Here is a 72,089-nt window from a genome sequence, read left to right on the forward strand (position 1 = left end):
ATTGTATCATATTCTTGTATATAAATAAAGGCATTTGTTTTGGTTATTATACTTACTTGTATTGGTGCCAAATAATTAAGTATAATAGCGTCCTTGAGTAGAGCGTTCTTACCTATATCAATCGGTTAGTTGAACCGATAGTGAGATGATATAGGGAACACTACTTTTAATCATTCCTAGTCGAGTATTAACATTCAGGGACAATGTTAATGCGACGAGACTAGCATGTAGGTCAACTCGATGACTTGATCTCACAAGTCATGGATATAAAGATATCAAGTTGACACATGAGTATACATTGGAGAATGTATACTGAATGACCCACCATGAGAAAGTATCATGGATCGTTATATGAGTGTCATATACTTTCTCATGTGGCTATTAGTATGACTACTAGTCCTTGGACCTGAAGTCACCATGGTTCCCCACATAAGGAGTTACGTACTTTGGCTTCGTCAAACGTCACCCGTAACTGGGTGGACTATAAAGGCAATTACTGGGTATGTAACAAATTATGCGGAGGGATGTGAGTGATGTAGATGAGATCTATCCCTCCTATATGACGTGAGAGACATCGATATTCTTGATAGAGTGAGACCACTAAGTGAATGGTCATGCCCAAATGAGTCAATATAAGATATTGAGCTCATTTGATTGAGTGAGTCTACTTGGAGTTCAAGATTTAGATTGATTAAAGGATGACACGGTCTATGCCTCATATTGATCAATCTAGATGTTTAGGATAGAAGGACACTTGTCATATATTGTGAGGAGTCACAATTAGTAGTCACAAGGTGATATTGGATCTCAACATTCTTGTAACTTGGGTAGTAATGATGTGTTGCTAGATACCGCTCATTACTTATGCTTCTAAATGAGTTTAGGAGCATTGCCAACGTTACAAGAACCTATAGGGTCACACACAAAGGACAATTAGATGGAGATTAGGTTTATTTGATGAACCTAAAGGATTAGGTTCATGTGATGAACCAAATTGGATTAAGAGTAATCCAAGTTAGGCTAATTGAGTTGGACTCAATTTGGTTCATGTGCTAAGTGAGTCTAATTTGGACTTAGACTCATTTAATTAATTTAATTAAATGAATAGAGATTCATTAAATTAAAATTGACTTGAACCAATGGTTAAATTAGATCAACCAAGAGAGAGAAGTGGTCAAGTTTGACTTTACTTGAGAGGAAGATGAAGGGTCAAGTTTGACTTGACCATTTGCCACCTCATTGGTGAGTTGACATTAAGTGGGCCAATGGTGATGCTTCACATCATCAATGTTACTTCATGGTGTGCCACCTCATGAGGGAGATCAAGAGTTTTTGACTCTTGAAATTCCATGGAGTGTATAAAACTTTTCTTGAAAGTGGTCGACCACTTGTGATTAGTGTGGGAGTTTCATTTGTGTTGTGAAACCTCCATCTTCTTCCTCAAGCTCTTCTTTTCTCTCCCTCTCCTCCCTTGGCCGAACTCTAGAAAGGTGCTAGCACACCTTTTGTTTGGTCTCTCCATCTCTTGCTTGTGTGGATACACATAGAGAAGTATCTACCTGGATACTTTCGAGATCCGGCGAACCTAGGACGAGCGGGATTACGCGAAGGGCTTCGCTTTAAAGATATACCCTCTGATCTTGTAGATCTAGTGTAGATCTAGGCTTTAGTAAACTCGTACATGAAATTTTTGTTTATAAACTTCGCATGGATCCGGTGGCATGGAAGATTCAGGGTTTCCGCAATGCAAAAAGACGATTTTTGCGGCCCAAAAATCTCAACATGAATGAATAGCCTAGTATTTAACCTAGATTTTAAATTTTTCGTATGGAGAATGTCCTTATTTTGATAACACTTATTAAAGTTGTAATGCAATACTTCTCCCTTAAAGATAATTGCATATTTGACAATTAATTTTTCTTTGACATGGCTGAGATGGTAACACCATGGGATAAATTGTTGCATTGAGTAAATGTCAAATCCCTGTAAAAACTATGGATATGAGAGATCATCTATAATTTTCTTAATTACCTCTCTACAAATAGCCATGAGAATAATCATACATTTATCAAAATCTATTTGAGCATGTTGTGATTTGTTGATTTTTTTTTTTTTAACTCTTCCTCATTAAGAGGACGATTTTGGTTGTTGTACATATTTGAAAAAGACTTCGCTACATTTGTAGGAACTCCTCTGGCAATAAATAAGAGCAATTCGGCCCTTCAATTTGTCATTGCATTCAATGTCCATTTTATCAGATAGACAATGATAATTAGATCCTCTACCTGCCTCGTAAAATTTTAATATATGCATTATAATGTTTTGAATTGGTATTAGAACTTAGGATTAACTTATAGTTATCTTCAAGGCATGGATTATATTTTGACAATTTGATACGTATACAACGATTACTCTTTGGAGCTGTGAATGGATATATATCCATCAAATCTATGAATGAATATCATCGGATTTAATCTAGATTTTGAATTTTTCACATTATCTTGTGAACAATATCCTTTTTTTTATAACACTTGTTAGAGTTGTAATGCAATACTTTTCCTTCAAAGATAATTACATATTTGACAATTAAATTTTCTTCTACATGGCTGAGATGGTAACATCATGGAATAGATTTGCTGAATTCAGTAAGGATTGAATCTGTATAAAAGTCATATATATATAAGAGATTATCTATAATTTCCTAATTTATCTCTCTATAAATAATCGTGAGGATGACTGTGTAGAACGTCCAAGGTCAACTTATGATCTTTTTGTATGCTATGATATCATTTATTAGAATTTTATGAAAATAGTTTAATGGAGATGCATAACAATTAACCTTCAAAGAAACGAATAACAATCATATAAATTGATATGGTGACATGTCAATACTTTAACAACTAATAGCAATTTAATAAGCTAACCCATTTGTATCCTTTTTTGTTGAATAATTTAATAAAACTAAAATAATATGATAGATTTATTATGATTTGTTAACTGTGGTAAAAAAATGAATATGTTTCAATTTATCTCAGGACTAACGAAGATAAATCATAATAATCTTTAAAATAAATATTAACATTTAAGAAATACATTTACTTCAGCTATACTAATTCAAATCCTAAACATTATAATGATAATAATAATAATATTTCATGTGTTAGTCGCTGATCATAAGAAAATCATAACAAGGGGACTAGTTCACGAACGTTGGAATCGGATCCTAATTCCATACGACTGCTCCAAATAGGGGAAGATGGAAATTAACCCAAATGAATCATATCCTCTTCGCTCCGTCGCTACTCCCGTGTTGGCGCACCTCTCCCACTGTTGGCAGCGAGATGGCTGCTATATTCCCCTCTTTTGTCCCAAATCGAATTTCCACCTGCCCATCTCTCTCTTCGCCGGCTACCCCCCGCGTCGCCCTCCTGCGAAACTCTCTCCTCGCCACTCCCATCTCCCTCGCGCCGTCGCGGTTCTTCTCGAGGTCAAACTTCCGATCTTCTGCCGCCGCCGCCACCGTTGTATTTATGCTCCCCACAGCGTAACCCCCTGACCACTCCATTTCTCTTCTCCTTATTTTTGCCTTTGGATTCACTTGATTTTTTGGCCTTCGGATCAGGAAACCGGAGCTAGCGTCCACTGGGAAGAAGCCAAGGTAGGATATGGAGGGTCTTGGTTTGTGTATCTATTGGAAATAGTTTTTGGTTCGATAAGAGTTGAATTTGAGTTGTAATCGAGGTGGTAATGTGCGGCGCAGATGGTCGCTCAGGTCTATAAAGTCCTTCGCCATGGCAGAACTGGAGGCACGGAAGCTCAAATATCCCAGCACAGGAACGGAAGCCCTCCTCATGGGTATCTTGGTGGAGGGTTAGTTTGATATATGACATCCTTGATTCTTGATTTACTTGGATGCATTTTTAGTGTTCTTTCGAATCCGCAGTAGATAGACTAGATTGCATGGGGGCCTTATGGATTCTTTGCCTTAATTATAAGGCAGTTAGTAAACATATTATCAATAGGGGCAGACTTCGTCAATTCAGGGATGCCTTTGTTAATGTTCGTGGTTCAAAAGGTGATTTGCTTCCGTTGGCCTCAGTGATTGAACGGAAAGAATTGTTTGGATCAGCAAACACTTCAGCACTCGAACTGGGGGAGTTGATCCCCACTATCTGTTCCAACTACCTCTTGACTACAAGACCAATGTTTGGGTTGGGGGGGGGGTCCTACTAGGGTCACCTGAATGCTCAGGTCAGTCTTAGTTTGAGTAAGTAGCTAAGAAAGTTTAGGCACAGGTGTTAGAGGCATTGTTGACATTACCCTAAGCCATCAGTTTACATGGTTGTTTATAGGATATTGTAGCATGGTCTTGATGCTCCCTCTATGGGCGATCAACATGGTTAGTCCATGGAATAGTGTATGAGAAGAAACACCACTCTATCTTTATTTGACCAAGATAGTTAATGTAATGGGACAAATCACATTAAGCAAGGAGACAATCAACAATCACATTTGATGCATCAGAAGTTGTAGATCCCCTTAGTTGTGGATATTGTTGGCTGGAGGGTTTCCCACCTACAAAGGTTCTCTGTTGGCAGGAGGAAAGTGAGGGTGTTATAGGTTCAATTGAAAGTGAGAGCGTCTGATTTTTAGGTTTATCTACCCTTTGTTAGGGATTTTCCTCACTATCTGTACTGATTGGACCCTATCATTACTCTCCTCTAAAGTATCATTTAGAGTTGGATTTATTCGAAAAATCCAAAGTTGTCATTGGTTAGTTGCATGGCGATTTCTATTCGCTATAGGGATACTAGCTCCGTTTGTTATCAACTTTCTACAAATCTAGTTGCAATTATTGCACACATCCATATTAAAAATCTTCAATCATCTTTCTAAACTATGCCATGTAGTATCTCTTGAGAGATGTAGGGTTAGCAACGTGAGCTATTAGTTGCAGAAGGTGAATGGTTAGTTCAGTCCTATAAATAGTGGGAGATCACACTGCACCAATTTTGAATGTGCTCAGATTCGACTATTGAATGATAAAATTCTTGAACACCCTTTTTTAGACTTTGCTCCTTAGGTATGGAACATAGTGATTCTGAAGTAATAAAAGTGACTACTCTCCTAAGGTTGGTTGAAGTTCCTTTAGAGGTGGTGCGTCTTGCATGTATCAATCGATAGGCTAGCCTATATCTTGATCAACAGATGATCACTGTTTGGGTGGAAACTTTAAGAGAGTAGACAGCAAGAACTAACTAGAGTTCTTCATCCTTTGTCTTAAATTTTTCCATTGAGGAAACCTTTTATGTAGATGATTCAATTTGGATGAGAGGCATCGAGGAGGTAACCCTATTTAATCTATGGCCTGGTTATAGAGGTGTTAGTTTCATTTTTAGGAACTAATATTTTATAAATGATTTCTTTGCCCTTTCTGCCCCTCTTCCTCACGCTCATCTCAATTCTTCTTGTGATTTTGTTCTTTATATATAAATACATGATTAAAGTCGACTTTAAACTTCATGGCCACTTGTTCTTCAATAATGTCCTATATACATGCTCCAACATGCTTCATCTCAAGTTACTCCTAACAATTAGAGGGTCTTGGTCAATTTTGTGGTAATTTGCAATGATGTGAATGTGAATACATTGGTCAATGCTTTTCTCTATCTTTTCTTTGTTTGAAGGATTGCATGTGCACCAAGCTTTTACTTTTCTCAAGGTTTTAAGTTTTAGCGCTTGAGCTCTATGAAGGCTTTTGAAAAGGTTACTTGCTCTGTCTATCAACTTGGAGGAGAGTGGAGTTCTCGGTTAAATGTCATGTATTGCAACTCTTGGAGCTATTCCCTCCTTCAAATCTCCTTAAGAGGCGCTCTCAAGTTGAAGAAGGACCTATTGGGATTTAAGCACTCAATCTATGTCAACAAGGATAGTTGGCTAGAGCATATCTTAGCGCTGCCCTTCTAGGTTGCTAGGGCAGAGATTAGTTGAATGCCCTCTCTGGCTTTGTATTTCTTGCTTTTGATGACTTTGCCTGCTTCTTGTCAAGAAATGAACTTCACTAGGATGAGGGGTTCCTTGTCAAGTGGTCGATGATCATCTCCTTCTTTAGTATCTCATGCACCTTTCAATGAGTAAGCTTCCGAATCTTAAGAGGGTCCATTAGTTATGCTAACTTTGATTGTGGATGTGGAGGAAGTGGGTTGCCTTTTGATATACTGGCCATGACTCTAGGATTCTCTTGGAGTAGTAATATTGAAGCTCCACCAACGCTTCCTTTAGATGTGGATCACGTTCCTTCTAGTTTACATTATCACCACTAATGAGAAGTAACAATGAACTCTTGTCTACCATCAATCAAGGGAAAATCATCACGTCATTGGTTCTTACATCCATGTACATCATTCAAGTTATGAGGGAGGGCAATGTTCCAATTTGCCCAAGGTGGGACTTCCTATGGGTGGATCTAATTTGGTTGGACTTTATGTTGGTGTAGGGATGAACCTAGATTTTGTGTTGGCAAAGTTTCATAGTTAAATTTCATTATGATCTTATGAGGTTGACTAAGTGTGCAGGTAGCTCAACCAGAAATTCCTAGTAGGTCAAGTTGACTGGATACTAGGCAAGGCAAAGTCTTAGTGGATACTAGGTAAAGGGAAAACTCTAGTTGCGGCTAGGTAAGTGAAAGTCCTAGTTAAAGCTAGACAAGGAAATCTTGGTCGGACTCGGTAGGAAGACTTGGCAGATCGAGTACACCAGGCGGAAAGTCTAGATGGGTCTAGAGGACCAGACGTCTAATAGTTCGATGGGTCCGGAGGACCAGAGATCGAGAGGAAGTCTTGGGGATTAGAGGATCGGATACCGAGTGGAAAGTCTAAACAGGCCTGGAAGACTGGATGTTTGGCAAATCAGGTAAACTCTCATGAGAGAAGTAGGAGAGGATGCGCTCCCTTGAAGGGAACAATAGGCGTCAGTTTGACCTAGAGTTTCACAGGAAACCCAAAAGTTAGGACCAGTATGAGACTGCCAAATTATTTTATGTTTGCTTTCATATTATGCTTGTGTACTAACTCTGTGATGCAGCTAGACAAAGCAAGTGACCTGGAAAAGTTTCCGGATACCGGAAGGTTCAAGGTGCCTGGATATGTTCAAGGTGCCCGGAAGTCCAAGCGCTAGGACTTGGATAGACCCAAACCCATCATGCAGCTGAGTTAGCAGGGCTGGTTGGCTAGCACACGTCAACTTCTAGGCGCCCATGACGGATCCAGACGCCACGACTCTAGCATGTTGGCTCAATGGAAATATCGGGAGAGAAAAGAGGCCAAGGGAGATAAAGGAGGAGATGAATGAGACAGAACTGAGGGAGAGGATAAAGACCAAGGGAAAAAAAAAGGATAGGGGAGGAGAGGAGTATCTTGCGGTAGGTGAACATCAGTGATCGGCGAAGGTCACGGTGGGGTTGGTGTGGAGTTGAATGGAGAATAAGGAAGAAAAAAAAAGAAAGTAAGAAAGTACCATTATCAAATATTTATCAATTGAATCTAACTATTACCAAAATAAATCTAAATCAAACCCAATTAATTATAATCGCCATGTCAACTAGATAAACTCCACCAAATTTTAAACTGATTTTTTACTTGACCTCCAAAATTTAAAATAGTAGTTCAATTTTGTAGTAAGTCGTCTAAAAATTTTTAAAAAATAATTTAAAATGCAAAATATTTTTAAAAAAATTTAAATAGGATAATATTTAGTATCTAGCATTATCATTTTTTTTGTGTTCTAACTTTTATGATGTTGAAAGGTTGTGTGAGCGAGCGATTGAAAACTAGGGTTTTATGACACTTTGATTAAATTAAAAAATATTCATTTTATTTCACTATTTTAATTAATTTCATTGGAGATGCTTGGTAAGTATCGATTAAATTAATTTTTTTAAGAAAACTCTATCTAGTTCAAGAAATATATTTTTTTTCTTAATTTAAATTTGATTTCAACAAAAGAAAAATTTTGAATCTAAAAGTTTCAAATTTGTTTGAGTCAAATTCAAGTAGAATTTTATATTTCTAAAATTAAATGAATTTAATTATAATATTAAATGAATTTAATTATAAAATTAAATGAATTTAATTATAAAATTTAAAATACAATTTAAATCTAAAAAAATAATATTTTGAAATTTAAAAATCTTGTATCTCTTAAGTTTTCGTACATTTTAATAATTATAATTACATGAAACAAATAAAACCAAATTAAAATCAAACACTTAGGTTTTTAAATTATTTACTTCATCTAAGAGTTTTATTAAAAATTACATGAAACAAAATTGAATTTAATGACAATTTTTTTATTAAATGCTAATAAATAAATTTCAAACATATTTACATAAAACAATAAAAATATACATTCATTTAAATAAAATTACATATCTTAGTCTTTAAACTAAAACTACTCTAATGTTTTAGGATTTGAAAAGAAATTATGACCCAATTATAGAATACCAAGGTCTCTTTTTCTCATTGATCATTCCAACAACATTTTGCCTAAAATAAATAAATTATATGTAAATTATTATGAAACAAAAGCATATAATTTACAAATGACTAAAGTTAAAAATCAAAATATAATTGATTGTAAGCAAATTTAATTGGAAGAGTGAGGTGATTAAATTAATTAACAAATATAAGGACTTGAATATATTAGCAATCTATTTAATTATCAAGTAACCATTTAATTATAATAAAAAGTTAACTGGTATTTTTAGTAATACAATTAATAAGTAACAAAATTGTACTGACAAGACATGTACTGGCACAATACATTATTGAAATTGTATGGTTTTGGCGAGAGATTGAAACTCCAACATAACTCAAAATTTTAAAGTTTGTTTAATTGTTGCTGTATGCATGGTTCCTATGGTAGCTGTGGTGACTGACTACCATTCCTTGTCCTTAATTGAGATGACTAGGCCATCCTCTTAGGGAGCTAGGACAATTTTGTTATTTCATAGAGTCATTTATGCAACTCTCTTGGAACATAGTGAATGCATTGGTGATAGAAGTTGAAATGGACACCCTTGTGACATGGTAACTCAAGTTATAAAAAGCATATATAGCAAAGGGAAAAATAGGACATAGAAGGAGGGCTTAATAGTGCAGAATATGATTGAAGGAAATAGTTGAAAAATAACAGCTAGCAATAATATTGGTAGGTAGTAAGTTTTATGAACAAGTGGTACGTAATAGTGAAGTGGTGTCCTGAGAATGATAGTGGTGGTAATTGTATCCTCTTAGTGTATGTAGGGGATTAACTCAGATGCATGAGATATGCAAGCTATATATTTGGTAATTAGAATTCCAATAGTGTGTTGTTTTCATTTCTAATTTTCTATTTGCCTCCTTATTTATAAAGATAGATTTCTCTCTTCTCTAAATAAGCACAATGCGGTCTCTGTTATAGGTCGACAGAGAAAGTAGTCAAATTTCTCTTTTTAGAAGGGTGAAACTTGCTCTTTTATACTTATAAGAACCAAGTTCTAGATGTGGACCAGGTGTTGGATTATGGGGGAAACATGCTGGATCATGGGGGAAATAAGCCCAAAACATGGCTTGTATATTCTAGGAGGGACACAACACAAAGGGTTGGAATAGAATTAATATATAGTAGGCAATTTATATTTTAGAGTCAGTTATATCTTTATAGCAGTTATGTTAACATGTTTTAGAGTATATGTGTGGCTATAAGTTTGTGGGAAGTTAGAGGGGAGGGAATCTGAGAATTATTATCATAAGAAGAAGAAAGCATTGACTGGTAGAGAGAGTTTTTTTACTAGATTGTGTGTTAACCCTAATATAATTTTGTGTGTTTCTATTCTGAGTTTTGGAACCCTAACATTGGTTCGACCTGCCGGATATAAGAGAGGTTATATGCTTATAAAGAATGTCAAAGATGTCAAATAGGATTAATGTTTTGGAAGAAAGGATGGCCACACAAGAAGGAAATATAGAAGAAATGAGAGGTATTATGCAACGACTGATGTCTTAAATATAACATGGTTCTCTTTTACAAGGGATCAACAAACAATTAGGGACAATGGTTGAAGCAACACCATTGAAAGGGGCATCCACTTCTGCTGATCAGTCCTCTCAATTTGAGTCAAATTAACTTGTGGCTAACTCCAAGAAGTGTAGTTTTGGCACCACGACGGTGGAATATTTGGGTCATATTATTTTCGGACATGGTTGACTGACTTGACTCTTCTAAAATTCAATGTGTTTTGGATTGGCCGGTTCCAAAGAATGCCAAAGGATTAAGAGGTTTTTTATATCATTTTCGGACATGGTTGACTCTTCTAAAATTCAATGTGTTTTGGATTGGCCGGTTCCAAAGAATGTCAAAGGATTAAGGGGTTTTCTATATCATTTCCGGACATGGTTGATCCTTCTAAAATTTAGGTGGTGTTTGGTTCTCTCCTAGGAATCGGAATGGGAATGAGTATCATAGTATTGTGGAATGGGAATGAGTATGAGCTTGGGTATCATTCTTAAAAATAATGTTTGGTTAGTTGAATATTTTCAATCGAAATGAACCTAAATTTTCTTTTTTACCCTTAGAGGAAAATAAAAGGAAAAATTAGATGGAAGAGAAAGTTTAATGTGAGAGAAACATATGATGAGAGAGAATGATGAGAGAGAAAGTGTGATGGGAAAAAATGAAGAGAGAGAAAGTGTGATGGGAAAAAATGAAGAGAGAGAAAGTGTGATGAGAGAAAAATGAGGAGAGAGTGTGATGGAAGATAATGAAGAGAGAGAAAGTGTGATAAGAGAAAATAAGGAGAGAGAGAGATGGAGGAGAGAGAAAATATAATGAAAAATAAAGTGAGAATGAAGAGAGAAAATAATGAGATAGTGTATGATGAGAGAGAATACAGAGAGAAAATGGTAGAAAATCTGTGATGAGAGAGAATGAGGAGAGAGAGTGTGATGGAAGATAATGAAGAGAGAGAAAGTGTGATGAGAGGAAATATGGAGAGAGAGTATGGTAAGAGAGATTGAGGAGAGAGAAAGTATGCTGAGAAAGAAAATATGATGAAAAAATGAGGAGAGAATGAAGAGAGAGAAAATAATGAGAGTGTGTGTGATGAGAGAGAATATAGAAAGAAAATGGTAGAGAATATGTGATGAGAGAGAATGAAGAGAGAGAAAGTATGTTGAGAGAGAAAATGTGATGATAGAATGAAGAGAGAGAAAGTATGATGAGAGAGAACAAGGAGAGAGAGTGAAATGAAAGAAAAATTGAACAAATATACTAAGGGTATTTTAGTCCAAACTTTTAATTCTTATTCCCATTCCATCAAAACCCAAGGGAGGGGATGAGTTTCATCTATATCCAAATTTTTGGGTTTCATTCCAAAATCTTGATTTCATTCCCATCAATCAAACACAAGGTTTGAGAATGAATCTATTCCCTCATTCCCAAACCTCTAAACCAAACACCACCTCAATGTGTTTTGGATTGGCCGGTTCCAAAGAATGTCAAAGGAGTAAGAGATTTTCTAGGTTTGACAGGTTATTATAGGAAATTTGTAGAAAATTATGGTAAAGTAGCTAAGCCTTTAAGAGAGTTGACTAAGAAGGATAATTTTCATTGGGAATCTACTTCTTTGGAGTCTTTCTTGGAATTTAAAAGACTCTTGACCAGTCCTCTAGATCTTGCCCTTCTTTATTTTTCAATGCCTTTTGAGGTTGAGTGTGACATCTCTAGAAGGGGAATTGACCTTGTATTAATGTAGAATAGAAGGCCAATAGCTTATTTTAGTAAAGCTTTATCAGAAGGAAATTTGTCAAAATCTGCATATGAAAAGGAATTGATGACTTTGGTTTTGTCCGTGCAACATTGGCGTCCCTACTTTCTTGAGAGATCTTTTATAGTGTATATTAATCAAAAGAGCCTTAAGCATGCAGTGGATCACAACTATAGATCAACAATGTTGGATGGCTAAGTTATTGGGTTACTCATTTGAAGTCATTTGCAAAATAAAGTTGTTGATTGATTATCCAGAATACATGAAGAAGGTGAATATCATGCTTTGGTGTCTTACCCTACATGGGAGGAAGGTGAAAATCTTATTGAAGAAGCTAAACATGACCATCCATTGTAGAAAATTATGGCTGATTTGACCAACAATCCGAATTCTCATCCAAGTTTTGAGCTGCTACGAGGAGTTCTATACTACAACAACATACTTGCTATTTCTGCTTCATCTCCTTCAATACAATTATTCCTAAAGGAATTTCATTCTTCCCCTTTAGGAGGACATTCCAGTTTCTTGAAAACTTATAGAAGATTGGCAGGTAATCTTTATTGGATTGATATGAAGTGTTGTATACAAGAGTTTGTGCAGTCTGGTGATGTGTGCCAAAGACACAAATATGCTGCAACTGCTCTTGGGGGACTACTCTAACCTTTGCCGATACTAGATCTTATATGGGATGACATCTCTATGGATTTTATCATCGGACTTGATCAAAAGGGCATGGAATTGTTTTTGTTGTAGTATCGATTATCTAAATATGCATATTTTATTTTATTGAAACATCCTTATACAACCAAGACAATAGCTGAGTTGTTTGTTAGAGAAATTATATGGCTCCATGGAGTTCCTAAATCCATTATTAGTGATCGAGATCCATCTTCATCAGTCACTTTTGGAAAGAAATCTTTCGGCTGCAGGGCACTATACTTAAGATTAGCTTTCTACCATCTTGAAACAGATAGACAAACTAAAGTCTTGAATAGATGTTTGGAGGGATATTTACGTTGTTTTGCCTCTAAACCACCTAAAAATTGGGCTCATTGGATACCGTGGGCAGAATTTTGGTATAATATATCTTTTCATATATCTATTGGTAAAATTCCTTTTGAAGTAGTTTATGGTCAAAAACCTCCTACTTTAACTTGTTTCTTACCAAATGAAACTAAAGTTGAGGCAGTGGCAAGGGAGTTATTTGACAGGGATGAAGCTCTCCTTCAACTTAAATATAATGTTACTCGTGCGCAAAGAATATATGAAGGGATATGCTGATAAAAAGTGGAAACCCTTGCAATTACAGTAGGAGAATGGGTGTTTCTTTAGTTCAAGCTCCATAGGTAGCACATGGTTTCTAGGAATTGGTAGAAAGATATTATGGACCTTTCTAGGTTGTTACAACTATGGAGAGGTTGCATATAAAAGCTTAAACTTCCACCTCATTCTTGGGTCCATCCCATCTTTCATGTATCATTACTTAAGAAACCAATGGATTGGAGGTAGCACTTGAAGATTATGTGGAACCAGAATATGTGATTGCTAGTAGAGACATTGTTTATAATAGCGAAATGATTCGTCAATTGGAAGTGCATGATGATTGACGCAACGTGGGAGGATGATTTCACTCTTAGATCTCAATTTTCTTATTTTAGCCTTGAGGACAAGGCTAGAGTTGCAACAGGTGGTAATGATAAGAACCAAGTTCCAAATGTGGATCAGGTGCTCGATTATGAGGGAAACATACTGGATCAGGGGAATGAAGCCCAAAACATGGCTTGTATATTTCAGGAGGGAAAAAACACTAAGGGCCTGAATATAATTATTATATAGTTGACAGTTTCTGTTTTAGAGTTAGTCATATCTTTATGGTAGTTATGTTAACATGTTTTAGAGTATGTGTATGGTTATAAGTTTGTGGGAAGATTATTATCAGAAGAAGAAGTGAGCATTGGCTTTGGCCGGTGGAGAGTGTTTCCTTACCAAATTGTTTGTGTTAACCCTAATATAATTCTGTATGTTTCTCTATTCTGAGTTTTTGAACCCTAACATATACTGCCACCAACAGTTGGGTGCTCTAGCAGATGGGCTAATTTTTTCTTTAGTCTTGCTCTACCCATGCACCTTTCAATATAGTTAAAATCTTGATCACATTTTAACATGTCCATACTATCTCAACTTATATTATCTAATTTTATAGTATATTGCAACTACCCCTGATGTGGCCGAAAACTAGCCCCTCGCTGTATGCTAAAATGGATTCTTTGGTCGAGGATGGAGGTTAGCTTGTAGACCTAAAAACATGCGTCAGAAGGCATTGGAGTTATTCAACGAGGCTCCACCGATGCGTAAGTCACCATAGAGCCAAGAAAGTAATAAAATGGTAATAGAAAATAAAGTAGTAAAGAAACTAGGGTTAGATATTAGAGGTTCCATCTTTATATCATCATTGACTTTAATATTTATAGAATATTCTTTTCATAAAACTCTAACGCTAGGTTTGTTAGGCCCTAGGGATTGTGGGCTATGAGTCGCGTGGGGCCATGCCTAATTATGGCCTAGCTGGGTTGTATGAGGAACTCGGGAGCCCGATCTTAGAGCAGGTCCATATAGGCATATCCTATTAACTTGGAGTCGGGTTGATATCATTGGTATCATTAGTCCCCTCGTTAAATTGAGTTGAGGTATACAAGACTTGATTAGGGTGTTTAGGTCACTAAGATGTTGAAGTGGGTCTGAGTAGCAAGGCTGAGTTGACAATGGCCGAACTATAAAGGAGCTAGAGGAGAGCTTTTTCTGATGCTCGAGCCGAAAGGGCAAGAGGCCAAGTTGGACTAGTCAATTGCTAAAAAGCTTTCCTGTTGGCAGAGTTGGGCCCAAAAAGAGTAGAGCTGGAGTAGGCTGAGTTGGGAGCCAATGCTAAATTGTAAGTGTACTGCGGAAGCCTTAGTGCCCAACTAGGTTTTAGAATGTGAGTTCAAACAAATATGTGAGGAACTTGTTTGGACAAAGACAATGATTATGTTTAAAATTAATTTAATACAACGAAATTTGATGCGAAGAAGTCGACCCTAGAGCCAAATAAGGCTAAGGTGGAATAGCTTTATTTGAGGTCGGAGGTTTGGGAGAGATGACTAAGTTGACTCTTTAACGTTTAGGTGGCATTCATGCTAAGGGGAATATTTCAATCTGAGAGTGTTGGTTTGGGAGAGATATTCAAATTGATCCGTTTAGGTGAACCACTGGTGCTAAGAGGGGAAAAGAGCTCGATTCCGAGACCTACCTAAGTTTGGGAGAGAAGGCCGATTTGACCCCTTAGCGTTAAGGTATCCCACTTACGCTAAGGGGGAATAACTTGATCCGGGACTGAAGTTTGGGAGAGATAGCATTTAGGTGACCTACTGATGCTAAAGGGGAATATTTTAATTCGAGACTAGGGGTTTGAGAGAAATTATTGGTCGAACCCTTGGGGTTTAGCTGATCCACTGCCACTAAGGGGTGATATCTCGATCCGAAATGAGAGTCTGGGAGAGATAGCAGAGTTAACCCCTTTGGTGTTTAGGTGACCCACTGATGCTAAGGGGGGAATATCTCGATCTGCTAGGGGGGGGGGGGGATATCTCGATCTGAGACTAGGGATTTGCTTTACTACATGCATGTTAATGGAAGCTCAGTATTCGGAAGAGGAAAGCCTTCTCTTTGACAATCCGCCTTTGATGGTCAACCTATCCAACTCGGCTTTTGTTCCCTTCCGATTCTACTATTAAGGAAAGATTTTTGGTAATCGACTTCTCCAACTTGACCTCTTGTCCTCTTTGCGTCATTATCAGGGAAAGCTCTCCTCTAGCTCCTCTCCAGTTGGGTTATTTTCAGCTTAGTCCAATTTAAGGTTCAAAATCTTGAGTCGTGTCAAAGTTTTGATATTTTAATTTGAATGATATTATTTCGTTATCGTACTGATGTTTCAATGCATGGTACCGATAATGCATTGGAGTTGAAGAAGGAAGGAGATGAAGCATAAGAAGGAGACATTGTATGTATTGAGTATGGTTTTAAATCTTGTACCATACCAGGTGAAACAGTTGAAACATATCATTCAGGTAAATTATCGAAACTTGATATCACTTAGCACAGACAATGTCTCCTCCCTTTGTTTTATCTCCTTTCTCTTGGAGCGTTGGCATGAGTATCTCTTCGGTTAAAGACCAAAATTATGACACGACTCAAGATTTTAAATCTTGATGCTTAGTGGTATCGAGTTTTGGTGATTTATTGGAAAAATATGTTTCGACAGTTGACACAGTATGGTATTTATACCATCATCTAACTACTCAGGCCCACTTCAGCATCCACCTAAACACCCTAATTAAGTCTCATATAACTTGTCTTGACTTGAGTGGGGACTGATAATACTGTTGATTTCGATCGCACTCCAATTTAGCAGAATATGCCTACACGGGTTTGCTCTAGGTTAGATAAGCTTTCGAGTTCCTCACACAACTCGGCGGGCTATAATTGGACATGGCCCCACATGATCCATAGCCCACAATCCCTATGACCCAACATACCTAGGGTTAGGGTTTTGGAAGAAGAATTTTATGTAAATATTAAAGTCGTCGGCGATATGAAGATCAAACCTATAGTATCTAACCCTAATTTCTTTACATACTTTCTTTTCTATTACTGTTTTATTACTTAACATGGTGACTTAAGTATCAAAGGGCCTCGCCTGAGCCCTCTGATGTGTGTTTTCTTGTCTACTACACAACCTCCAACCCCAACCGAGATGTCCACTTTAGTATGCAGCCAGGTAGCAGTTTTTAGCAATATCATTTCCTAACTAACTGCTTTTTGATCTTTGTATTTTTATTTATCCTAAGAAACTCATACATCCATTTAAGAAAACTCAAAATATTAAGACTATTTACATAGATCAAAATAGCTATATCCCTTATGATGGTCCACAAAGGACACTAATCTGTTTGGTCAAATCCTGACCAATAATTGGCCTGCCTCACTGAGAGTCCAGGTATAGACATGAGAGGTGTTTTTCTGAATGTGTATTAGGAAATGCTTTACTTCAGGGAGCGCTGAGTGATGGACTGAATTGCTGAGGTGAATAGAGCTTGTATCAGTTTGTAGGACCAGTCAAGGTGCAAGGTGGATGAGGTGAGTATAGGTGTTTAGCTTCAAGGTGTTGAGGTAAGATAGAGGTGGCCATGCACATGTCTGGATCTGTCTGAAGGTTTTACATTGAGGGTCAAGTTTTAACTAATAATAGTTATCTACCTCTTGTTCAATTGAACTGGGTTTAGAATGGTGGCTGAGCTTCAATTTCTGGCCTAGGTGTACTTTACTGGACTAAAACGAGTGGGCCAAGGAAAAAGTTACATTTAATATAGTGCCTGATGCTCGAGATGTGGTGAGCTGTGGTGCTAGTTTGGGATAACCACGTGTTATACTCTGGTTGTACTATGAGGCTCTGACAGATTGAACACTTTCATTGTACCATGTGGTCGTGATAGTTCAAATAACGAGAACACCTTACCAAGTAGAACACCTTACCAAGTTCATACATTCCGTAGACATCTCCCAACTTCCCTGAGCTAGTATGTGGAATTTTGGTATTTATCCCATTGTAATATATAATAAAAAAAGTGCCAGCTGCCCAAATCCCAATCGCTTATGTCCACTCACTAGTTTATAAGTTACAGTTGATTGAATAAGTCAAATAAATCTAGTCTTGAACTGCTCTTGGAAATTAATCCATATAACTAAACTAAATTAACTTTAAGCCAAAACCCTCTCACTTTTCCTGTGCCATACCCCTTGACCTCTTCTTCTCTAGATCTCTTGCATGTCCTTTGCCGCCATTCTCCAGCTGAAGCACTTTCGTGATCTTGAAGTCCTTGTTTATTAACACCATCCTATAGGGTTAAACATATATATTCTCTTCTGTGTGAGTTACTGGAGATAATGTCTCCACTCTAGCATGTCACCACCGCCGCAAATTCTCATTGTCAGCTTGCGTGCTTCATAAGTTAACATCAGTGGATTTATTTCCTCTTTTTTTCCCCAAATCCCCATTTCATCACAAAATATAAATTGTTTAGTTTGTGATTGTGTAGATATGCATTTCAGCCGACCATAACATTCATACATATCCCCTTTTCCATTCATCATCTGTCTGTATAAGCAACCGTGTAGCCAATTTTTAGAGCATCAATCTATCAGCTTGGCCTTTGCCCTGTGGTAGTGAAAACCAATATAAAGGCCTTTTAAATACAGACTTTCTGAAAGTTACTTTTTCTTTTCCATTCAATAGGGGGTTGTAGTTAATAGGTGAGGGTCTGCATGATCCACACCATTTACTTTTTTTTTTCTTATATTTTCCATCTTTTATTGTTTGGTGCAAAGCCTATATATATGAGGTAGGTTTTCAGTTCTTATCAGATCCTTTGTCCCTTCTCTCCTATTCTCCTCTTTCCTATCTTTCTCTCATCTCTTACATTTCTTCCTTTGGCCTCCTTTTTGTCTATCTCATTGTGTACCGATTCAGAGCCTTATTATTTCCTTGAAGCGCCACTTTGTGCCAATTGTTTCTCGTTAATTCTGAAGTCTTTGGCAAAGAAGTGCAACTCTCTTTTGTGAACCCTTGGGCAAACAAGTGAAACTCACTTTTGCTCTTGTATGTCCACATCCTTCACAAAATGCCACTATCTTGTCACCCTTTATCAAATCCTTCTACTATCCCCATGATATGCTCGATCATTACACCTAATTGTTGCCTTCAACCACCCTTCCCCACTAATCATCATGCACTTCAAATTCGTCCCTGCTTTCACCATTCCTCATCCATGATCCTCTTGCACTCATCAAAATTCATTGCACTCACCACCCCACCTCCATAGAATAGCAACCCCTTTCTTTGATCTATGTTGCATGGATATGAGTACGGGTATGGTATCGGACACCACACGGATATGACGATACAAAAATATAAGACATGATACGGCTAGGACACGACGATTATTAAAAAATCTAAAAATATTTTATATATATATTAAAAATCCTAGAATAAAAATCCATATTATATCAACTATAATATCCGTTACAAACAAAAAGTACACATAACAAAATATAAAACACTAAATCCATTTTAAACAAGTAAAAAAAAAAATTAAACATCCATATCGGTCTCATCACCAACACCGCCTTCATTAGTAATTAATTAATTTATTAATAAATCCTCATAAATTTATTATTTTTCAATTTAACCCTTGTAACTTTTAAGTTTTTGCAATTGAACCCAAATGTATCCCGAAATGTGTCCCATCCATGTCCTAGCCGTATCCAACTGGTCAAACTTTAAAAAAGTCAATGACATGGTTTTTGCCATATCCGACATGCGTATTTGCATGTCGTGTCCGTGTCTGACACTTAAAAAAAAAAAATTTGGAGTGTCCATGCTACACAGTCTTTGATCCTCTATTTCCTTGTTAGTTTTTTCCAATCCACTTCTTCCAATCTTGCAATTGGTTATAGTCTTTTCTAAAATGCCACAGTCTTCCACTTTCACTAAATCCCGTTACCATTCCTATGATCTCACAATTGCCCCATCATCACTCCTAATGGCTTCCACCAACCACTCTTCCTCGCCCGTCAACACACAACACAAACTCCATGTATTCATCATTCTCCATCCATGCTGTCTTCACTATTTGTTGCACCCATCACCCCACCTCCATAGTGCTGCAACATTCTATGTTTGTGAGCAAGACCAATACTGTAATATAACCATACCTCCCTTGATGGGCTGATTCAGTTTCCTTTTTTTTCGGACTGGCTGGTCCACTCCATTTCTGAGAACTATGCCCCAGTTCCTTTAGAATGTGGCAAGAGGTAGAACTCTTCTCATATCATGGAGGCACAGGAAGTCAAGCTCAGTTATTCATTTCCCCCTTTTGTGTTTTTAAAATGTTTTTCTTTTCTATAATTACGTTCTCTCTCTCTTTGTGTGTGTGTGTATTCAATGGTACTTATTATCATTTATTGTAGGCTGATACAAGTTGTGAACTTGTGATCTGAAGCCCCCATTGGGCATTACACTGTCCCTGTGAAGCGCATCTAACATCTTGCCCTAAAAGACTTCATTCCTTGAATCCCATTTAACCATGTATTCAGAGCTGATGGAAAATCTTGATCAAGTTAACTGAGTCCCTTGTGTCCGACAAGAATGAGGTGAATTGCCCTGCAAAATATAAAACAAACAAACACCTTTCTCGATCTTATAGCTTGATTAAAACACTTGTACAAAAAGAAACTAATTAAAAAGAGAAAGAGGAGACAAATCTTTTTACTTGGTTTGCAATCAGAAGATTGCTAGTCTAAGATTTTGAAAGCTCACTATCAAATCTCCTTCGAGCGAAGATGCCTTTTACAATAGGTAAAACACTAGATCACAAAGTAGAACAGAAAAGAAGCTTGTTTTCAAGTGTTGTTCTGACTATTAAGATAAGGGTTGTATTTATAGCGTTGATCCGGTTGTTTGGAAGGTTTCCGAATGCCTAGGTGTGGATAAAATTTTATCCATGACATAATGGATTGCAACAACTAGCGTTTCGATAAGATTTCTGGTCCGGGCGCCTAGACCAGGTCTAGGCGCTCGGATTGGGCTGAACCAGCCCTCAACCAAGGCGCAAGCCTAGGCATCTGGAGTTCGGGTGCCTGCAATAGCTCCGGGCTCCCGGACCAGAGTCAACTCCGTGTTGACTTTCTGTCCGGGTCTTCCACTCCGGCTCTGCTCGCTTGGGTGATTTCTGCCATCCGGAAAAGAGTTCACCTGAATCTATTTTCCGGCCTTTTTGAGCAAGCTTCCGCTCCGACTTCTAGTCCCTCGGAAATGCCGCGTGCTTCCTTCTTGTCCGCCAGCGTACTCTTCCGCGGCTCCTCGTCCCTCGGATGCACCGAGCCCGTCGACTCTCTCCCGTGCCGTCCTTCTTGCTAGCTGCGTTTTTCCCTCGACCTCTTGTGCTTTAAGTTCCTGCACACTCAGACACATTACATCAAAAGATAACATGACCTAACTTGACTTGGTTGATCACATCAAAACTATTACGGGGTACATATAATCTTCTCTTTTTTTATATGAGCAACCCAAGTTAAGTTACGGTAAACTAAAAACAAATAACAGGAAAATAGCAAGTATAAATTTTGTAATTAAAAAAATGTGCAAAAATCAAGATGTCCCCCTAAACTTAACCTTTACTTCTCCCTCTTTGATCATATTAAAAATAGGGGTATGCCATGAAAGTAACTTGAAATATATTTAAAACAAAGTCTAAGGGATAAAAATACAGTGACTAGTATCCAGAAAAATTATCAAGTTTAAATTTTGAAAATTTGGATTTTTACTATTTATAAACAATTTATGGAAAAAATAAATTTAGAATTATGTTTGATTGTTCAAAAATTAAAATTTTTTTGCAACAGGTAAGCAGATATATCCAAAGCTGTGATAAATTTTTTATGGAATTATGGATTTGATTTAAGCAATAATAATTTATCTTCTACAAAAAGTTGAATTTTCCAAAAAGTGTTTAAAACTAGTTTCCAGGATAAAAAAAATCATGAAAAATTTTCTGAAAAATGTAATAAAGCAAGTATTTTTACAATTTTTTTTTCGAAAATTGAACGAAAATCAAATTTTTAATATTTTAAATATGATTTTTGTAGAAAAAATCATAGAAAAATAATACAACGATCAAAAAATTTGAAATTTTTTTCTTTGATTGATAAGATAAGAGTTCACAGAAAAATGAAGTTTGTAAAAATTACTTTGCGAATTATTTTTAAATTGAAAAACATAATTTTTGTTAAAAAATTCATAAAAAATAATTTAACGGTCAGAAAAATTTAAAATTTTTCCTGCAGTTAAGTGATAAAATTCTCTTTCTCGAAAAAATTTAATTTTAATTGATTTCTAACAGAAATCATGCAAAGCAATTTATTTGAAGATATTAGATAATTAAAAAAAACTTTAATTCAATTTAAAAATAAGGCATGCATAAAAATTTAATCTAAGCATGATTTTGAAATTCAATATAGGTTCCTATCCACTGGATTAATAAGAAATTTTTTCGAAATACATTTTAGTGATAATTTTCTGATTTGATTCTTATGATATCTGAGATGCCAATTGAGTCCTTGTGAATTTCTAAAATTTAAATGAATAACATTTGGACATGTAGAATTTTTCAAATTTTGTGTTTGTTCTTTTAAATTTTCATTTTCTATTTTTAGTTTGTCGAAATTTTCTAATTGACAAAATGTTGCTAAGGTTCCTTTGAACTCGTTATTTTCTTTTAATAATTTTTTGTTATCATTTTATAATTGACATGAAGTTTTAGACAAGATTTTTATAAACTTGTACAACTGGTTAGGAGACAGACCGTACCTGGCTTATCTCGTCGATCTCTTGATCTAAAGCTCCTCCTGTAGTGTTGCTTCCTTCTGACGTTACTCCCCCTTCATCGATGCTCTTGATGCTCATTGCGGATGAGTTTGCTTTGTTTTCTTCTTCTTGATGACTTGCCATCAGCGCAAGTCTAGCGTGTGCTTCGATCTCTGACTCTGATGACATTTCGTCCCACGTCGCCTTTAGGTTTCTATACTTTGTCTGGATTGGCTTCTTGTTCGTTTCCTTGTTTTTTAATTTTGGACAGTTGTCTTTGACGTGACCTTTTCATTGCAGTGGTAGCATCTTACTTTTCTTTTCCTTCTTTTACCCTGCACTTGATTAAACTTATTAGTTTTTAAAAAACTTTTGAACTTCCTTACCATGAATGTCGTTTCGTCATTATCGAGAGAAGTTTCTGATTCTGGTTCATCCATTTTTGCCTTTGGGGCAATGTTCTGTTTCGTCTTCGTTTTTAGATCTGCATATCTAGATTCGTGAATTTCAGGGGGCGTTTGGTTTGGGGGAATACAAGTAGGGAATGGGAATAGCAATCAATGTTAGTGTTTGGTTTACAAGAATGGGAATAAAAATAAGGGAATGATTCTTGATTAGTGGGTAATGATACATTCCCGTATCCCACCCCTTCAATCATCTATTCCCTTATTTGCAGTAATCAACATTTCCCCTTAATACCAAAAGTGCCCTTAACCTAATATTTCCAATCGCACCTCTCTGCTGTTTGCAGCTCCTCTCGAACGAAGGCGATGCCGCTCTCGAACGACGCCGACGCCGAATGCCGACACCATGCTAAGAAATGGCGAAGAAGGACAGCTCTCGTCACGGCCTCGTCGACACCATGCTAAGCGACTCCAAATGGCGAACCCTAATCCCCCTCTGCTGCTCCCTCTCCATGGCTGCCAACCACTCCCGTTCCTCCCTTTTCCTCCGCCACCACTCCGCTGACTCCGCCGTCTTCGCCTTTCCCGCCTCCTGGTCCTCCGACGACTGGATCCTCCCCGGCGCCCGCTCCCACTTCGGCGAAACCGACGTCGATGTCGCCCTCTTCCCCTCCATCAAGAGCGTCAGGATCGACGCCGCCGCCGCCGTCAACGGAGCCTTTCTCCGCTTCTTCAAAAATCTGCTCGAGATTTCTCCGCTTTCAACCGAGGTGACCTATTTCTGATTTTTTTTTAAAAAAAACCCAACTTTTGTCCAGATTTTTGTCTAAAAGTAATCACTTCGAGCTTTTCTCATCTTTTCCGAACTTTTCAGGCTAATAATTTGAAAAGATCTTACTCTCTGTGATTGTAAGCGAGAATAAAAATCCCAAGTTTTTACAGATTCTGGTAGCGAATAATCACTTGCTGAGATTGTAAGGTAGTCTGTTTGGTTTACTTGCCCATCACCTGTTTATTCTTTGCCACAATGAAATTTTCATTTTTTTTCTTGCGCAACATGGAATCACTGGATTGAATTTTCAACCTACAGGTGCAACGAGAAATCTGATCTAGTGGATGGATTGTAATAGCTCTAGAAGAGAAACGAGAAATCTGATTATAGATCTGATTAAAATATCTTTTGCAATAATTTTAACATATATGTTATTTAAAAAAATAGAGATAACATTTTTTTAATAATTTTTAATGCATTAACTACTAAGGGTAAAATTGGAAATTTATTTAATTCCCATTACTAATACTGATTGAAACAAACATTATCAATTATAATCATATTCATTCCTGAATTTGAACCAAACACTGATAATGGAATTCTGATTCCCATTCCTATTGACCCTATAATCAAACCCATTATCATTCCGATTGATAAATTTGAACCAAACGCCCCCTCAAATGTTGAAAACAATTCCTCTAAATTACTTACCTCTAAGTCTCTAGAGATTAAATATGTATCTACTAAGGTTGCCCATTCAGGAGTCCTAGGAAATGCGTTAAGCGCGTACCTTAGTGAATCTCGGTTGGTTATCTTTTTTCCGAGATTCGTGAGTCCGGTGATGAGTTCTTTGATCCTTGAGTGGAGGTCTGCGACAGTTTCACCTTCTTCCAACCGGAGGTTACTGATCTGGTTCTGGAGTAGGTTTCGTCTCGTGAGTTTTGCTTTCGAGGTTCCTTCGTGTAGTTCCAGGAATTTATCCCAGAACTCTTTGGCTGACTCGTAGGCTCCAATCCGGTTGACTTCTTGTGGCGGTAATATGCTCAGCAGATGGAATTCTGCCTTGTCATTTGCCACAGAGTCAGCTTGCTCCTTTTTCATCCACTGATGTTCTTCTTTGTCCTTTGGTGCTACAAAACTATACTTCATAATAATTAATAATTCAAAATCCATTTTGAAGAATACCTCCATCTTCTTTTTCTAGTTTGCGAACTCCCCCTCGAAATTCCATGGGTAGATGCTTGGTCCGACCATCGTCTTTTGTGCTTCGGTCGACTGTTAGTCCTTCTGAAACGGTTGGACTTTGATACCACTTGTAGGTCCCTTACGGTCGGCAGGAGGGGGTGAATTGCCCTGCAAAATATAAAACAAACAAACACCTTTCTCGATCTTATAGCTTGATTAAAACACTTGTACAAAAAGAAACTAATTAAAATGAGAAAGAAGAGGCAGATCTTTTTACTTAGTTTGTAATAAGAAGATTGCTAGTCCAAGATGTTGAAAGTTCACTGTCAAATCTCCTTCGTGCAGAGAAACCTCTTACAACAGTTAAAGCACTAGATCACAAAGTAGAACAGCAAAGAAGATTGTTTTCAAGTGTTGTTTTGACTACTTAGATCAGGGTTATATTTATAGCACTGATTCGGGCGCTTGGAAGGGTTCTTAAGCGCCTGGGTGTGGGTAAAATTTTATCCACGATGCAACGGATTGCAACAACTAGCGTTTTGATAAGATTTATGGTCTGGGTGGGTCTGGGCGCCCAGACCGGGCTGAACCAAGCCCTCGACCAGGGCACGAGCCCGGGGCGCCCTGGCTGCCCCGGGGGTCCAAGCGCCCGGAATAGCTCTGGATGCCCGGACCAGAGTCAACTCTTTCTGGCTCCGCTCGTTTGGGTGATTTCTGCCATTCGAAATAGGGCTCATCCAGAATCCATTTTCCGACCTTCTCCTCGAGCAAGTTTCCACTCCGACTTCTCGTCCCTTGGAAATGCCACGCGCTTTCTTCTCGTCCGCCAGTGTACTCTTCCGTAGCTCCTCATCCCTCGGACGCACCGAGTCCGTTGACCCTCTCCCGTGTCGTCCTTCTCGCTGGCTGCGTCTTTCGCTCGACCTTCTGTGCTCCTAAGTTCCTGCACACTCAGACACAGGGCATCAAAACACAACAGAACCTAACTTGACTTGGTTGATTACATCAAAACTACTATGGGGTATTTACAGAAACTAAGTTGTCTATAATCAGTGAATTTAAATCATTTTTCAACCAAAAAAATCCTCAAGTTAATAACATGGTATAATAAATTTTCAGAAGATTGTAAGTATTTGATAAATCATGTGTTTCAACTAAATTAAACTATTTAAGTAATTAAAGATGCCTTAAAGAAATAAATTAAATTATTTTTTATGCATACTTCTAAATTTTCAGTCACTTGTGTAGGTTTAATGTAGTGGAATCCTATTGTAATTTGTTTCTTTGTGAGTTTGCTCTGAGAGCTTCTAAAATGGGGCTTACAAATGATCCTGTAGTTTGTGGAACTTTAAAATCAGCTAGAAAGAAATATTTTTCAGGATGGCTATAGTCTCAACTTTTGGCTGCTTTTGTACAGCTTGATTGTTATTTCTCATCTGATGATATATTAATAAATGACATTTTGATATTGAAAATTTGGGCTTTTTGGTTACAGCAGTGCTTGCTTGATCTATTTCAGGAACAAGTGAAGCAGCAAAATTTTTACGGGCAAATGGGATTACAATTTTTAATGTGCGTGACGAAACTGTGAAAGTACTAGGCAAATCAAACATGAATTTTTTCAGTCCAGAATTTCCTCCCTTGACCAAACCAGCACAAAGGGCACTAGATTGGGCTGTTGATGAGCAACTGAAATCAGGTAAGTTACTATGAACTAGTACTTATTAACTTGTCTAGATTGAATAGCAGTGAACAAATTTTCAAACCCTCATCTAGTGCAACATATCTTTATATGTGCATTAGACAAGAAATTATCCTGCAATTGCTAAAGCATTCCTATGATTAATTTAATCCACATATTATTCTTCGCGTTGGGGAATGACTTTAAACTAGACCATCAACCAACATAGCATGCACGCCTACACTAATGCAGAAAAGAAACATAAAAGCTTATCTGACGTCCATCATGACTTAAATTGTCTAGGCAAATACCAAAATACCATTATATTTTTTATGTTACTTCATCAAAATTACAATATTCTAGTCAATGAAAAATATAGAAAATGTCATTTATATTTTCAATGTAGTCTACTTCAATTATTAGTAAGAATGCATGTATGATGCTGGTGTTTCTGTTTTAACTAGTGCAATGTCAGACGCTTCATAAGTGAAAATGTCTTTTTTCCCAGAACAATTGTTTTACTTCAATAAATTTGTCTGAGTTGGAGATAGGCATGCACAGGAGTTAATGCAGACGGATCTTACTTTCTTGCCCAGACAACATAAACTAAATGTGATCATACCATAGCTCTGCAACCATAATACTAGTTTTTTCTTCTGATGACAAAAGAAAAAAAAAAGTAAGAGACTAGTCTCATAAATTCTACCAGATGAAGGAAGATGCAGCAGATTCGAGATATGCCTCTAAACCTAAAGAACTCTGATATGATGGTCACTGTACACATGATGGGAAAATTTATCTTTGAAGGTTTGAAAGAGGTGGTTACTTCAAACAGGGTTGCAATAAGTGGCGTTTATTGCCATCCAATGCAATTGAACTACTAGTGCGGAGGGCAGCAGGGTGCTGCAGTGAGAAAAAGAGAGAGAGAGAGAAATCAAGAAGGGAGTTAACATGATACAACAAAGAAAGGGGCTGCTGTGGAAACACACCGAACAATGTGGAGTGAGCAAAGTTAGGCAGCGCTAGGCTTAAGAGAGAGGTTGGTTCAAAATTTATGACATTGCATTTTAGGGATTCGAAATAGTGTTTTGAGTTTTGACCTGTCTGATTCCAAACTTCCATGCATGAGGACCAAGGGTCATAATTGGCCTAGATCACTGATCTTGCAGACCTGACAATCCAGGTCACAAACTTGTTTCTTCTAATTCATAAATGCCCCTTGAGAATTCTAGATCACATATCTTGATCTAGATAGTAAACTTGTTGTCATTGTGGAAGAGCTTTTGTGGAGGAAAGGTAAATTACCACAAAACTGGGATTGCATTGATCTTTGGATAATGACCCTGTCATCATTATATAAAGAAGAAAGTATGGATTTCTTTCCGAGAGCTTTTGTGGTGGAAAAGTTAATGGGAAGCTAGGAATATGTTGTCTATCAGATTGCAGGGGCCATGTTCAATTATCCATGTACCTTCCATATTATTGTCCCTTTAAACATGTGAGAGGTATTATTATTATTATTTTGAAAATATGGTTTAGTTTTATGAGTGATTAGTTGTGTGTAAGGGGTTGTCTCACATTGCAGGTTTATGGTTTATTGGTCCTATATATACCATGTAATAAACGTCTGTTACTAAGAGAACAACAATCAATAGAGTATTATTTCTACATGGTCCCTCTTCTAGGTTTGGGGTTTTCTATTTTCCAGCTCTCCATGGACCTCTCTTTAGTCCAAATATGCCCTAATCCTCCCTCATGATTCAACATCACCACAGATTTTGTTCATCAATGCTCCCAAATTTGAAACTGCACACACATCTAGGCAAAGTTCCATGCCAGTCATCTCACATGCTGACAATTCTTGGTACCTCTCATCTTCTATTCCTATAGTGACCATACAACTGCTTCTATCTCATGTCTAGGCATCTAATTGTGTCCAATTACACACTGCTTCCCGTTGTTAAGAGGTAGAAGAACCCCACCACTCAAGAACTCATGCCACTTCCCACTATATACTACTTTGTACAACTGTAGAATTCATGGACAATCCTCACTGCACTCTTCTGTATTACGTCCTATTCAACTCCTCTCAACATCCAAACACTGAACTAGGGACAGGTGCCGAATCAATTCCTCTTCAGCTACATGCTACAACCTTTCTTCTACTGATCGTGGGATGTTGTATGTCCATCTTGTCCCTCCCATGAGCAAGCAGTCAATACCAGCTTCTTTCCTTGTGCTGAACTTCAGCACTCAATTCTTCTGCTGTCATCATCCCAGACAAAGTAGATCTTACTTGAGCTTGTCATTGATTTGCATTTCTACTGCTGTCCTTTTTGGTGTTTGTCAAGAGATCCTGATGGACACAAACCATCTGCTTCACCACTTCGGTTGCTGCAGTATCATGACATATACCTCATTGGCTGCATTCACTGCCGCGGAAACAACAACTCCTCAGTCTAGGAAGGTATTTTCCATCATTGTCCACCATATATGGCTTTCATCTTACACTGTATCTGATGAATGTCTCCACTGCTCTTCTCCTTCGTAGCTCTAGATATGTTCTCTAAATCAAGTATTTTGCAAGTGGATTACAAGCTGTTGTTTTCTTTTGGTTTCATCTCAAAATCTCTTGGATCATCTTGACAGCTTGTGAAGGCCAGAACCATGTTCATTCTTTTGAAGAAAATGCCTTGTTCTCAGCCTGTTATGTTCAATATGCTGTTCATCTTCCCTCCATTTCTGATTGGCTTCTCCTTTATGCACTTTTGTGTCCCATGAGGCATTATCATCTTTTAGTCAATCCTAAGATTCTTGTTGAGTTCTTTTCTTCTCCCCTTTCATATGTTTGTTTGTGTTGCCAATGCTTCCGCTTTAGGAGAAGCCCTCTGGAGAGTCTCGTGGGTCTTTATCTCATCAATGGGTTGATCAGATGTCAAAGGAATTGACACCTACTTGTTTTTTCATGCCTTAGTTTTACTTTTGTTTTGTGATTTCCTTTTTCTTGGTTTTGCACAACAAGTTGGACACATTGTATCCATCCTCTACTTTGAGAGTATTAATGATTTGTTACATGTAGTGGTTGTCATGTAATGATTTGTATGGAGTTGGTTTAGTCTCAGATTTTGATGTTTTAGGCTCAAGATTTTAGTTACCATATAATAGGTGTCTCTTACCCAGAGAACAATAAATACATTTTATCTGCACCTCTTTAAACAAAACAAATAACTCGCAATTTCTGGAGAACAGGGAAGCATCTTTGCATTAAACATATTACTATTTTTGAAAAATGTCTTTCAATTCACTGCTCTTACTCATTTTCACAGGCTATAACATTCTCAATTATGGTTCCAAAGACCAATAAATTTGTGTTACCAAATTGTTGTGTTTTGTAATTCGTTATTATGTAACAGGTGGATTTCCAACTAAATAGCGAATGTTTAGATATGAATGATCTCTAAAATTGAAATGCTAGCGAAAATTACTTAGATATCATATGCTTCTCCTCTTTCTTAAATAATAATGAGGTGGATTCTTCTCCTACATGTATTGAGTATACCATGCTGAATAAAGTTTTTTACTATTTTTTTGATCTTAAATATTATCAAAGTAAACATCTTTTGTAAAATATCAGCAACACCAAATCCTGCTAAGCCCAAACTTCCATTTCTCCTCCTACTCATTGCCCCCTTGCTTTCCCTTCCTCCAAGGGGTGGTTGTGTAACAAGAGTAGTTTTTTATTCTTTTTGTACTTGTTAGTTTTGGCACATCTTGTCTTGTTTTCATTTATTCTAGATATGATTGTGAAATATTGAAATGAGATTCATAGTTGTATTACTCATAGCTTCCTTGCCTACAGATAAAAAAGCTGAATTCAAAATTCTCTCATTCTAAAGCATAACTTGTGCCTTGAGGTTATAGCTAATTTGTTAGGTATCCTGTTTGGGGAGTATGTTCGTGCCTGTAGGTTATAGCTAATTTGTTAAGTATCCTGTTTGGGAAGTATGTTTGCTTGAATGAAACTCAAAAATTGATCTGAGGCCCACACAAGCAGTGGAACTCATGGTTTAATTCAATGCAAGCCGAAGACTTTCATTGGAGACATGAAACTGAAGGACATAGATTCATTGGAGACATGAAACTGAAGGGCATAGCGGCTTGAGCGTAAAGCATTTTGTTGTACCAGTTCGCTTAACTTTGGTTAATTGAGTCATAGCCATATCAGTAGTTGTTTGCATCTTCCAGATGCCACTAGTTAAAAAATTGTCTGAAAAGGATGGTTTTAGCATCTGTGATTGATGATAATCAGTTTCAACATTCAGTCCTCTCTTATTTTCATTTTAAAAAATAATTAACTATTTCATTGCCAGCTTAACAACCATGAATACTTTTTTCCTTATAATGGTAGCTGGTGAGGATGGAGAGATAACAACAGCACATATACTTCTCGGTATATGGAATGAGAAAGAATCAGCTGGTCACAAGATCTTGGCTTCCCTAGGTTTTGACGATGAAAAAGCAAGTGAAGTAGCAAAGTTTGTAAGTACCTGGATTGCTTCTTTTTGAGATACTAAACTTAATGAATTACATTTGACAAGATATGGTTTGCTTTCAGGCCAAAAATGAATTTGTGATGAATTATCGGTAGTTGACTGCAGAACGGTCAAAGTTTAGCAAAGTTATCCACCTTTTATCTTCATTCGAGAAAGTTGATTATTGTCACTTCGGCTTAATCAGCTGCTTACAAGGTTAAAATTTCTTCATGATGCTGGTCGAATGTGATTCGAGGATTTTCAATTTCCTTATGCAATGTATTCTTTGATGCATATTATTTAGGGCACGTTGAGTTAGTGAATGCCTCTCTTAATCTTACCACAATTACTATGTTAAAAGTGTCCTAATGGGTGCTGCTGAATAACAGTCTGCCTGGAAATCTCACCCGTGATCGTTCGCTTAATAACTATTGAATGCTTAGTATGAGATTAGTTCATACTTACATTTGTAAAGTGTCATGGTTTAGACAATTATCAACCTGCTTCGGATTCACAAATGAATGGTGCGGATCCATTTAATTCCACAGAATTGCAATAGGCTGTTTTCCTATTTTGCAAAGCCGTTGTCACTAAAATCATTAGTGTAATTACTGACGGTCGATTATAAGTTGATCCCGTGATTTATTTGCCTTCTATATCCCGGAGACAGGTGGTGAGGAGTGTCCAAGACGAACGTAATAACTTTTTACTATAATTACTGTAATTACCAACACTAATGATAGGTCATGTTCATACATTCTCAGAGATAACGAAAATAAGAAGGGTGCTTTTAATTTTATGAACTTTATAGGTAGAAATTGAATAAAATTACCTAATGACGCTTTTTTAGGTACTAGAAGTGGTTTAAATAAGATGTCCTTAAAACTGAATATACCTAAATACTAAATATTATGTCAAACATAGATATATGTTTTGGAAGCTTGAATAACTAAAAAATAATAAAAAAATTTAAATTTTAGCCAAACCAAGTTAATTTCAAATAGAATTATCTGATTTTAAAAATTAGTTTTTTACATCAGAAATTTATAATTTATATTTTAGAAATACCTAAATTGAATTGTAAAAAATTAATGACATGATATCTGATATTTTGTGATGGCTCTTTTACTCGGGACAGAAGGAAATAAAAACTACAGAAATATTTTCATGTGGAAAAAAATTTCTTTTGTACTTTATAAAAAACTGATGAATTATATTCCTTTCTCTTATTTATTATGGAAAAATAGAAAAAGTTATTTTTCTTTAAAGTTATTTTTTTTTTGTTTTTACCTAACTGATAGATAGATTTATAAATTTATTGATGGATAATTTTTTTAATCATTTTTACTTCAGTTCAAATCGGATAGAAAATAATTTTCTCCTTCAACGTTTTAAGTCGTAATTGACCTCATCTGATTGCACCATGCCACGTCCGCTTCCTATCGACTGGCTCATGAGGGTGCCACGCGCGTTAAGGAGGAGGCAGCCTAGCCAGCGCAAGCGACATTAGAGGTCAACGTAGATTATTCTAAATGCATGAAAAACGAATAAAATTAAAGCGATAAAATTTTACAGCGATTTCTCACAGATCCGCAATCGGCAATGACGAAACTCACTGTCAGAAGAGCGATCACATAATCGGAAAGCCCTCCGCAATTCCACAAACCAAATCCCACCGCCTTGAATATTCTCCTCGCTTACTTTCGTCTCCAACCACCTTCATGATCCTTGGACGCACCCCTTTTATATAGGGAAATAAACCAGGAGCATAATGGACTTTTCCATTATGAGTAGTGGGAAACGAGGGCCATGTTCCCACATCCCCACTCTCCTCATTTCCAACATCTCCCACTCGTCCAAGGTAAGTTACTAAGACTTGTTCATTCAGGTAAGTCACAAAGACTTAATAAGTCACATAAACTATTAGAGAGTTTGGTCACATAGACCATATCAGAACATCCAATCCACACTGAGCGATAGTTGTTAAGAAGATTGTTACACCTTGACTTAGCCGCTCTTTGAGCAATCAATGCTAATAAAGTTGTTACACTTTACTTAGCTGCTCAAATAAATTAGAGACACACTCTTTATGACACTTAGCCACTTTCTTGGTGGCACATAGCCTTTATCCAGGATCCATCCAATCTTCAAGTGACACACAGCCATTATCTTGGAGATATCCATGCCTTGCTATTTACCCAGATTAAATAATTTTCATTTACATCGATATGAACATCTCTAATCCCTTATAATGACTATTATGTCAATAGCATGTTCCATATCCAATGATCCGGCGATAAGGCCGGGGGGCCCTCATAGGCAAAGGGTCAACGACACGTAGGGGTCAGGAGTCAAGAGGGGTCAACCCCGTCGGCTCGCCGAGCGGGCACCCTATGCCGATCGCCTGGCCATGCCCTCCAGTCGAAGGAACTATAAGCCGTCCATGAGCCCGGGTTTCAGACGCCTAAGTAAAAAGGCTATATGGCTGAGCGGGTGGTTCGGTCGGCCGTGGCCCAAGGCAAGGGTACAAGGCCGAGCGGCCTGTCCGCTCGGCCAAGGCGTCAGGCAACCAGACCAAAGTGTTCGTCCGAGCAGGGGACCATGAATCTCCCTCGGACGGACCAACATCTACGACGGGTCGAAGGTAAGGAGCCGCCGAGCAGCTGGACGCTTGGCTCGAGAAGATGAAATCAAAGAAGACGGGACAGTAGGGACGTCATCCTAGTAACCTCTGTCGCTGACAACAGACATGTTCGATGACCAGGCCATACGCAGAATCGTACGATGGAAGGTTCTTCTGTCCCATCAATGAGGTATTTGGACTGTAGCAGTATGGCGTCAGACATGCTCTTCTGACAAGCCCATACTAAAGTATGGTGCAGGACACGTGTACACCTCGATGTGTGTGCGCCAAGTTCACCATAGCTCTATATAAGAGCCATCAGACTTCGCCGGAGGTATGAAATCTACGATCTTTGGAGCCACTTCATTATTTCCCCCTTTGCCTGACTTGATCGTTGGAGGGCCGTTGCCGGGAAACCCCACTCGGCTCGGTTTTGCTGCAGGATCGTCGGAGCGTACGAGGAGCCAGCAGGGAGCGCCACGTCCCCAGCGTCCGTTGATTCAGCGCTCGGACAGGATCAAATTGGCGCCATTTGTGGGAACGCGCCTGCATCCGAGTGGAAGAGATGGACGAAGCTGGACGACCGCACACCGTGATGCTCTCCTAGGAGGAGCTCGACGCTCTAATCGAGGCAAGAGCAGCTAAGCTCGTAGAGCAACAGAAACAGAAGGCGCCAGCCGAGCGGCCGGAGCAACAAGTGATGTCAGCGTCAGGAGGCCGAGCGGAAGCACCGCCTGCCACGGTTCCATTTCATCGGGCCCTATTCCGTACGCCTCCTGAAGCCGCACCCGATAACCTTAATCGAGGATCTTCATCCGACGAGGCGCCCAGGCGAGATTACAGAAAAGGCAAGGCTCCCCGAACGGACGCCTCCCCCGAGCGGATCAACCGGCAATTTTCAGAGGCCATCCTACGGGACCCTTTGCCAAAGCATTATGTGCCCCCGGCGATCGGGGAATACAACGGAACCACCGACCCGGACGACCATCTGGGTAAGTTCGACAACACAGCTACACTACATCAATATACGGATGGAGTGAAATGCCGGGTGTTTCTTACCACCCTCTCGGGATCGGCGCAACGATGGTTCCGGAGGCTGCCGGACGGATCCATCACCAGCTTCAAAAGAGTTCCGCGTCGCTTTTCTCCATCACTTTGCAAGCAGTCGGCGCTACCAGAAGACCAGTGTCAGCCTATTCGCCATCAAGAAGGAGCCCAGGGAGACACTCAGAGCGTACATCCAACGATTCAACCGAGTGGCCATGGATATTCCAACGGCCACCTCAGAAACGATGATGAATGTGTTCACACAAGGCCTCGTGGACGGTGACTTCTTCCGTTCACTCATTCGGAAGCCGCCCCGAGACTACGATCATATGTTACACCGGGCCAATGAATACATTAATGTAGAGGAAGCCCAGGCGGCCCGAAGGAAAGAAGCTCCAACCGAGCGACTAGCCCCTGCCGAGCGGAAGCCGCACACTGCTCATCAGCCGCCCAGAGGACCGCGAGCTGAAGCAGCCCGCCCTCAGCAACATGCAAGATCCCATGCCATTCAAGAGGTATCTGCCGAGCGGCCCAAACCAAGAAAGAAGGTATGGACCCCAATGTTTTGCTTGTTTCACCGGACCGACACGCATAATACCAGAGATTGCCGAAGCCTTCCCCTGATCGCCCACCCCGTGCCCCGGAGTGGCCACCGTCGATCGCCATCATCCGACGGGCGACAACGACATCGTGAAGCCGATCGACGACAGTCTCCCGAGCGGTATCATCCTCAGAGGCACGAGGACAATCCCCGTGTATCCAAGGAGCGGCCTAGGTCGTCCGCCCGGGAGGAAGAAAATAGAAGCAACACACCCCGTGGCGAGATCAACATCATCGCTGGTGGACCGACCGGAGGTGACTCCAACAGAGTAAGGAAGGCAAGTGCCAGGCAGCTCCAGATCCATGCGGTCGGCTGCAGTCAAGAACGGGCGAGCGGGCCCGAAATCAGTTTCGGGCCCAGGGACCTAGAGGGAGTCGAAGTGCCACATGACGACACCCTCCTCATCAAAGCGGTAATAGCTAACTATACTATTCACTGCGTTTTCGTCGATACAGGCAGCTTGGTCAACATCATCTTTAAGAAGACTTTCGACCAACTGCAAATTGATCGAGCCGATCTGCTGCCCATGACAACCCCCCCTCTACGGGTTTACGGACAATGAAGTTCTGCCGGTCGGACAGGTCCGACTGGCTATTTCGCTGGGAGAAGAGCCGCTCAGAAGGATGCGGACGGTAAACTTCGTCGTGGTTGATTCTCCCTTAGCATACAATGTTATCTTGGGGCGACCGACGCTCAGTGAGTTCCGAGCGGCCGTTTCCACCTTCTACCAGAAGATTAAGTTCCCGGTCGAAGATAAAGTTGGCGAAGTGCGGGGAGACCAGTTGGCGGCTCGGCGATGCTACGTCGAGATGGTCCGAGCCGAAGCTAATTCCGCTCGGAAGACGCCACGGATCGAGGTAAACGCCATAACCGAAAAACCACCCTCTTTGGTTTATGAAGAAAAAGAGGAGGTGCAGATCCACCTGACCCGATCGGAGACCACCACATTCATTGCGCCCGATCTGGAGGCAAGCCAGAAAAAGGAGGTGATCAAATGTCTCCAGAGAAACTGCGATGTCTTCGTTTGGTCGACGCATGAGCTACCCGGGATTTCACCAAGTATAGCACAGCATGAACTTCACGTCCGACCGGACGCTCGGCCGGTGAAGCAAAGGAAGAGGGACTTCAGCACCGAACAGAACGCCATCATCTGAGCGGAGGTTGAGAAGCTCCTGGAGGCCGGCCACATACGTGAAGTACAGTTTCCGAGCTGGTTGGCGAACATGGTGCTAGTCTCCAAGCCGGGCAACAAGTGGAGGGTTTGCATTGATTTCCGGGATCTCAACAAAGCATGCCCAAAAGATTCCTACCCTCTGCCTCGGATTGATCAACTGGTGGACTCCATAGCCGGGTGCGAGTTAATATGCATGCTGGACGCTTATCAGGGCTACCATCAGGTGCCGCTCGCCCGAGAGGATCAAGAGAAGGTTAACTTCGTCACAGCCGACGACACTTACTGCTACAATGTAATGCCGTTCGGATTGAAGAACGCAGGAGCAACTTACCAGCGCTTGATGAACAAAGTATTCAAGGAGCATATCAGACGCAATTTAGAAGTGTACGTGGATGATATTCTCATCAAGTCCGTCCGAACGGCCGATCTTTTTACAGACATGGAGGAGACCTTCCGAACGCTGAGGAAGTATGGAGTCAAGCTCAACCCTTAGAAATGTCTGTTCGGAGCAAAAGGCGGGCGTTTTTTGGGCTATATAGTGACCGAGTGAGGCATAGAGGCAAATCCCAGCAAAGTAAAAGCATTGCAAGATATGCCGCCCCCAAGAAATATGAGGGAAGTACAACGCCTGACCGGTCGGATAACGGCATTGTCAAGATTCATCTCTAAGACTGCCGACCGGAGCCTCCCATTTTTCAAGATCCTGCGCAAAGCTGCTAAGTTTCACTGGGACGAAGAATGCGATCGGGCGTTTGAAGAACTGAAGACATACCTGAACTCTTTGCCCATGCTAGCCAAGCCAGCTGCGGGTGAGCCGCTCTGTATTTATTTATCTTCAACCGAGCGGGCAGTAGGCTCGGCATTAGTGAGGATGAGCGGAGAAGAACAACCCATGTACTTCTTGAGCCATATTTTAAAAGACGCTGAATCTCACTACACTGGGCTCGAGAAGCTGGCTTTTGCTTTGGTCCTCGTCGCTCGGAGGCTTCGTCCTTATTTCTTAACACATACAATCATCGTCCGGACAAATAGCCCATTGGGAAGAGTGCTGCTGAACCCAGAAGCGTCCGGACGGCTCATCAAATGGACAACGGAGTTAAGTGAATTTGACATTCAGTATCAGCCCCGGTCGGCGATAAAGGCGCAATCCTTAGCAGATTTTGTTACCAAAGTACAAAATCCTGAGCCGGAAGCTATGTGGAAAATATTTGTGGATGGATCATCTACTCAGCTTGGGAGCGGGATTGGTGTGCTATTACTTTCTCCCCAAGAAGAACGGATGCACCTAGCTGTTCGGCTAGATTACAAAGCCACTAATAATGAAGTGGAGTATGAGGCCCTCATAGTTGGCTTGCAGACAGCCCGACATGTAGGTGCCTGTCGGGTAACAATCCATTCAGACTCTCAACTGGCCGCTCAGCAGCTCTCGGGCACTTTTGAGATTAACAACGCTGGGCTCAAGCTCTACGCTGAGGCCTTCAAAAAGCTCAAGACCCACTTCAGAGAAATTATTATCCAGAAGATACCCCGAGCGGAGAACCAGGCGGCAGATGAGTTATCCAAGCTCGCAAGTTCAATATCACCGGTCGTCATCCAGCAGCCAATTGAGCAAGTAGCCTTGATGTCGCACATCGACCGGATGCAAGGCCTCACATTTCCGAATGATTGGAGGACAACCATCATGGAGTTTCTCCGCTCGGGTGCTACACCTTCCGATCGGGAGGAAACCTAGCTATTGAGGAGGAGAGCCGGTCGGTTCACACTCGTTGGAAACCAGCTTTACAAGAAGGCTTTCTCCCGCCCACTTTTGAAGTGTGTGAGCTCGAAAGACGCGGAGTACATCCTCCAGGAAGTGCACCAAGGATCGTGCGGAGGACATCCGGGCGGACGATCGCTGGCCAAGAAGATCCTGCTGGCCGGATATTTCTGGCCAACCCTGCAAGCAGACGCCGCTCGGACCGTGGCGACGTGCCTTTCCTGCCAGAAGTACCACAACGTCTCCCACCGACCGGCGGAGGAGATGAAGGCATCTATAGTCTCCTGTCCGTTCGATCAGTGGGGAATGGATATCGTGGGTCCGTTCCCTATGACGACCGGTCAGCGGAAGTTTCTTCTAGTAGCGGTCGACTATTTTTCCAAATGGGTGGAGGCCGAGCCACTGGCCAAAATCACCGAACAGATGGCCAAAAAGTTTATCTGACAGCATATAATCTGTCGGTTCGGCATTCCTCGCCGGCTCATATATGATAACGGGCGACAGTTCGTCGGGAAGCAGCTCGAAGAATGGTGTAAAAGTTATGGCATCGAACAACACTTTACCTCTGTGGCATATCCCCAGAGCAATGGTCAAGCCGAAGTAGCCAATCGGGAGATTCTTCGCATTCTGCGGGCTCGACTCGACCATATGGGAGGAAGCTGGGTGGACGAGCTGCCGGGCGTCCTGTGGGCTATCCGCACGACCCCAAAGGAGGGAACGGGCGTCACGCCATTCCATTTAGTGTATGGAGGCGAAGCGGTTATCCCAATTGAAGTGGGTGTGGAGTCCGTCCGGATCCAGAGCTATGATGAAGACAATGCCGAGTGGAGGAACATGGAGTTGGACTTGATTGACGAAGAGCGAGCCAAGGCGTCCTTCCGACTAATGGCGTACCGACAGAGAATGAAGCAAAACTACAACCGGCGCGTGATCCCTTGAGCATTCCAGGTCGGCGACCTTGTATGGAAGAAAATAAAGCCGGTCGGGGACGTCGGCAAGCTAGAGGCTCCTTGGGCGGGCCCCTTTAAAGTCATCGAAAAGCTCCGCTCGGGTGCCTATTACCTAGAGGATGAGGATGGACGGCGGCTGGATCGACCGTGGAGCGCTATCCACCTCCAGCCTTATCGGGCGGCGTGAAAGGTGCGCCAATGTAATCTGCTCTGTATACTTTCTGTTCGCCTGTATCCTTTCAACGCAGGAACAAAGCGAAAAACTCAACTAACATTGTTCACCGCTCGGCCGGGCGTACGTTTTCCAAGCATCGGCTCATAATCTTAGGCCCTGCGACGTTCGGCCGAATATATTGTCCGAGTTAGGCTCAAAGCCCGTCGAGCTCCGACGTTTAATATCGAGAGTCGGACCGGCGACTATAAACCCCCCGGACGGAAGCCCGTCGAGCTCCGACGTTAAATATCGAGAGTCGTACCGGCGACTATAAACCCCCCGGACGGAAGACCGTCGAGCTCCGACGTTAAATATTGAGAGTCGGGCCGGCGACTATAAACCCCCCGGACGGAAGCCCGTCGAGCTCCGACGTTAAATATCGAGAGTCGGACGGGTGACTATAAACCCCTCGGACGGAAGACCGTCGAGCTCCGACGTTAAATATCGAGAGTCGGACCGGCGACTATAAACCCCCCGGACGGAAGCCCGTCGAGCTCCGACGTTAAATATCGAGAGTCGGACCGGCGACTATAAACCCCCCGGATGGAAGACGATCGACGAGAATAAAAGGTGAGAGCACGTGAACGAGCACTGTTCGCGTTCCGAACGGCCATATGGTCAAATTAAGAGGCATTTTACGGACAATCAGCTCAAACTCAAGATAGAAATATGGAGGTGTTAGGCTGAGCGGCCGAGTTATAAAAAGTACTTGCGCGAAAAAAAAAAATTTGCTGAAACGAAGGTAAGGGGATGAATATTGGTCGAGCAACAAATGACAAATGAAAACAAAGTTCGTTACATAAAGAGTTTACGCCGAACGGCGGGCAAACAAAAAGTAGAAAAAGACACTTAAAGGAGATCTCAAAGACTCCTCACTCACTATCCTCGAAATTGAAAAGGGCATCCAGGATCTCACCCATGAAGGTAGCCAGTTCTTCAGGGGGAATGGACAGCTCGGCGGGAATATGACCCTTCGTCTTCAAATGAGCAACAACAACCTTCATGGCTTCCTCGAACGTCAGGGCCAACTTGTTGCTGAACTTGTCGCCGAACTCATCCGAACGGACGAAGGCTTGCCGCGTCGCGGCCAAACGGCTTGATTCTCCATCCTTATATTCTTTCAAAGCAGTGCGGGAGGCTTCTACGGAGTCTTGGAGGCCTTTTAGATCCCCCTCAAATTTGGTGCGCTCAGCCGAGCGTCCATCCCGTTCGGTGGACAAGAGGGCGTCTAACTCTTTGACGTGTTGATCCAACCCCCGATTCTCCACTTTCATAATATACAGGTCTGAGATGGCCTGAAGCTTCCGGTTGGTCGCAAGCTTTATATCGTGGTCGCGCTTCTTGATCACAGCTTCAAGCCGAGTCACCTCCGCCGTCAGCTCGGAGGACTTTTGCCGCTCGGATTCCAAAAGCTTTTTAGTCTTCTCCAGCTCGGTGGATGACTACCCCTGACTTTCCCCCCGAGAGTTTGAGAATTTTTAGCTCGTTTTCCAGCTCAGCCAGGCGATTGCTAATTGCAATCTGTTCTACCCAGGTCTGCGCAGAAGAAGGGATGTCAAAGGTTGATTAAAAAGGAACACCAGGGGAGAAATAACATAACCCGGTAGCCTGCTGTAGATTGCTGTCTCCCAACTGACTGGGAGTCATGAGTGCGACACGAATCCGGGCATCCTCCCAAACTTTGGCAAGAGACCCTGTTAGGGTAATTTGCTGCTCGGGGCTCGCGGGCCGATCGGCCGCCAAAAGGTATTCCTCTGAGGGAAAGCGCAGAACGGTCTTGATCACTCGAAGGCCGCTCGGATCATCCTGGGTCTCAGCTGCTTGATCGGAAGGCCCCCCAATAGTAGAAAGTTCACCCAAGCGCCTAAGGCGACGGCGGGTGCGGGGGAGGGAAGCAGTAGGTTCCACTTCGGGGAGCGCCGCGGGCAAGCCAAGCTGGGAAAGTGTTCGATCCGAAGAGAGCGCCTCAACGGATGCCGGAGCCCCTTCTTCCCGCTCGGGAGGAATACCACTCCGCTCAGAAAGCTGTTCACCAGAAGGGACCGATGGTGGCGTTGGGTCCGTCCGGCGTTTCTTCTGGGTCCTCAGTGTAACATCGTCAATAGGAAGAATCTCCGCCCCGACCGGGGCAGATGAAGTAGCGTCACCCACGGCTTCGTGCATGGGGGCCCGAGCGGCTGATACTTCAGGGGTGGACTGTGTCCCTTCAGCCCCCGAGCTGGCTGGGACAAGCCCCCGTGCAGCGACCTCCTTTTTCGTAGCCGCCTCAATCTCAATGGCTCTCAACTTCAGGCGCTCGGTAGCTTTAGCACGCCACATGATCTCGGCTACAGAAAAGAAAAATAAATCAGTTAGAGCAAAGGAGAAAGGTAAAGAGTAATCCTTACCCATGCTGTAGGGAATGCTAGCCCGAACGAGAGATAAGCCGAACAAGTACATAACTCCCTTAAGTAGTAGCTTATCAATGTTGTATCGTTGGCCGACCAGGCGGTTAGCTGCATGGAGGTAGGCCGGATCACTCTTGTATTTGCCGAGCTCTGGTTGGGTCGGCACCGCGGTCTGCCACTTGGTTCGGAAAGATGGCGGCTCGGGGAAACGCATATAGAAAAAGTATTCCTTCCAGTGCTTGTTGGAGCTCGGCATATTGCTAAAAAGAACAAAACCAATCCTAGTTTGGAAAATGAAGGTGCCCCACTCGGATTGTTTTGGATAGTAGAGGTAATGGAAGATTTTGGGGTCCAGAGGGATGTCGTTCAGCTTGAAAAGAATCACCACCCCGCACAGAAGCCTAATGGAGTTCGGAACAAGTTGGCCGAGCGGGAGGCAGAAGTAATTACATACTTGCAAGATGAAGTGATGTAGTGGAAACCGCAGGGCAGCCAAAAATTGATCCCAGAAAAAGCAAACAGTGCCGGACGGCGGGTAATTGGGCCGGTCGGAAGGAGTGGCTAATATTATTTCAAGGTCAGTGGGGAACTCATAAGTACGAACGAGGCGTAGGGCATCTTCCTCATCAAACCGGCTCTCCGTGGTCATATACCAAAGACCAGGGGCGGAGGTAAGCGGTTGTGAAGTGCTCGCCATGGTAGGAAGAGTGAGAGAAATAAAAGACGGAAAGAAGCGAGGAAACAGACGGCAAATACTTGAAATAAAGCAGAAGGAGGAACAACTAAGGAAAGACGCGGAGGAACGACGGAATAAAAGGAGAGCAGAGCTTACAAGGGAGATGACGATCGGAAAAGTGGGCTGCGAGGGCGCTGGAGATCGTCGGGAGGCAGAAAAACTAGGTCGCCGGAGGAAGGAGGGCTGTGGAACACGCGAAGGTAGAAATGCGGCGGGGGGAGAAGGAGAAGACTTTATAGGGACAGGACCGAGCGACCTAAGCCGTTGGATGCAGGTCATGCGAATCAAGGCCTGCATCTAACCGTCCATTTCAAACATCGGCTGTCCCATCGGAGGTAACGCCGCCGCAGTATGCTGACGGCAGCAGAGACGCCACGTGGCGCTACTGCCTGCGGCGCATTTAATGAGCACCATTATCGCGCGTAGCGTGTGTGCTCGGCTTTAATGGAAAGGTTTTGGCACGTATTCTGAGGGGATCCCAAAGGCATTAGCGTTGACCTTTCATCCGTCAACAGCGCCGAACAGATGTGGTGAAGAATGTAAGCCGAATGGATGAGCATTCCACGGGCCGTTCGAGCGCCGTTACACAGTTAGACCGGAAGTCCAGTCAGTCGGACTTAGCGCCTCCTTCGACTAGACTTGAGGGGAAGGCAAGTGATCCAGCGATAAGGCCGGGGGGCCCTCATGGGCAAAGGGTCAACGACACGTAGGGGTCAGGAGTCAAGAGGGGTCAACCCTGTCGGCTGATGTGCGTAGATTATATACTCTTTTATGCATGTTTTTACGCACATTTACATACTTTGAGCATGCTTGATCTATGCATTTTTATACTTCCAGCTTTCCTTTTAGCATATTTACTCTTTTGGTTCGGAGATCTGTTTTTTGTGCATTTTCTGTACACAGGAGTCGAAATTGGTGAAGATTATGCGTCCTCGGACAAGCTTGGAAGGAATTGAAGGGAGAGAGCATCAGGCCGTGTACCACACATGGCCGTGTAGTTTTAACAGGAAAGGAAGAGGACATGGCCGTGTGAATCTCACACGACCGTGTCTTGATTTGAAGAAATTAGAGCAGATGCCTTACATGGCTGTGTAGATCTACACGGCCGTGTGAGGTTTCCAGAGGCCAAGCAGGTGGTGGCCGTGTGCACCACACGGCCGTGTAGCATTTCCAGAGAACAGAAGGGTCCTGGCCGTGTGAGTCACACAGCCGTGCAGCTTTGGCAGAGAAGGAAGAGGACATGGCCGTGTAAATCTCACACGGCCGTGTCACGGGGCCGTGTGGCGCCCGATTTCCTCCTCTATTTAAACCCTCCTTCATGAATTGAAAGGGGATCTCTTCCCCTTTAGGAGAAGGCAAGATTTGGTGGTATCCTCCCATTCTCGGGAGGATTTCTGGGTGATTCGAGGGGAGTTCTTGACGATTTCGACTCCGGAGCGAGGATTGGATCCGAAGACGAGGCTTCTTCGTAGATAAGTTTTCTCTTTCCCCCTTTTCTTGGTTTCTTGGATTGGGGATTTAAGAAATACTTGTAATCCTTATTTCTTCGGGTATTCTTCCTCGATTCATGGAGTAGATCTTGTATTCTAGGATTAAGGGAGTATTTGTATGATGGATTGATGTAATCTCTTATGGATTTGCCAATTTCTTGTTTCAATGACATTGTCTTGCTTGTATCAATTAGATCTTGAATGATTAATGGTGATTTGTGCTTAATTCTCATTCTTGATTGATTGTTTGGATTTCTTGTGGACTTAGTAAAGGTAAACTCTCACTCGATCATCCGAGGGATCCACGTGATAGGTGCAAGCCCGTGTAAGAACGTTTGAGAGATAATCTTGAAGAGGAAATAGGAATATTCAAGAGAGTAGGATGGATCTTGTGATTAGTTTCTTGTATCTTGATAGATTAATAAGTTGTGGGCTTCTATGTTGATATCCGAGGAAGACATAGTAATAGGTGCGCTTCTGTGTAAGGACAACGTAGGTTCACGTCTAATTGATCATATTTAGATACATTTCTCAGTCCTTAGCCGGTTATCTATTGCAAGAGAGAACCGACAACTTTCTACAAGTGTTTGGCAATTGAGGGATAAGAATTGGTGAACCATTTACATTCAAGAAATCTTACAAAGAAACCGAAACTCCTAGAATCTCCCCTTATCATAACCCAAAACACTAAACTCTTGTTTATTGATCTTTAATATTAGATTTGTTTACCTTCACTTTGCATTTGAAACAATTGAATAGTTGTTTAGCTAATTCGCATTGAGACATTTCTAGTGCTTATTCCAGTCCCTGTGGATACGATAATCTTTTATATTACTTGCGACATTTCTGTACACTTGCGGAGCGTAACAAGTTTTTGGCGCCGTTGCCGGGGACTGCGCTATAACATTAGGAATTATCAATTGAGTTAGACTAAACATAACATTTGTTTTCCTTTCATATTGCATAGTTGTAACTAATCATTAGATTTCTGTTTTTACTTTCTTGTATAACTTTTACTTCTTGTTAATTCTTTTTGTACAAATTCAATTCTGCATTTTTGATTCTTTTATTTTTTTTCTTTTTCTGTTGAATTGTCATTTGCTATCTTGTTCTTGTGTATGCGAAGATCTAACTTTGCAGGGGAATTCTTTCCTTTTGACCCTGAGATTGACAGAACTTTCCATAAAAGAAGAATTCTGCAAAGGCAAATTGAAGAACAGGAACATTTGAACATGGCGAATAGACCACTCAAGGATTATGCAGCACCTTATGCAAGAGGTTTTCGATCTAGTATTTCAAGACCTTCAGTGGAAGCTAATAACTTTGAGATCAAACCCGCAATTATATCTATGGTGCAGCAGAACCAATTTGGTGGAGGACCTCATGAAGACCCCAATTAACACTTAGAGGTCTTTTATGAAATATGTGGTACCATGAAAATGAATGGAGTTCCTTCAGAAGCAGTTAGATTATTATTATTTGGGTTTTCTTTAAGAGATAGGGCAAAGCAATGGCTGAATTCTTTGGCCCCTAATAGCATCACCACTTGGGAGCAGTGTGAGCAACAGTTTCTTGATAAATTCTATCCACCAAGTAAAACAGCTCATATGAGGAATTTAATTGCAAGCTTCAAGCAAACTGACTCAGAATATCTTTTTGAAGCATGGGATAGATATAATAGTATGCTCAGACAATGCCCACATCATGGGTTGGAAAGATGGTTAGTGTTGCACACTTTTTATAATGGTATCAACTATCATACCAAAGTGTCCCTTGATTCAGCTGCTGGAGGGGCACTTATGAATAAAAGTTTAGATGAAGCTGAAGAAATTATTGACAGTGTAGCACAAAATCATCATCAATGGGCAAATGAAAGAAGTTGTGGCTATTCTTCTGTAAACCCAACAATTAAAGCATCAGGGAAGTTTGATGTAGATGCAGTCACTCTTTTGTCTGTAAAATTGGACGCTCTTACAAAGAAATTTGAGAATATGGGGACTAGTGCTAATATGGTCAATGCTATTAGTACATCTTGTGAAGTATGTGGGAGTTCAGAGCACTCAAATGACTCATGTCCATTGGGAGCTATCACTGCACAAATTAATCAACTGGAACAATGTGATGCAATCATGAGTTACAATCAAAGGCAGAACAACCCATACTCAAATACTTATAACCCTGGATGGAAGAGCCATCCCAATTTTTCTTACAGAAATAATCAAGATCAAGGACCATCTATGGGGGGCAAGACCAAATTTTCAAGCTGGGCAACAAAATTTTCAACATCTATCTTCTCAAGGCTTACCAAAGTCAAATATTGAAAAGATGCTTGAAGAAATTATCTCAAGTCAGAATGAAATGAAGCAAGATTTAACAAAGCTCATTCAGAGAATGGATAATTCTGAAAAGCATCAAAAGATCCAGGATAGTCAAATTGCCCAACTAGCTTCCTCATCATCTAGAGCACCAGGACAACTTCCAGGAAAACCTGATGTGAATCCTATGGAGCATTGCAATAGAATTGAGCTTAGGAGCAGACGGACCTTGGGAGACTCCCAAGTGACTGCTCCAAAAGGGATACAAAAAGAAGAAGAGCTCTCTCCTCTTATACCAAATCAGATTCAAGCTAATGAGGAGAGTACCATTGAGGTTGAAGAGACTCTTCCACTGAACCATCAGAGCAAAGCTGTCCCTTTTCCTCAGTGACTTACAATGCTCAAGAAAGATGAAGAATTTGGCAAGTTTTTAGAAAAAGTTAAGGAAATTTGTGTAGAGGTACCTCTTATTGATGCTATTCTTCAAATGCCTAGATTTGCCAAATTCCTGAAGGATCTCATGTCAAACAAGAGAAGAAGAGGAGAGGTTGAGACAATTGCGCTTAGTGAGGAATGTAGTGCTATTTTGGAGAAGAACACTTCCCCAAAACTAAAGGACCCAGGAGCTTTTATATTCCTTGTAACATAGGAAAAGATTTTTTGAAAAATCTTTTTGTGATTTGGGGGCAAGTGTTAGCCTCATTCCTATTCAATTTGTAATAAATTAGGTCTCAAAAACATTAAACTTACTACTATGGCACTTCAACTTGCCGATCATTCCTGCAGTACCCTTTGGGTATTATAGAAGATGTGCCGAGAGGTGGATGAGAATGTTATTCCCACAGATTTTGTCGTGTTGGACATGGAAGAGGACCCGTGATTCTATAATATTAGGAAGACCTTTCCTTGCTACAGCTGGAGCTATAATTGATGTCAAAAATCATAAGCTTTCTTTGGTAATTGGTAAGGAAAGGTTGGAATATGATTTATCTAATATCTCTAACTATGTCTCGTCTCTTTTAAATGCTTGTAGCAGGACAAGCATTTATAAACTTGAGGAATGGAATTTCCATCCTCATGGAAGGCCACCAAACGAAGGAGACAATGTGGTGGAAGATGTTGGGAGAAGATCTCCCAACAAAAACGAAAAGTATATCTGCCCTCCAAGGGCGAGGAAAAGAAGTGAATGATCAAGTTTGGTCGAGCTAAAGACCTTAAACAAGCGCTTCTTGGGAGGCAACCCAAGGGTTCTTTTAGTTAGTTTTGATTTGTATTTTAATTTCTTTTAGTTTGATGCATTCTTTTGATTTTGTTTTCAGGTTAGGTGCAAAACAGAGCCCGGCCATGTGCTATACACGGCCAGGCAAAGGTTGCAGAGAAGGGAAGTGCTTGGGCCGTGTCATCCAGACACGGCCGTGTAGGATCTCCCGAGGAGAAAAAGGACTAGGCCGTGTCCCAAACACGGCCGTGCAAAGAATTCTGAGAAGAAAGATGGAGAGGCCGTGTCCCAGACACGGCCATGCGAAGAATCCAGAGAAGGAAGAGGGGGAGGCCGTGTGGATCTGCACGGCCCGTGTAGGAGAGTTATTTAAGTCTTCTTTCTACCTTACACGACCAGATCTTGGCCGTGTTCCGCACACCCCCAACTCTCCAAAACATCTCTTTCTCTCCCAATCTCTTAAAAACTCCTCTCTAATCTCTCAAGATCTCTTAGATCCGGATTCTCCTCCTCTTTAAGACTTGGACTTTTTATTCTCCTAACCTAAGATCTTTGCTCTTTGAAGTTTTGTTCTTTGAGTTCCATTTTTCCAACCCTAGATAATTCTTCCCCTATCTAAACTCATCAAGATGTCCAACATTTTGAAGAAACTTCGCAAAGGAGGTGGTGGATCCAGTGGAGACAAAGAGAAGGAGCCATCAAGGGACAAAGGAAAACAACCAGTGAAGGGCAAAGGCAAAAGGACTTCACGCAACGAAGGTAATGACAATGAGTTCAATATTGTGTTTAGAAATGATGATCAAGTAACTAGATTTGCAATTCTTGTCAATAGAAAGATAGTGTGTACTAGATATATGTACCCAACTGTTCTTGATATGCTTGGAATTAGGGAAGATGTAGATTTGATGATTGGGTTTTTGGATTGGAGTGATATTATGTACACACATTTGCCTACATATCCTCGTCTTGTTTTGGAATTTTTAAGTTCATTGGATGTCCATTTTACTAATGAAGATGATTATTTTGAAAAAATCTCATTTAGGCTAATGAATCAAGAATTTCTATGGGCATTTAGTGACTTTAATTCTTGTTTTGGATTAACCACCGGTAGCCCTCGTAGGTTTTATATTTTTATACGAGGAATTTTCAAGGTCAAGTGGCTGAGTTTGTGCAGGATTATGATACTGATCAGGCTAGGATGAGAGATTTTATGCAGAGCATGATGCTTACTAGCCAACAAGTAGATGCTTTATATGAGTATCATAGATCCTTTGGTGAGATTCTAGGTTTTCCTAGTTTTCCTATTGGCCAACCACGTCGTAGACCTCCTTTCCCTCGTCCACCTCCTCCACCATATTGATTTCATCGGGACGATGAAAAGTTTAAGTCTGGGGGGGTGTCATGTACTGTTTAGTTTGGTTTTCAGTTTTTAGTTTTTGTTAGTTTTTCATGTTGGTTCATATTTTCATTGCTTGTTGCTTTATTTTGCTTGTTTTTGAAATAATCATGGTAAAAGAAAAATAAAATAAAATTTGAGAACATCAAATCTTCACTTATATGCTTTCTTGGATTCAAGTGAAATGTTAGCACGATTATTGTCTTGATTCATGATGTTCGAATGATGCTAGTAGTAAACTTTGTGTAGTTCTTTTTTTCTATCTTGGGAAGCATTAATAAGCTAAGAATCTTATGGTGATGAGTTTTAGTTTTGGTTCAACCTTAAGGATTTTATCTTCACTACACTTGTGCTTGATGCTTGAATAGTTGATGTCATTGAAATAATTATGATTCATCTTGTTTGCTTAGTACTTGGTTTCCATGGTGATTTCTCAACTTTCATTTTGGTTACTGGATGAGGCTCAAATCATTAAAGCTCATTTGGAAAAAATCAAAATATCCCAACATGTGTGCTAAAAGTACATTTGTGAATAAGTTTTGCACAATGCAAACACTTATAAAAAAAATAAATAAATAAGGGATATAAAAAATAGTTGTCATGAGTGGAATCTAGCAAGTCACCCCTTTGAGACCGAGTTAGGTTACTGGGGAAATGACTGCCTAACTTCCCTTGAGATTGAGCACACCTTTGAGACCTTGGGTTAGTTGGGAAATATGAACCAAGTGAATGGTGAGTAAGTGCCTATCACTGGTTACTTGTATTTCACTGGAAACATTAGGAATTCAAATTTGATGACGACTTGACTAGGACATGGATTGAGACTTGAAGGGTGTTGAGTTACTTTTACACTGTGCACAAGATTCTTATGCTTGAACCATACTTTACTTGTTTCCATGATCACGCTTGTTAATGAAACTTTTTGATAGAGTTAGGAAAGTGCACTAGGTTTTATGAATGTGTTATAGAACATATGAATTTAGACTGCAGCATTTTGCTTGAGGACAAGCAAAGGTTTAAGTCTGGGGGTGTGATGTGCGTAGATTATATACTCTTTTATGCATGTTTTTACGCACATTTACATACTTTGAGCATGCTTGATCTATGCATTTTTATACTTCCAGCTTTCCTTTTAGCATATTTACTCTTTTGGTTCGGAGATCTGCTTTTTGTGCATTTTCTGTACACAGGAGTCGAAATTGGTGAAGATTATGCGTCCTCGGACAAGCTTGGAAGGAATTGAAGGGAGAGAGCATCAGGCCGTGTACCACACACGGCCGTGTAGTTTTAACAGGAAGGGAAGAGGACATGGCCGTGTGAATCTCACACGGTCGTGTCTTGATTTGAAGAAATTAGAGCAGATGCCTTACATGGCCGTGTAGATCTACACGGCCGTGTGAGGTTTCCAGAGGCCAAGCAGGTGGTGGCCGTGTGCACCACACGGCCGTGTAGCATTTCCAGAGAACAGAAGGGTCCTGGCCGTGTGAGTCACACGGCCGTGCAGCTTTGGCAGAGAAGGAAGAGGACATGGCCGTGTGAATCTCACACGGCCGTGTCATGGGGCCGTGTGGCGCCCGATTTCCTCCTCTATTTAAACCCTCCTTCATGAATTGAAAGGGGATCTCTTCCCCTTTGGGAGAAGGCAAGATTTGGTGGTATCCTCCCATTCTTGGGAGGATTTCTGGGCGATTCGAGGGGAGTTCTTGACGATTTCGACTCCGGAGCGAGGATTGGATCCGAAGACGAGGCTTCTTCGTAGATAAGTTTTCTCTTTCCCCCTTTTCTTGGTTTCTTGGATTGGGGATTTAAGAAATGCTTGTAATCCTTATTTCTTCGGGTATTCTTCCTCGATTCATGGAGTAGATCTTGTATTCTAGGATTAAGGGAGTATTTGTATGATGGATTGATGTAATCTCTTATGGATTTGCCAATTTCTTGTTTCAATGACATTGTCTTGCTTGTATCAATTAGATCTTGAATGATTAATGGTGATTTGTGCTTAATTCTCATTCTTGATTGATTGTTTGGATTTCTTGTGGACTTAGTAAAGATAAACTTTCACTCGATCATCCGAGGGATCCACGTGACAGGTGCAAGCCCGTGTAAGGACGTTTGAGAGATAATCTTGAAGAGGAAATAGGAATATTCAAGAGAGTAGGATGAATCTTGTGATTAGTTTCTTGTATCTTGATAGATTAATAAGTTGTGGGCTTCTATGTTGATATCCGAGGAAGACATAGTAATAGGTGCGCTTCTGTGTAAGGACAACGTAGGTTCACGTCTAATTGATCATATTTAGATACATTTCTCAGTCCTTAGCCGGTTATCTATTGCAAGAGAGAACCGGCAACTTTCTACAAGTGTTTGGCAATTGAGGGATAAGAATTGGTGAACCATTTACATTCAAGAAATCTTACAAAGAAATCGAAACTCCTAGAATCTCCCCTTATCATAACCCAAAACACTAAACTCTTGTTTGTTGATCTTTAATATTAGATTTGTTTACCTTCACTTTGCATTTGAAACAATTGGATAGTTGTTTAACTAATTCGCATTGAGGCATTTCTAGTGCTTATTCCAGTTCCTGTGGATACGATAATCTTTTATATTACTTGCGACATTTCCGTACACTTGCGGAGCGTAACATCGGCTCGCCGAGCGGGCACCCTATGCCGATCGCCTGGCCATGCCCTCCAGCCGAAGGAACTATAAGCCGACCATGAGCCCGGGTTTCAGACGCCTAGGTAAAAAGGCTAAATGGTTGAGCGGGTGGTCCGGTCGGCCGTGGCCCAAGGCAAGGGTACAAGGCCGAGTGGTCTGTCCGCTCGACCAAGGCGTCAGGCAACCAGACCAATGTGTTCGTCCAAGCAGGGGACCATGAATCTCCCTCGGACGGACCAACATCTACGACGGGTCGAAGGTAAGGAGCCGCCGAGCAGCTGGACGCTTGGCTCGAGAAGATGAAATCAAAGAAGACGGGACAGTAGGGACGTCATCCTAGTAACCTTTGTCGCTGACAACAGGCATGTTTGATGACCAGGCCATACGCAGAATCGTACGATGGAAGGTTCTTCTGTCCCATCAAGGAGGTATTTGGACTGTAGCAGTATGGCGTCAGGCATGCTCTTCTGACAAGCCCATACTGAAGTATGGTGCAGGACACATGTACGCCTCGATGTGTGTGCGCCAAGTTCACCATAGCTCTATATAAGAGCCATCAGACTTCGCCGGAGGTATGAAATCTACGATCTTTGGAGCCACTTCATTATTTCCCCCTTTGCCTGACTTGATCGTCAGAGGGCCGCCGCCGGGAAACCCCACTCGGCTCGGTTTTGCTGCAGGATCGTTGGAGCGTATGAGGAGCCAGCAGGGAGCGCCACGTCCCCAGCGTCCGTTGATTCAGCGCTCGGACAGGATCATCCAATATTCACATTCATTTCTATACATAACAGAAATGAGTCGACCAGTGAATAACTACAAAAGATGTAAATATATTTAATCTTCCTTTTTAGCTAGAATCAATTCATTTTAATCAGTCGCTTTCCTAGTTATGCTCCATAGACCGAGTCATCCATAGCCATATGATACACACTAAAGTAGCAGACACTGATTAAAACTTCAAATAAACAGCTAAATAGTCACTAAGGAAAAAAATTGAGATTAACATATAATCTCAAAGGTCTCACATAGTAGAGAAACAGGGATTCATTCTCCTACTACCTTTATTGTCGCAATAACACATGTGGTATGAATCACATGCTACAATGTTATTCTCTTTACTAAAAAGAGTACATGTTGTCTTCAAATTTTAACATCATACAGATTTTGATCTAGACATACTTAACGTCTAATCCTGAATTCAACATATGAATTTTAATCTGGCCTTCAATAGGTTCAGTAAATGGTGGGTTCATTTACTTAGATCATTATTTACACATAAATGATCTCATCTTGACACAATTATCAAGGCGACCTCAACTTATGAATCTGTCTCTAATTTCATAATTTCAGCTATGTAAGCTGTTTCATAAGTAACAGTCTTATCCCTATTTATACTTAACAAACAGAGATGATTGTCCATGTGAGTGGACCAATCTCCACCTGCCAACATGCTCACCGAGATCTTATATGAATGTAACAAATACAACATATACACTGAATAAATTATGGCAAATTACACAATCATAACACAAATTCTGATTGTTATTTCAATATTGTTACATTCTACGAAGTCCCAAAGACTTTACATGTTCTTTAAATGACTCTTTAGTCATTGGCTTAGTAAAATGATCTGCAAGCATAACACGTGTAGGGACATACTTAAGGATCACTTTTCTTTTAGCCACAATATCCCTTACAAAATTATATTTAATTTCTATATGCTTGCCTTTGCTGTGATATTTGGGATCCTTGAAAAAAGCTATTACAGCTTGACTGTCATAGTAGACAGTTACTGGACTCCCACTATCCTCAGCAATTTTTCGATGCTTCAGAAACCTTCTCAACCAGATTGCTTCTTGTATAGCTGCTGAACATGCTACATATTCAGCTTCCATAGTCGACAAAGCTACACAAGCTTGTTTCTTGCTGTTCCAGGAGATGACGCCACCATTTAGCAAGAATGCATAGCCTGATGTGGATTTTCTATCATCCAGGTCTCCAGCCCAATCTGCATCTGAATAACCTTTCAGACTCATATATGATCCTTGAAAACAGAGACAATAATCTGTTGTCGCCTTCAGATATCTGAATATCCTTTTTACTGCCTTCCAGTGTCTCAGTCCTGGGTTTAACTGGAAGCGACTGACCAAGCCCACAACATAGCTGATATCGGGACGTGTACACAACATAGTGTACATCAAACTACCAATAGCACTGGCATATGATTTTTTATTCATCTCAGCTATTTCCTCTAGAGTTTTAGGACACATACTCTTGCTCAACACAGTACCTTTCACAATAGGTGTATGTTCTATGTTGTAATTAGACATGCTGAAATGATGTAACATCTTATTTATATAAGACTCTTGTGACAGACCCAAAAGTCTTTTAGGACGATCTCTTATGATCTTCACTGCTAAGATGTATTCAGCTTCTCCCATATATGTTGTATCAAATTGTGATGACAACCACTTCTTGACTTCATTCACATATCCTATGTCATTTCCAGCTATCAGCATATCATCAACATATAATGATAAAATGACATACTTTCCTTTTCCCTTTTCAGGAAAACACAATGATCCTCATTGATCATCTCAAAACCATAAGATAAAACAACTTCGTTAAATCTTATGTTCCATTGTCTTGACGCTTGCTTTAGCCTATATATAGACTTTCTAAGTCTACATACTTTCTGCTCTTGGCCTTCAGCAATGAAACCTTCTGGCTGAACCATATAGATTTCTTCGTCAAGATCACCATTAAGGAAAGCGATTTTTACATCCATTTGATGTAATTCCAAGTCATAATGTGCTACAAAGGCCAAAATAACTCGTATTGACACAAATTTCACTACGGGAGAAAATATCTCTTCAAAGTCAATACCCTCCATTTGGGTATATCTTTTTGCAATTAAATGAGCTTTGTATCTGTTAATCGATTTATCTGCTTTTCTCTTTATTTTGAGAATTCACTTATTCCCAATAGCCTTTCGGCCCGGAGGAAGATTGACTAAGTCCCAAACATGATTTTGAATCATGGACTCCATCTCTTCAACCATTGCATCTTTCCATTTTTTTTTCTAACTCTACATCCCAATGCTTCCTCAATGGATTGAGGTTCGTCGTTGTCAATTGGAAGTGTAACCAATGCCTCATTCTCAATATCAAACCTCTTCTTAGGTTTGATCTTACGAACACTTCTCCGTAAGTTGGGCTGTTGAGAAGTTAACTCATGACTCGGCATATCATTCCCATTCGGTTGACTAGACTCAGGTATCCCTTTTGACACCTCTCTTGTTGATAATATCTCATCCTCCTCAAATAGAGGAACATTTTTATCAACATCACCTCTGATTGGGAACTCTGTTTCGAGAAAAGTCGCATCTCTCGAGTCTATTTCAGAGATGGTTCCATCTAGTTGCTCACCTATGAAAACATAACCTTTGGAGGTCTCATGATATCTTATAAAGATACATTTCTTACCTCTAGGCCTTAGTTTTCCATACTTGTGAGAACTATCATGAATATAAGCAGTTGACCCCCAGAGTCTCAGATTACTCAAATCTGGTTTTCTGCCTGTCCAACATTCATATGGGGTAGATGGAACTGACTTTGAAGGCAATTTGTTAAGTATATAGGCTGCAGTTAATAATGCATCTCCCCAATAGGAGATCGACAAATTAGCTTGCGCCATCATAGACCTAACCATTTCAAGAAGAGTCCTATTTCTTCTTTCAGCTACCTTATTTTGCTGTGGAGTTCCAGGGATTGTCAGTTGTCTAATAATCCCTCTATCATTACATATTGTCTTGAACATATCAGACAAATACTTCCCTCCACGATCAGTGTGTAAAGTTTTAACTTTACGTTCCGTTTGATTCTCAACTTCGTTCATATAACGAATGAAGCAATCTAATGCTTCAGATTTGTGAGAAATCAAATACACATGACCGAACCTAGAGAAATCATCAATAAATGTAATGAAATAAGAAGCTCAATGTCTAGCCTTCACATTCATTGGACCACAAATATCCGAATGAATTAACTGCAATGTTGATTCAGATCTAATAGCCTTACCAAATGGTTTCCTAGTTACTTTTCCAACAAGACAATGCTCACATATAGACAATTGAATCTTAGTCCGAGTGCCCAATAGACCCTCTCTAGCTAACCGATTCATACGTTCTTGTCCTATATGTCCTAATCTAGCATGCCAAACCTCATCAGGTATATCTGCATCACTAGTTAAAGCAATGTTTGAAAAAACAACAATCAATAGCATAATTTACATCTGGTTCTACATCAAGAACCATAAAACCATTTGTTAAAAAAACCATGTCCGATTGACACTGAGTCAATCTTAAGTTCAACAGATCGATTGTAAAAATTAATACAATACCCTAAATCAAGAAGACATGTTACGGAAACAAGATTCCGTCGAATTTCAGGAGCATACAGGACATCATGTAGAAACAAAACTCTACCACCACGGAGGTTGAGTTTGCAAGTGTCGAATCCTTTGACTTCAACTCTTGCATTATTTCCCACATAGATCCACTTGTTGCCAGCTGGTACCCGACGGTACTCAACAAATGTAACTCGTTCCCGAGCTACATGGTTGGTTGCTCCCGAATCTATAATCCACAAAGGATAAGAATCAGCTAACAACACTGAACTAGCAACAAAATGCTCTAGAAAAGAAGACACGTTTGGATTTACCTTTTTCGGCTCAGTGCACTCCCGAGCAAAGTGACTCTTTTTGCCACAGTTAAAACAAGTCAACTTATTTTTAGGTTTCTTTCCAGTCTTCTTTACTATCTTCTTGATTGGGCCTTGTCCCACAACAACAGCTTCCTACTTCTTTCCCTTCCCTTTCTTGAACCATTTCTTTTTCTTGGATCCAGATGATCCAGCAGAACCTACAACCACATAGGCTTGTCCAGAAATCCTTACGGATTCAACTCTCTCCGCCTCCAATTCTACATGGCGTGAGACATCAGTGAAACTCTTAATACTCTCACTGTGAGTTAGGGTCTGCTTCATGGTCTCCCAAGAATATGGAAGTGAACGAATAACTACTTGAACCTATTGTTCATCAGTTAACTCATGACCAGCAGTTTTAAGCTCCTGAATCATGTTCGACATCTCCCTGAGGTGTTGAACCATTGATACATTCGGACACTTTTTGTAGCTGTCAAACTTGATGTCAGCTGTCGAAGCTTGCTCAGAATTACTCCATTGTATTTTTCTTTAAAGGCTGCCCAGATTGCATGAGCCGAAAGGTACGACTCATACTCAAAAGCTAGGTAGTCTACCATTGAACTAATCAATATACCCTTTGTAGTGGAATCCTTTTTCTTCCATGCCTTATAGGCATCAAGATCTCGTCTGTGTTGTGCAGTGGGACGATCTACAGGTACTTCCATAACCTGATTTACAACCTCTAGAACTTCTTGTTCCTCAAGAACATATTGTATCCTGAGGTGCCAGATCTTATAGTTATCCCCATTAAGTTTTTCATCTTTGTTGAGTTCAGCTATTATGTTTTTGGTTGCCATAATCTATCATAAATAAACACATTATTTAGTATTCAGTGTATATCATATGTATGCAATTTATGATTGACTCAATATTATTTTGAATTGGTTTACAAAATCAAGTGACAACTATGTTTTCACTCATCATTCATATGACCAATCAAATCAATATTAATCAATTCTATTACACACATCTCAACAAATGAACTAATCATTTATAATATCATGAATTCTTTAATTAAATGAACTAATCATTTAATATATCATGATTTCTTTAATTAAATGAACTAATCATTTAATACTTCATGAACTAATCATGCATTATGTCAAGCAAACAACATAAATAAATGAACACATCATTAATATAAAATTATGTTGCATATTGTTAACATATATAACCAACTGACATGAATGAAATGGACTAACATTGTTCATATATAATGACAATAAAAATAACAGAACTCTAGTAAACTAGATAGGCAACTACCACTCCCACTAGGATAGACACTAGTACAGTGGCCAAAATAATCCCTCTCAGCCTGGACTCATTTGGGATAATCTCAGGCAGGACAGCTTCAAGGTTCTCTATTGGATCCACAATTGGATCCTTTTCTGGTTCCTCCTCGATCATTTCCGGGTCTTCTTCAAACTCTTCTGGATCCTCTTCAGTCATATGGTGAAGCAGTTCTTCACATAATACAGAATATGTGACGCGTCCTTGATGACACCCCCAAATATAGTCTGCTATCATCCTTGGATTTTCTGGCAATGAACGCATCAAAGCCTATATCCTATAACTGTCCAGGACTGGAAACTCTTCTCGCTCAAGTTTCCAAAATAGATAATCAAGCCGTCCAATGTGTCCGTCGACTCCATAAGTAGAGTTATACTCTATCTCCTGAATCTCTTCCTTGAGCTAATTTCGTCGCACTTCGCGACGAGTCAATGTGGTAATCGTCCGTGCCATTTGAAAAATTGAAAATAAATAAGTCAGTACAAAACCGACTAACCAGTACAAAACCGGTTTATTTCCATTTATACAGGCATAGTACCAACATAATAAATCAAGAAAAATAAATCTTCTCGATTTTCAGGAGTTCAAGTCGACAATTAGAACTAATCTAATTGGTTAGACCCATTGGATCGGTTGATTAGGGATCCAGATCCTAAGCTCGGTCAATTGTTCTTAATTAGAACTAATCTAATTGGACAGAGATTTTTATACCTATGTTCTGTTACTTTTTAATCTAAGTCTATTTCGACCAATTTCAAACTTATTGATCAAACTCAGGTCCGTTTGATCAAACCAATGCCCATTGGTTTAAGTCTGACCAATTAGAATAAATCTAATTGTTTTGATAAAATCTCACCTATTAGAACAAATATGGTTATTTGATCATATTTGGTCTAAGTCCAATTAATCAATCCAAATTGATTTCGGGTTTGGATCAAATTGGTTCGGTTAAACCAACTAATGATTTAAACTTAAACCAGGTGTAAATGGACCAAAATTACTCTAGACCATTTATCATAAATGATAAATTAATTGAACTTATTTCTAATTAATTATTGCATGCACCCAAATTAAAAGTACGGTTACGGTAGGCATATATTAACATGTACAGTAGGCATGCAATTTTTTTTATTTGATTTATTTAAATCAAACTTTTCCTCACGTTACTGTGCTTCGTTATTTCTTCGCATCACCGTTTTCTCCGCCGCATTGCTGCCCACGTTCGCACGCTGCACACGCCGCCCATGCCATGCAACCGCGACGGACATGGTCGCCGGCAGGCCACTGACGCATCGTCGACCGGCCAGAATACCTTCGCCGGCTCTAGTGAAAATCACGAAATTGTCGTGATTTTCAATCCTGGGCAACAACGCTAACATTGGCAAAATGACTCGATCACCGAACTGCAACCTAGTCGCAAGTCTCTCTGTGACCTTATTGTCGGCAACCATCGGAGACAAACTCTGTTCCCTCAAAGCCTATGGTGTCGGCCATTGGGGAAGATCGCGACATAAATGCGATCTAGCCATGTGTTGGCAGCAAGCAACAAAACTCCATCGGAGCAGCAGCAATGTGTCCTCCGGCGAGCGACTTTGTCGCTGACTATATCCCTTTTTCGAGACGTTGTCGCCGGCAAGCCTTTGCCGCGACACAGAGTCATCGGCCTTGGCTTTTCTTGTAACACATCGGTCATGACTTCAACGTAAGGTTTTATCAGGCATTTAGAAACAACTACGCGCTCTGATACCAATGTAGATTATTCTAAATGCATGAAAGACAAATAAAATTAAAGCGATAAAAACTTGCAGCTATCTCCCGCAGATCCGCAATCGGCAATGACGAAACTCGCTGTCGGAAGAGCGATCATAGAATCAGAAAGCCCTCCGCAATTCCACAAACCAAATCCCACCGCCTTGAATATTCTCCTCACTTACTCTCGTCTCCAACCACCTTCATGATCCTTGGACGCACCCCCTTTATATAGGGAAATAAACCAGGGCCATAATGGACTTTTCCATTATGAGTAGTGGGGAACGAGGGCTATGTTCCCACATTCCCACTCTCTCCATTTCCAACAGTCACTTGCAGGACCGACGTCCCTCGCGAGGGCGAGCACTCTCGGGGCCGATGTCCCTCACTCAGGCGAGCACTCATGAGGCCGGTGTCCCTCGTGAGGGCGAGCACTTACGGGGACAGCGGGGTGAGCGCTCGTGGGGCTAGTGGCTCTCGCGAGGGCAAGCACTCGCAGGAGCCGACGGCCTTGAGAGGGTGAACTCTTGTGACCTCCGATCGGGAGGCATTCCATCGGAGATCGAGTGACTGTAGAAGATGACCAGCGAGGAGGCCTTCCTCTTCTAGCGCATAATGAAGATGAATGACCAACTCTACTGCCAACAACTGGCCAACCACGAGCTCAAGACCTTTGAGGTCACTTGTGATCAAAAGTATACGCTGCAATTCTCTTTTATTTTTTTATTTCTTTTCTCCCTCTCTCTCCCTATATATTCTTTTCTTTTGATCCTTTCTCCTACCATTCCTTATATATTCTTTTATTTTCTTTTTTCCTTTCTCTTACCATTGCCTATACTTGTTTTTTTCGTCATTATTTCCTTTTCTTTCTCTTTTCATCTTATACACAGGAAAAATGAGTTTAAGTAGGAAAATGAATAAATAAGGTGGATGGAATAGATGATGTTTTATTTAAAAATTAGTCTAAAATGAATGGTATCGCCTTAAAACATGCGTTTTTTTCACCTTAAAATGTGCCAAATTAGTTCATCGGAATATAAATATGTGTCAAATCTTAAAAATTTGCAGACGACGAAATTTAAATCTTAAACAAGTTAACATTTTATAAATATTTTTAATACATTAATAGCTCTAGGTTTTCAAGACTTATATGACTACGGTAGCTTCTTCACATTGATACTAGACCCAAGGGTCCAACCTTATGAGATGTTATGAGATGGGTTAGTACATCAACATTTATAGATTAGCTTTTTATCTAACCATGTAGGTAAAGTTTTGAAATTATCAAATTATGTAGGATAATTTTAAAATGATTAAATCATGTATCTATTTTTCATTTTACTCTTAATCAGTCAACTGGTATTAAAGATTAATCAAATTGATTTTAATTTGACAATCAATCAACTGGTGTTAAAGATTAATCGAATTGTTTTCTAGTTGAAAATCGATCGACTGATTTTTTTACCGAATCAATTTCACTTTGTATCGAATTTTTAAAATTACGAGCAAATCAATCAACTGATAATAAAATTCATCGGCTGATTTGCTTTTGTATCAACAAGATTGTTGTATTAAAGTCGATTTTAAGTAAAATCAGTTAATAGACCAAACAACCTCGGATTAATATGAAATTAGTTCTTATCTGTTCGTTTAGTTCTCCTGATTATATCCATACTCTCAAAATTAATTTGACCCAATATATTAAAAACAGTAGTTTTTTGAACATTTGTATTCGAAAAATTTAATTTGTGTTAAAAAAATCTCTACTCTCAATATATTGGGTCAAATTGACGTCTTGAGGAAATAAATATAATCAGGAGAACTAGACGAACACATAAGAGCTAGTTTCATGTCAATCCGAGGTCATTTGGTTCATTAGTCGATTTTGCCCAAGATCGGTTGATGGACCAAACAACCTTGTGTAGGACCGTTGGGCCGGCTAGGAGGGGGTTGTTGGATATCCTGCTAACACAAAAAGAAAAACAAACCCTCCTCGAACTCTTTAAGCTAACACTTGCATAAATCAACTAAGCAGTAAATTAAAAGCATAAAGAAAAAGCGAGGCAAAAGTATTTACTTGGTTACAACCGATGTGGTTGTTAATCCAAGGAAGATTAAGCTCAATAAAAATCTCCTTCAGGCGGAGAAGCCTCGTACAGCAATGTAGCGCAGAAAACAGAAGATTAGACTAAAAGAGAGCGTGCAAGCACTGGATTTACAATCAGTGAGTTCATTCAAAAGCTTCTGGACCAAGGCTATATTTATAGCCTTGGTCGGGGCGCCTGGAAGGGTTCCGGGCGCCCTAGGGGGGATAAAACTTATCCCCCAACGTTCAGATCGAGTCAAAACTAGATCTGGTCAATTTCACTGCTCAGGGCGCCCCGGAGGGTTCCTGGCGCCCTGGAGGGCTCCGGGCGCCCCGAAGCCCAAAGTCAACAGTTGTTGACTTTTTCGTCCCGGACTTCTTCTCTGGTTCAGTCCCGCCTCGGTCCGTTTCTTCTCCTCCGGATCCGTTCGCTTGGGTGATCTCTGCCATCCGGAAAAGGGCTCACCCGAACCCAACTTCCGGTCTTCTCGAGCAGCCTTCCGCTTCGAATTCTCGTCCCTCGGAATCGCTGCGTGTTTCCTTCTCGTCCACCAGCGTACTCATCCGCAGTCTTCGTCCCTCGGTCGCACCGCGTGCCGACCTTCTCGCTAGCTGCGTCTCTTGCTCCCCGAGCAATATTCCGCTCCGGCTTTCGTCCCTCGGAACCACCGCATGCTTCCTTCTCGTCCACCGGGGTACTCTTCCGCAGTGCGTCGTCCCTCGGACGCACCGCGTGCCGTCCTTCTCACTAGCTGCGTCTTCCGCTCGAGTACCTGTGCTCCTAAGCTCCTGCACACTTAGACACAAGGTTAAAACAACGCAGGACCTAACTTAACTTGTTGATCACACCAAAACAACCTTGGGGTTCCAACACCTTGGATTGACATGAAACTATCGCCTATGTGTTCATTTAGTTCTCTTAATTATATTCATGCCCTCAAACGTAAATCTGACCCAATATATTGAGGGTAATGATTTTTTAAACATGGATTAAATTTTTCAAACATTCGTGTTCAAAAAATCACTTCCCTTAATATATTGGTCAAATTAATGTTTAAGGACATGTATATAATCAAGAGAACTAAACGAACACATAGGAACTAGTTTCTGTTGGTGCAATATCCCTTGGGTCAAGTTGACCAGGTTGATTAAGCTTGAATTGGCTCAAGCTTGAGTCGTAATGCGTGAGTTTCGATGTTTGACAATATATGAAGGTTGTTTTGACAATGTATGGAGATTGCAGGAGCAATCGTCCGTTTGGGAGATTGGTCAAGGTTGACCAGGTTGACAAGAAGAAGAGTTAGTAGGTCAAGGTTGACTGGATACTTGACTGGTAATGTGCATAGATTATATACACTTTTATGCATACTTTAACACACATATACTTGTATTTCATTAGCATAATCTATATTTATTGCACCCTATTTTATTATAATGTCATGCTTCCATTATCTTCTGTTCGGAGATATGCTCTTTGCATATTTTGATTGACAGGACACATATTGGAGGAAAAATGGAGCAAGAACGCACGCGAGAACAACTTTGGAAGAAATCAAGCCAAGACTGTGTGACCCACACGACCGTGCTTCCCCACCAGAGGCAACTCAAGCCACGACCATGTGGTGCAGACCGGCCGTGTAGCCTTACCAGAGAGGGAGCATGACATGGCTGTTGGTTGCTACTCGGAAAACCTAATGGTTCCACTGTACAAAAATTTTGTACAAAGGTCTGAACCTTTTCCTAGCTACCATGTGTTCTTTTAAATTAAACTTGGATCGCCTGCGGAACTTAACACGTTTGATCCAAAGTTTAATTTATTTGTTCTTTTAGGTTTAAACTTAGATCTCCTGCGGAACTTAACACTTTCGATCCAAATCACCTAGGTTATTAATTCCATTAAATATTAATTTCCAAAATTGGCTTTCAGGACTGCATGGCGAGGCACATGTCCTTCTTGGATATGGGAACAACCACCACCGCCTAGACAAAGCCTTTTAAGGAAAACTAATATTTAATTTCCTTAAATAACTTTAGGTCAACCAAAAAGAACAATCAAATCACAAGAAAAAAAATAAATAAAAGAACACAACATCGAAAACAAATTCGAAATACTAGAATCGCATGCCTCTTGTATTTAGTATTTTTACAAAGAAATAAAACTAGTATGATACGGAAATTAAATACTAGTATATCTTTTCTTTTGCAAGCAAAAACCTCTAGGTCTTCTACCGTATTCCTCTTCTAACTTCGGACGTTGTGTGGGCAACGATCTTCCGAGATGAGAAACCACCAAAGCACCTTCTTCTCCTCCTTGCAAGGTTCGGCCACAACAAGAGCACCTCCAAGGATGAAGAGAAACCACCACCAATGCTCCAAGGGATGCAAGCTTTCTCTCCTTCTTCTCCAAGCTAGAATCCGGCCACACCTTGATCTCCAAGAGAGAAGAGAGTTTCGGCCACAAGGATGGAGAGAAAAGAAAGGGAAGAGCCGGCCACTCCAAGGAAGAAAAGAGGGAGAAAATAATAGAGGTTGTTCACCTTGAAGGCACCCATAACCCCCTCTTTTATAATCCTTGGCTTTGGCAAATAAGAAAATTTAATTATAATAAAATTTCCTTAACTTTCCTTGACATGAATTAATTAAGGAAAATTAAATAAAATTTCCTGATTGATCATATCATGGTCGGCCACCTCATGAAGAGCAAACAGGGTAATTTTCAATCAATAATTAAAATTCCTTATTTGTCTTTGGAAATTTTAAAAAATAAAATTTCCCTTTAAAATCCCTTCATGGTTGATAAAAAGAAATCTCTATAATTTTAATTTTTTAACATGTGAATAATTTACAAAGAAGAAAAATAAAATATCTTTCCAATCTACAAATAAGGAAAGAGATTTAATCTCTTTCTTTAATCTTTTGTAGAACCTTATAAAAGAGATATTTTAATTTTTAATCTCTCCAATAAATTATATCTTTAACATAAGAAAATTTTAAAATTAAAATTCTTTTTTAATTTAATAGGGCCGGCCACATAAGCTTGGGTTCAAGTTAGGGCCGGCCACCCATGGACCAAGGCTTGGCTGGCCCTAGCTTGATCCACAAGCTAGCTTGGCCGACCCCTACAACATGGGTATGATGGTGGATATAGGTGGGTATAGTACTCTATAAATAAGAGGCTACGATAGGGACCGAGAGGAGGAATTGATTTTGGTCTCCCGATAAAATTAAGCATCACGTGTTCGCCCCGAACACACAACTTAATTTTATCAATAATAATTCATTCTACTAGAGAATTATTATTGAACTACCGCACCAATCCCAAATTATATTTTTGGGCTCCTTCTTATTATGAGTGTGTTAGTCTCCCTGTGTTTAAGATGCCGAATGCCCACTAATTGAGTTACTGACAACTCATTTAATTAATATCTTAGTCCAAGAATAGTACCACTCAACTTTATCGTCATGTCGGACTAAGTCCACCTGCAGGGTTTAACATGACAATCCTTATGAGCTCTTCTTGGGGACATTATCAACCTAGATCACTAGGACACAGTTTCCTTCTATAATCAACAACACACACTATAAGTGATATCATTTCCCAACTTATCGGGCTTATTGATTTATCAAACTAAATCTCACCCATTGATAAATTAAAGAAATAAATATCAAATATATGTGCTTGTTATTATATTAGGATTAAGAGCACACACTTCCATAATAACTGAGGTATTTGTTCCTTTATAAAGTCAGTATAAAAGAAACGACCTCTGATGGTCCTACTCAATACACTCTAAGTGTACTAGTGTACTTATATAGTTAAGATAAACTATTACCTAATTATACTACGACCTTCCAATGGTTTGTTCCTTTCCATTTTGGTCGTGAGCTACTGTTTATAATTAATAAGGTACTGATAACATTATCTTCTGTATGTGACACCACCTACTATGTTATCTACAATATAAATTAATTGAATAAATGTAGATAATTTGACCAAATGTGATTCTTTATTCAAAATAAATGTTTACAAAAGCTTAGACTTTCAGTATACACTCTAACAATCTCCCACTTATACTAATGGCTAAGCTGCCATATCTGCTGCCATACATCTGATTCCCATTCCCTCCACATGCCGATCGAAAGCTTTTGCTGGAAGGGCCTTAGTGAAAGGATCTGCCAGGTTATCTGCTGATGCAATCTTGGCGATGACAACTTCTCCTCGCTTCACGATATCTCGTATCAGGTGGTACTTGCGCTCTATATGTTTACTTGCCTTATGGGCTCGTGGTTCCTTCGAGTTTGCAACTGCACCGCTATTATCACAATAAATTGTGATGATTTTGGGCAAACCAGGAATCACATCTAAGTCCATTAGAAAGTTCCTGAGCTATACTTCTTTTTTAGCTGCCTCAGAGGCTGCTACATACTCAGCTTCCATAGTTGAGTCTGAAACGCATTTCTTCTTAACACTCCTCCATGCAATGACTCCACCTCCTAAAGTAAACACATAGCCTGATGTAGACTTACTGTTCTATCTGATTGGAAATCTGAATCCGTGTAACCCACAGGGAGCAAATCGTCTGCTTGGTAAACTAGCATATAATCTCTAGTCCTTCTCAGGTATTTTAATATATGCTTTACCGCAGTCCAATGTCCTTGTCCAGGGTTACTCTGATATCTGCTGACCATGCCCACGATAAAACAAATATTAGGTCTCGTACATAGCATTGCATACATAAGGCTTCCTACAGCCGAAGCATAAGGAACTGCTTTCGTGTCCTCTATCTCCTTTGATGTCTTCGGAGACATCTCTTTAGATAGAGCTACTTCATGCCTAAAAGGTAAGAAACCATTCTTGGAATTCTGCATGCTAAAACGAGCAAGGATTGTATCTATATATGAAGCTTGGGACAGACACAACATTCTTTTCTTGCGATCCCTTATACCTTTGATCCCAAGAATGTGTGCACAATCTCCTAAGTCCTTTATATCAAATTGTTTGGACAACCATACCCTTACGTCCGATAATACCTTGACATTGTTGCCAATTAACAAAATATTATCTACGTATAGTACAAGAAATACCACCATGTTTCCGTTACACTTCTTGTATACACAAGACTCATCCGGACACTGAATAAATCCATATGACTGGATTACTTCATTAAACCAGATGTTCCAAGACCTTGAAGCTTGCTTCAGTCCATAAATGGATCGATTGAGCTTGCACACTAGATGCTCTTTTCCTTTTTCGATGAACCCTTCTGGTTGCTTCATATGGATGTTCTCTTCAAGACTTCCATTAAGGAAAGCTGTCTTGACATCCATTTGCCAAATCTCATAATCCATATGAGCAGCAATGGATAAGAGTATCCGGATAGACTTAAGCATGACTATCGGTGAAAAGGTCTCCTCATAATAGATTCCCTCTTTCTGAGTGTACCCTTTTGCAACAAGCCTAGCTTTGAAGGTTTCTACCTTCCCGTCTATTCCTCTTTTCCTTTTGTAGATCCACTTGCATCCGACGGCTTTTACACCATCAGGTGGTTCTACAAGCTCCCATACCTTATTAGAATACATAGATTCTATTTCAGAATTCATTGCCTTTTGCCAAGATGCTGCATCTATATCTTGGAGTGCTTCGTCATATGTTCGGGGATCAGGTTCATGTTTACCCGGGATCAAGTCCGAAGACTCTCCCAAAAACATGAATCTCTTAGGTTCCCTCACAACTCTCCCACTACGACGAGGCACCGTCTGTGTAACGACCCAATTTTCCTTACTTTGAGTTCTAAATATCTTTGAAAATGTCTGAAAATACTTTTAAAATATTCTAGGGATTTTTAGGAATTTTTAGAGTATTTTTATGCAATTTTTGGAGTCCGTTTGACATTTTTACCGGGAGGAGGAAGTTTAAGAAAAAAAAAAAAAGAAAAACACAAAGTGCAAGAGCTAGGATTCGAACCCAGCTTCTCGGGCCCAAGCAGTAATCGGCCCAACCAACCGAGCTGAGCTCATTTTATTAACTAAATGTGTGAACAAATATATTTAAGTTATAGGTGGAACCGAATCACCTAGGTTATTAAAGGAGGTTAATTTCTTTCCCGAAACCTAAAAACCCAAATCTCTCTCCCTTCTCACCCACGCGGCGCCGTCTTCTCCTCTCGGGCGAAACCGCAGCCAAGGCTAGGGTTTCCTCCTCTCGACGTCGGCGAGGTGTTTTCCGGCCGATCTCCACTCGTGGGTGATCATTCCGGCAAGGGGAGCTCGGGAAATACAAGGAAAAAGGTGGGATCGAAGCTCCACCGAAACCCTAGAGCATTTCTCTTCGGTTGTAAGTCCAAGAACCCGATGTAAGTGCTTCTCACCTGCGGTAGGAGTAGCTCTCAGGGTTTTGTTTTGCATTTTGTTGTGAAATGAACAATAGTAATCTTTTCATTCTAGTATATGGTTCGGATTTTGACCCTTGTTCTAGCAAATTGGATTAAGTTTTGGTTTCAATCTTTTGATGTGTTTTTAGTGCACGGATAGAAATTTTTGAGGGTTTTCCTTGATTACCACAACATGCTAATTAGATGTATTTACCTTACAATTCAAGCATGATTAAGTAGTAGATTTCCCTTCAAGTTACAGCATGATTAAGGGTCTGTTAAGACTCGAAATAGGGTTAGTTTATACAAGCTTGAGATGTGAAAACTTTTACTGCCATGAGCCTAACTAGGGAAAACTTTTCCATGCAGTTTTGTTATTGACTGTTGAAATTCGGTTTGCAATATACCATGTTACTTACCAGTAGTGTAGTTGTTTTTAAAACTCTGTGGAGATTAGTTTGAATAAGTACTGGCTTATATTAGTGATATATGCTTTAGAATCTCTCGTATAATGAATAAATGAGAGAAGTGCAAGTAAAGAAAGACTAAGTCACAATCTGATCCTAAATTCCAGAATTTAGAATCAAAGCACACAAATAAATGCCAAGGCATTTTATTAGAAGAAGTATTTAAAGAAGGATATAAAGAAAAGTATTTTACTTTTAAAAGGGTATGTACCGGACACAAAGTCCAAGGGATGGGCTCCAAGTTTCCCCTAGACATAAGGTCTAGAAGTGTCTTAATGGTTTTGGGATTAGCTACCTCAATTCTCATTAAGAAAGGCGCGCAAAGTGGTACAATGCCGGGCCCAAGTAAAGTTGAATATTATTTTAAAGTATAAAAGTATTAATTTGGAAACAAACAGAACAAGCTCTTTTATCTCAGTTGCAAATTCTAGCAAGTTAAATGGTTGTTTCCTTTAGAGATGCATGATGTAGTTCTATTTGCTATTTTCATGTTGAGCATGTACCCCCTGCTTTCTTTTATGTTTATGCATTCCTTATCGGATTTTGTGAGTAGAAAGCACTTACTAAGCTTTTAGCTTATAGATACTACTTTTCCTCCTACTGCAGATATAGATAAAAATAAAGGAAAAGCTAAAGTGTTATAGAGGAAGGCGACAAGGAGACGTTGATTGTGTGTGTGTGGTGGCTGATAATGGAAGCTTGGGACCTTATTGGAAGATTTTGGAAATGTTACTGCTAGTGTTCTGTTGATTACTGCTAAAAGGGAATTATTTTTCAATGCTAAGGATTTGTTTTAAATTGCTTCGTTTATGTGTTAGAATCAATAAATTGGCAAATTCATGTGCTCAGTACTTCTTTATCACTGCTGAAATTTTAATCTGCTGGGATGTTCGGATTGTTATATGCCCAATAAACTTATGTGCATGCTAGTATTCTATATGAGTTTTGTTTTATGGAAGAAATTGCATGGGAGGTTCGGTTTGTTATATGCTCAGTATCCTTATGTACATGCTAGTTTTTGGTTACTGCTAGTTGGGAGTTATTCTCTTGATAACTGCTTGCATGCTAGAAATCTGCATTCTTGTAGAAGTATTTGTTTTATGGAAGGAAAACATGTGATGTTCGGATTTGTGTGCAATAAATGAGCAATAGGTTTAATTGACTTCCTTTTATTTCTGTTCGGTTGTAGAATAAAATGAATGCAAGATATTAAAGGATGTAGCAAACAGTAGAGATACTTAAGCTTCATTTGTCTATATGTTATACTTACTTGTTGCTTCACTTATTTGCATGTTTGATCCTGTAAAAAAAATAAACAAGAAAGAAAAAAAAATGTATCAAGAAATTTTATGCTGCTATTTAGAGACATGTTCTGATATGCGATATGTTTCAAATAGTTTAAAGTATCTCTAGTGTTAAAGTAAGTAGTACAAGTTATGTGTAGTTATCAGAATCAGTAGCGGTCACCCTCAGAGTAGTGGTAAGGAGGGTGGTCGTTACAGTCTGTGGTTGTGTATCATGTGTGACACGTGTTGCAGTCTCTTGTGATACTTCATCTTGTACTGTTGGTACTAAAGTAGACGTGTCCTCTCTAAGTTCTTCTAGAACAACTTTGCTACTGGGCTTGTGATCCATTATATAGTCTTCTTCTAAAAACTGGGCATTGGTGCTAACAATGACTTTCTGGTCTTTAGGGCTATAAAATAAACCACCTTTCGTTCCTCTGGGATAACCCACAAACACACAAACTTCTGTACGAGATTCTAACTTATCAGCATCTGGTTTCAGCACATGTGCTGGACTACCCCAAATCCGAATATGTCTTAGACTGGGTTTTCACCCATTCCACAATTCTGTGGGAGTAGAAGAAACTGATTTAGAAGGTACTAAGTTCAGAATGTGCGCTGCCGTTTCCAAAGCGTATCCTGAAAACGAATTTGGTAATTCTGAATAACTCATCATCGATCTAACCATCTCAATAAGAGTCCTATTCCTTCGTTCTACCACACCATTCTGTTGGGGTGTACCAGGTGCGGACAATTGGGATTGAATCCCAGCCTCTGATAAGTAATTCCTAAACTCTCCTAAGAGGTATTCGCCACCACGATCAGACCGTAGTGTCTTGATACTTTTACCTAGTCGTTTCTCCACATCAGCCTTGTACTCTTTGAACTTATCAAAGCACTCGGACTTGCGGTGCATTAGGTAAATGTATCCTTATCTTGAATAATCATCTATAAGAGAGACAAAATATTCAAAACTACCTCTCGCCTGGATAGACATAGGACCACACAAATCAGAATGAACCAATTCTAACACTTCTTTGGCTCTATACCCCTTGGCCTTAAAAGGCCTCTTGGTCATTTTACCTTCCAAACAAGATTCACAAGTTGAAAAATTTTCCAACTCTAATGATCCCAAGAGTCCATCGGCTATAAGCCTTTGAATCCTACTTAAGTTAATATGACCAAGCCTTAGATGCCAAAGATATGCTTGGTTCATTTCCGAAGGTTCTTTTCTCTTATTTGAGTTAGAAGATGTGTTATTAATTTTCATATTTTGCTTTGTGGGAGAAATTGGATTTAAAGTATATAAATTGCCAACCAATGCACCAGAACAGATAATCACTTTATTTCTCTTAATAACCACATCGTTACTAAAGGAAACTGAATATCCATCCAAAAACAGTTTAGAAACTGAATAAAATTCTTTCTAAAACTGGGTACATAAAGACAATTTCTTAAAACCAAATTTCTATTCCTATTAAAAGATAAGTAGACGTCTCCCACTGCAACAGCCGCCACCTTAGTAGCATTGCCCATGTAGACGGTAATCTCTCCTTCAGTTAGTTGTCGGGTTTCCTGGAACCCTTGCAAGGAATTGCAGACATGATCAGTGGCTCCCGTATCTACACACCAGGTGCTGGTAGATAACACCGCTAAACATGTTTCAACAACTAGAGCATGAGATATACCTTTGTTGTTTTGATTCCTACGAGGACAGTCCGCCTTCCAATGCCCTGACTGCTTGCAGATGAAGCACTTGCCCTTCGGCTTCTTCACTCCAGCTTTAGGTCCTGTACTCTGAGATTTATTCACCTTCTTTGCTGAGCTAACTTGTTTCTTCTTCTTCTTTCCTTTCGGTTTAGAAGTAGAACCATTTTCAGCATAGTAAATCTGAGAATTGTGACGAAATAAACCTTTTGCTGCCTGAAGTTCTGTCAGTAGCTCCGCCAATGAATATACCCTTTTATTCATATTGTAATTCAGGCGGAATTACTCAAAACTTCTAGGTAGCGTTTGGAGGATCATATCGATCTGGGTTTCCCCATCAATTTCTCCTCCTAGGATTTGTATTTCATTTAGATAAGCCATCATCTTTAGGATATGATCCCTCACGGGAGTACCCTCTTGCATGGTGGTCGTCATTATCTTTCTCATGGCTTCTTGCCTAGAGGCCCGATCCCGGTGACCAAAGAGTTCCTTGAGATTGTTCATAATATCATAGGCTGTTGGTAAATCTTGATGCTGATGTTGCAATACATTTCACATTGAAGCCAAAATGTAATATCGCGCCATCTCATATGCTTTTACCCATTTCCTATGATACTCAATCTCCTCTTGGGTAGATTCACCATTGGGTGTATCATGGCAAGGTTCAGTCAGTACAAACTTATAACTTTCAGCAGTAAGAACAATGTCCAGGTTCCATTTCCAATCTATGTAGTTAGGACCAGTAAGTCTGTTCTCTTTTAGTATGATGGCCAGTGGATTGAAAGTCATCCTAAGAATCACAAATAACTTTTGGTCAGAACTCTAAATTTAGAATAATATTGATTCCTCAAACAATACTATTTTAAATTAACCAACACCTCAAAACACCGTGAATTTTGTATGCCACGATAGTGTGGACGTATACAAATTCAACATTTGTAAAAGGAGGGTTTAACCCATTAATTTTA

At 40.2% G+C, this 72,089-nt stretch overlaps 2 protein-coding genes and 1 non-coding gene across 4 annotated transcripts; 2 read left to right on the top strand and 1 right to left on the bottom strand.

Annotated features, from left to right (window-relative positions):
• Positions 1 to 3,269: 3,269 nt before the first annotated feature.
• On the top strand, positions 3,270 to 31,351 carry LOC121974857 (ATP-dependent Clp protease ATP-binding subunit CLPT1, chloroplastic-like). 2 transcript variants are annotated; one of them, XM_042526117.1, is made up of 6 exons: positions 3,270 to 3,544; positions 3,623 to 3,658; positions 3,761 to 3,870; positions 26,140 to 26,319; positions 30,713 to 30,840; positions 30,917 to 31,351. In XM_042526117.1, exons 1-6 carry the CDS (start codon positions 3,273 to 3,275, stop codon positions 30,947 to 30,949), a joined length of 759 nt encoding a protein of 252 aa, XP_042382051.1. In that variant the 5' UTR covers positions 3,270 to 3,272; the 3' UTR covers positions 30,950 to 31,351. The 2 variants fall into 2 exon arrangements, with proteins under 2 accessions (XP_042382051.1, XP_042382050.1); XM_042526116.1 differs by having other exon boundaries at positions 3,271 to 3,544; positions 30,710 to 30,840.
• On the top strand, positions 21,845 to 24,422 carry LOC121974858. The gene is made up of 2 exons (XM_042526119.1): positions 21,845 to 23,433; positions 23,538 to 24,422. The coding sequence occupies exons 1-2, from the start codon at positions 23,080 to 23,082 to the stop codon at positions 23,568 to 23,570; spliced, it is 387 nt and encodes a 128-aa protein (XP_042382053.1). The 5' UTR covers positions 21,845 to 23,079; the 3' UTR covers positions 23,571 to 24,422.
• A 14,065-nt stretch (positions 31,352 to 45,416) lies between the features above and the next one.
• Positions 45,417 to 45,522, bottom strand: LOC121978914. The gene has a single exon (XR_006111239.1). It is a non-coding gene; the product is annotated as a small nucleolar RNA R71 (small nucleolar RNA).
• Between the last annotated feature and the right edge of the window lie 26,567 nt (positions 45,523 to 72,089).

The sequence above is a fragment of the Zingiber officinale genome, chromosome 4B (genome assembly GCF_018446385.1).
Source record: "Zingiber officinale cultivar Zhangliang chromosome 4B, Zo_v1.1, whole genome shotgun sequence".
Classification (NCBI taxonomy): domain Eukaryota; kingdom Viridiplantae; phylum Streptophyta; class Magnoliopsida; order Zingiberales; family Zingiberaceae; genus Zingiber; species Zingiber officinale.

What these genes read in the sequence shown, in the direction of transcription:
- LOC121974857 (XM_042526116.1), top strand. Translation starts at nt 3,273, where the DNA reads ATGAATCATATCCTCTTCGCTCCGTCGCTACTCCCGTGTTGGCGCACC. An exon ending in GTATTTATGCTCCCCACAGC is followed by an intron (nt 3,545 to 3,622) that starts GTAACCCCCTGA and finishes CCTTCGGATCAG; the next exon opens with GAAACCGGAGCTAGCGTCCA. An exon ending in TCCACTGGGAAGAAGCCAAG is followed by an intron (nt 3,659 to 3,760) that starts GTAGGATATGGA and finishes TGTGCGGCGCAG; the next exon opens with ATGGTCGCTCAGGTCTATAA.
- LOC121974858 (XM_042526119.1), top strand. Translation starts at nt 23,080, where the DNA reads ATGGCGAAGAAGGACAGCTCTCGTCACGGCCTCGTCGACACCATGCTA. An exon ending in TTTCTCCGCTTTCAACCGAG is followed by an intron (nt 23,434 to 23,537) that starts GTGACCTATTTC and finishes CGAACTTTTCAG; the next exon opens with GCTAATAATTTGAAAAGATC.